The sequence below is a fragment of the Fundulus heteroclitus genome, unplaced genomic scaffold, assembly GCF_011125445.2.
Source record: "Fundulus heteroclitus isolate FHET01 unplaced genomic scaffold, MU-UCD_Fhet_4.1 scaffold_597, whole genome shotgun sequence".
In the NCBI taxonomy this organism is placed as follows: domain Eukaryota; kingdom Metazoa; phylum Chordata; class Actinopteri; order Cyprinodontiformes; family Fundulidae; genus Fundulus; species Fundulus heteroclitus.
In genome coordinates, this window is record NW_023397030.1 from 432 (window position 1) to 72,520 (window position 72,089).

At 42.9% G+C, this 72,089-nt stretch overlaps 2 protein-coding genes across 2 annotated transcripts; both read left to right on the top strand.

Moving 5' to 3' along the window:
- Positions 1 to 9,374: 9,374 nt before the first annotated feature.
- Positions 9,375 to 27,684, top strand: LOC110368294 (cyclin-dependent kinase 15-like; the record flags this gene model as incomplete). Its single annotated transcript, XM_036133247.1, is given in 6 exon segments — positions 9,375 to 9,495; positions 9,575 to 9,668; positions 11,269 to 11,332; positions 11,408 to 11,456; positions 26,352 to 26,494; positions 27,277 to 27,684. Coding segments are annotated over 6 exon segments (584 nt in total), but the record flags the coding sequence as incomplete, so codon positions are not given.
- A 21,189-nt stretch (positions 27,685 to 48,873) lies between these two features.
- On the top strand, positions 48,874 to 70,277 carry LOC105923676 (signal-induced proliferation-associated 1-like protein 2). The gene is made up of 4 exons (XM_036133248.1): positions 48,874 to 48,998; positions 61,246 to 62,476; positions 64,337 to 64,464; positions 70,194 to 70,277. The coding sequence occupies exons 2-4, from the start codon at positions 61,423 to 61,425 to the stop codon at positions 70,275 to 70,277; spliced, it is 1,266 nt and encodes a 421-aa protein (XP_035989141.1). The 5' UTR covers positions 48,874 to 48,998; positions 61,246 to 61,422.
- The last annotated feature ends 1,812 nt before the right edge of the window (positions 70,278 to 72,089 follow it).

Here is a 72,089-nt window from a genome sequence, read left to right on the forward strand (position 1 = left end):
GAATAAGGCATTATTCTAAACTTGCAGTTTTACCCATTCAAGTCCTTAACCTTTGTGTTGCTTTAACAATCCTAATAATTAATTTCTTAGTTGTGCCTCTGCTTACTTTAGGATACCCAGTAAATGTTGTGCTCACAATTTCCCCCTTCGCTTGAACAAGGTTAAAAGGTTTAGAGTTCATTCTGCTCATATTGAAAAATTAGCTTGCTCACTCGTTCGTTCATTCGTTTATGCTATTAACTGTTGCTGTAATGCCTACTTTAACTTTTTCGCCCCACTAGTTTTTTCATGATCATAATTATCGCCCATTGATGTAATAGCATACATTGTTCTTATCCACTTTCCTTTACCGTTTAGACGGCCCCTCTATGTAATTCCCTTACTGTAATCCCCAATATAAGTTGTCAAACCTTTTAGGTTTAGCATAATTACTTAAGCTGCTCTATGCTCTCATCCCGTAACTTAATATTTTGGTGCAAAATGGATGTCTTTTAGCGGTTCCCCCTATTCTTCTCATGCATGATGTATTTTATGAAGCTTATTGTATCTTAAAGGTGCCTCTTTGAATCTACTTCAAAACCCCTTGTGGGGTTAATAAAATTCCAAAACATATCTATGTGTGTTTAAATGATTTAAATATAAACTTTGTTAGAAAAGTAAAAGAAAATCCCTCTTATTAGCGGCCCAAAATCTCTACCAGCTTTGTTTCCAGACCAGTACCACTTGTCCGAATGCGTTTGACCCTCTTATCGCTCGCTAATAACAGCTCTGACTTAAAACAATTAACATCCTAGGGGTTTAATAATAATCTTGATTGCTTTTAATCTGAAAGTTTTTTCCTAATCGCATCCGCCAATGTGTATGTTTCTAATGTGTGTTTTGTGTTTTAATTATGTGCAGGAAAATCTGATGTGAAATGCAGAAGGGGTGTCTGCCAACTCATCTTTGTTTCGTGTTGTGGTCCACTGAAGGTTATCCGATGCGTCTGTCTTTTCCCCCGCAATTAGTTGTCCATTTTCAGTCCTCATGTCTCAGTTCAACAGCACAACATCGTTCCAGGACAAGCGCTGTCCATGAATATTCTTTCTTCAATCGTTGTGTCTGAAACCACAAGGAATTCTGCCAGCATTTTGCCAATATGGATTTTGTCCAAAATCAAATTTTCCAATACAAGAATTGTCTATCTTCATCCGTAGTGTAGTGTAAATAAGTTGAAAAGAAAAAATCAAAACAAAAATTACAAGAAAACTGTCTCAAAACAAAATCAACCACATCGTTCCCTCTGAAACAAAATTATTCTTGAAGTTTTTCACCTTTACCCCAGATCTTGATCCCTTAAAAATTTATCCAAGCAAAATATTTTACAGACAGTTCAACCTCTTTGTATAAGTTCATTAATAAAAACATTTCTCTTAACTTTGTAGCATCACATTCCCCATTAAACCTCTATGCAGCTTCTGCAAAAATTACTGATTTATTTTTTTTTTTTTTTTTTTTTTTTTTTTTTTTTTTTTTTTTTTGATTAAAAACTGGATTAGGCAGGAGTCAAGTACATCACCTTTTTCTCCTTGTCCCAAGGATCAGCCCCCATGGCACTGCGGCACTGTTTCTGTATTCTCTCGCATCTGAGAATGTCTAAAATGAGACTAAATCTCTATGTTAGCACATCCCTATCATATTGACCAGGTTTCTTTGCAAAGAAAAAAAGCAGAAAGATAGAGCTGTTAATAGCAGAAAGCAACAAACAATTTTAAGACACCACCTTTCCTGCCGGAAGATCTCCTCAGTCAAAACTAAGTATAATTTAGTGTCCAAATCTGATTATAACTCCTTACCGCACTGTCTCCTCAGAGCCCCCCGTTGGCAGAAAGGTGGCGTCTCCTTTATTCTGAAAGCAATAACTCAGAGAAAAACAAGAGTGTTAATAGCATGTAGTTAAAACCCTGGTCCCCTTAGTGTCACTTTAACGTGATGTTGTTCTGCTGATCCTGGGAAATTAGATCTATTCCTCACCTTTCCCCTGAACTCCGTTCAGAACCCCTCCAACAGAAAGAAAACAAAAAACAAAAGAAATTAACAAACAAAAACAAACAAAATTGTCTTCCAAGGAGCACAATTATGTCTATTACAATATGACATAGGTTTTTGACGTACTTTTTGATATCCTTCTGGTCCTTTGACCATGTGTATTTGCTGTTAGTAATACTTTTATTCATATATAACTTTTCAATCTAAATTGGTCAAGGGTGAAACTTTAATCAATGATTTTCTCTTTTAGTTTTTTTTTTTTTTTTTTTTTTTTTTTTTTTTTTTTTTTTTTTTGAGCTTCTAGTGTTTTTCTGTAAATGATAAGTGTTTTCCCGTAAGCATATTGAGAAGGCTACCCAAAAACAAAGAGATTAGAAGTAGAATCTAACTCTTCACAAGCTGGCTTTATTTTATTTTTTCCCTCTGACATAGTTTTCGTGCCCCCAGGCTAGAACACACAGACCCAGCCTTGCCATAACATTCAGATGTTTACATCATGGTCAGATTTGTTTATCATATCTTTTGTCCTGCTTCAGGTTAAACTGACCCTCTGAGGCTTGCCTCAGCTCAGCATAACTAATAACATCAGATGCTTTTGTAACCGATGACATGCTTAATGTGGCCTTGTGATACTTCTCAAAATTTCTCATTAGCTGCATTCAAATCCCCAGTAAAAAGAAATAAAATAAATTAATACAGAACCCTTAGAAAAGCAACCATATTTAGTCCCATACAGTTTGTTTAAGGCACAGTTTGTCTCATCTATTTAAATCAAAAATCATGTATATCTTAATGCTCTTAAATTCTTCTTTTTAGGCAGCTGTAAAATCCTTAGTTAAAAATCTCCCCTTTAAACATATCCCATCCAGTTCCATTTCTCCCAAACATTCTCCCATATGCTCCCCATATGCTGTTTGCCATTTTATTAATGTTCTAAAATTACAATATAAAAGCTTTTACTCTGTTATTATTTCAGCTGTCATGAATTCATTGACAAACACAAGCCAAACGCAATCTAATAGCATAACTGAATACAGCCCTAACGCCTCTGGTTGCTGTACTGCATATTTAAGCTCCAAACAACAAAAACTTTTATCCCCAGTCCCAAGTATTTCTTACAGCCCTGGGATATTTTCTGTTTAAGACACGTTAGCATATCTCAGTGTAACAATTTAATTTGCCCAGATATTTAATGTTAAAAAAAAACAAACTTTGTTATTTAAATCTCTCTTACTTTTACCTTTTTGTTAACCTAGTCCATGCTCAAAATGTCATTTGAATTACGGAGCTGCAGTTCTCCCAAAACAAATGATCATTTTGAAACCATGAACAATAATTTTTAACCGAATTAATTAATTCACACAGAAGAACGTTTAGTTACAAACGACACATACATACGTACAGTTACATACAGTTACATACATACAGATACATAGAAACTGACGACATTCAGACAAACAAACACACGCAGGCCTTTACTTCTGACAGGGAGGAAGGGCTGGTCAGATCCTAACGACGGTTAGGGCAGCTTCTTTCAAAATGCCCTGGGTAACCACACGTCCAGCACAAGGGCACATCATAACCTTTGGTTGGTCCCTTTCTATGATTTCTGTACTGCTGTGTATCTCTGCTGGGAATTTGTCCCCATGGAGGACTCTGATACATCTGAAATGGTACTTCTGGAGGGAGGGATCCCACAAACTGGTCTGAACCAAACACAGGTGTCGGGGCCATAACCATCTGAGCTTTTGCAACATTCTTCTTCCTCCTCCTCCTTTTACTTTGATTGTCTCTCAGCTGTTGTAGCTGTTCAGCTACGAGTTGTTGTTTTAAGTTCTGTATATCACTGCTAAGTTGCTTCATGTTTTTATCATCTATATCCAGCTGATGAACCAAAGCTGCCATCCATTGATCTAAAGGCATATCATAACTCGCAACCATTCTATACATGTTCTGCTTAACATCCTGTACCTGGCCCTTTAACATTGCTTGTTTAAAGAGTTGGTGCAGCGTGACTGATAACGGGCAAAAGCCTGTGTGGTTTTCCCAAACTTTCAACATTCTGTTCACATATGCTGAAGCCGACTCCCCTGCACAACGTGTAGTGTCGTTTAAAAGGGCAGAATCCGTACTTACCGGATAAAACGCCCTCAGTGTGCTCCAAAGTTGCTGTGCCACCGGGGCCAGAGGGGCAGCTGTTCCTAGTACGTCCGTTCCAGCAGAAACTTCAACTGCATGTACCTCTTGTGGTTCCAGGTATGCTGATAAGCCAGTCCTCACATCACCAATAGCCAATACATACCCGCCTAAAGTCTCCACGAATGCTTGGATCCAAAGGTGCGCCCCTTTTCTGGGATCAGGGAACATGTGCCTCAGATGAACGTTGTCAGCACATGAAAGAGGGCTGTAAACAGCTGCATTCACCTGTCCTGTAGCACTGTGAGTCTGAAACAATGGCAGTTGCACACTTTGTTTTGTTGCAGGTAAAGAAAGATCAGTTTCGCTAGAATGCAGGTTACATCTGGGTCTTACGTCACAGCTTATCTGTCCCCCACATAACACCATACCAGGCACCTGCACCGAAGGGTCTGATGAAGTCACCACACTCCTGGCCTTGGATAAACAGTTCTCCCTTATCACCATGCAGATTGTTTTGCATAGTTGTGTACTTACCTTCTTGTTTGAAAGAAGATGATTCCCTTACCCCCTGCAGATTTTCACTCTCTTGTTGTTTGTCGAGGCCTGAGAAGCACATGCTGAAATACAGTTCAGTTAGTTTTATCAAGCCTGCTATTTTGATTTCCTCTTTTTGGTATTTTTCTCGAGCAAACTCACCTGCATCACCCGTTTCTACTTGTGCTAGGGCTAATCTATTTTTTAACATCTGTAAATAGTAAGTGCACATTTTGGCCTCTGGTGGTGACCCTTCTGTATCACCAAAAACCCCGTCTCTCCTCATTTTTTCACACCACTCCTCAAATTGTTTTAAATGGTTTTCAGCATCTTTGTGTGGGAAGTTTGCCATTATGCTCCTTTTTCCTGTCTCCAGCAGTGTTCCTAAAGAACCCCCCTGGAGCTCATTTTCTGCCTGATTCTCAGCCATTCCAGCACTCGCACGTCTTGGCCAACCTGCTGGGACAGCGTCCTGACCCCGGTCCAATGAGAGCTTATTTTTTATCTCTCAGACACCAAAACTTATTATGTTCCTATATGCCTTATTATTGTGTTTTTACACGGCAGTTTCAATGAGCCAGTGTACTCAGGATGAGAAGGCCCTTACCCTTCACTTCACTTCCACGGCTCAATGACAATAACGTGTCTCACACACACACACACACACACATACACACTCACACTCTCTCTGGCCAATCTTTAGTTAACTCTGTAGGTACCTCCGGTCTCAATCTCATACGCGCTCGTTTTTCGAAAAAGGCTGCTTTTATATTACCGCAAAAACGAAGATTTTTATATTCGTCCTCGCGGAAAATAAGGGAGCTCTAAACCCACAATTTCTAGGCTACACGATGTTTTAGAAGCCACGCGTGTTCTCAGTCTCATACGCGCTCGTTTTTCGAAAAAGGCTGCTTTTATATTACCGCAAAGACGAAGATTTTTATGTTCGTCCTCGCGGAAAATAAGGGAGCTCTAAACCCACATTTTCTAGGCTACACGATGTTTAAGAAGCCACGCGTACAGGCGTGTCTGTCAGAATGGCCGCTTTTATGCTACGCACAGAGGAACACGTATTTTCCTCTGTGCCTAACAAGGGGACCTTTTAAACCCTAAATTCTCAAGGTGCACAGTATTTTCGGAACCCTGGCCAAGGATTCCCGGACTCTCACCTCTGTGACCGCACGCAAATCCCAAATTCTTATCGACACGTTTGCAAACAATTATCCTCAAACCTTTCTCTGCCTTTAGAAATACAAAAAGTCGGCCCTCCAGGAAGAAAAAGACACTAGGAGATGAATGAAATCTCCTTACCTTTTTTGCGGCCGCAAGCTGTGTGTTTTTCTTCCGGAATGACGTCCTGGCCGGAAAACGGAAGGTGGTATGCCGCCTTTTGGGTCCGGGTGGAAACACCAATTTGTTACTGTTTCACCGTGCCGTGACTACGGTGAAGCACCCTCGGTGGACCCAGTTCGTTTTACCCAGTCAGGCGACTCCCACTTACTTTTTACCTTGAATGTAGGACGCATAAAACAGACAAGTATGCTTTTAGTTATATTTTATCTAAGTAAAGACAGAGAAATAGTTACAGTCACACCAGCGCTGATGGGCCCCTGATCGGCAGGAAGGCCTCGAGTGCTCATTACACAAACATTATAAAGGGATCTCGGGACACACCCATACAAGGGCGGTACACATCCAAACTGTGACATCAGCAGGGAAGCTGTGTCACCTCCAGGGTGGTATCTGATAGATATGTGCCAATCTTTTGGGTCAGTGCCATCTAAGTGTGCCATGCAGTTCTGGGATAAACAGCTCGTTCCACTTGACCTTGTTGATATCCTAACAGTTGTATGACAAGACCCTTCGCAGAGTTAGAGCAGCATATTTTTCATCATTAATTGAGGAGAACAAAAAAAATCTTAGATTTCTCTTCAGTACAGTTGCCAAACTTACCCAGAGTCATAGCTCCGTTGATCCATCCATTCCCTTAGCTCTTAGCAGTAATGATTTTATGGGATTCTTCATAAATAAAATTGATTCTATTAAAAATAAAATAATTGGCATCCTCCCAAACACGATTACCTCGTCCTCAGTAAGTGAGGCAGCGTTGGAGGAATCTTTAGAACCTGCGCAGTGTCTGAACTGTTTAGAAGCAGTAGAGCTTTCTGAGCTATCTAAAATTTTAGCTTCATCTAAACCTTCTACCTGTATGTTAGACCAGATCCCAACCAAGTTGTTTAAAGAGGTATTCCCTTTGATCAGTGGTCCTATTTTAGACATGATTAATCTGTCCTTAGTAAATGGATATGTACCACAGGCTTTTAAAGTAGCTGTTATTAAACCTTTACTTAAGAAACCATCTCTTGATCAAGATGAGTTAGTAAATTACAGACCTATATCTAATCTTCTTTTCTTATCTAAAATTCTTGAGAAAGTAGTTGCTAATCAACTCTGTGAACATTCACAAAGTAATGACCTACTTGAGGAATTTCAGTCAAGGTTTCAGAGCTCATCATAGCACTGAAACAGCTCTGGTGAAGGTCACTAATGATATTCTCATGGCCTCAGATAATGGACTTGTGTCTATACTTGTCCTGTTAGATCTCAGTGCTGCATTTGATACAGTTGATCACAATATTCTCCTACAAAGACTTGAGCATATTGTAGGGATTAAGGGAAAAGCATTAGGCTGGTTTAAATCTGATCTGTCGGACAGATTCCAGTTTGTTCATGTTAATAATAAATCTTCTTCAAACTCTAGGGTCACTTGTGGAGTACCACAGGGTTCAGTCCTTGGACCAATTCTCTTTACTATATATATGTTTCTGATTGGCAAAATTATCAGACAGCATGGGATTAATTTCCACTGTTATGCTGATGACACTCAGCTATATTTATCCATAAATCCTGATGAATCCAATCAGTTACTTCGACTGCAGTTATGTCTTGACATCAAAAGCTGGATGACTTTAAATTTCCTGCACTTAAATTCTGACAAGACAGAAGTTGTAATCTTTGGACCAGAGTCCTCAAAAAATAAAGTTCTTAATCAATCACTTAATCTGGATGGCATTAACTTGGCCTCTGGTAATAAAGTAAAAAATCTTGGTGTTATTTTTGACCAAGACATGTCATTTAAATCCCATATTAAACAGGTTTCCAGAGTTTCCTTTTTTCACCTCCGGAATATCGCCAAAATTAGAAACATTCTGTCCAGGGGTGATGCTGAAAAACTAGTCCATGCATTTGTTACTTCAAGCCTGGACTATTGTAATTCTTTACTATCAGGAAGTCCACAAAATGCAGTTCAAAGTCTTCAGCTGATCCAAAATGCTGCAGCAAGAGTTCTGATGAAAATCAACAAGAGGGATCATATTTCTCCAAATTTAGCCTCCCTTCATTGGCTTCCTGTTAAATCAAGAATAGAATTTAAAATTCTCCTTCTAACGTATAAAGCCCTTAATAATCAAGCTCCATCATATATCAGAGCTCTGATTACCCCGTATGTTCCTAACAGAGCACTTCGCTCTCAGACTGCAGGTCTGCTGGTGGTTCCTAGAGTCTCTAAAAGTAGAATGGGAGGCAGATCCTTTAGCTATCAGGCTCCTCTCCTGTGGAACCAACTCCCAGTTTTGGTCCGTGAGGCAGACACCCCGTCTACTTTTAAGACTAATCTTAAAACTTTCCTTTTTGACAAAGCTTATAACTAGAGTGGCTCATGTTACTCTGAGCTACCTCTATAGTTATGCTGCTATAGGCTTAGGCTGCTGGAGGACATCAGGATCTAATTTTCTCACTCTATAGAGTTCTACTGTTCTTCAATTATGCATTACGTGTTGTCATTTCTGCTTTAACTTTCTGTTCTCTCTTTTTTCTTCATAGAAGGTACACCTGGTCTGACGTTCTGTTAACTGTGACATCATCCAGTGAAGACAGATCACCCGCTATTACCATCTAATGTAGAACAGATTACTGGATCAATGTGAGCTTCTGTGCTTTCTGTGTCTCTGCTCTGTCTTCTGTAACCCCCAGTGGGTGGAGGCAGATGAGCGTTCACACTGAGCCTGGTTCTGCTGGAGGTTCTCCTCCCTGTTAAAGGGGAGTTTTCCTCTCCACTGTCGCTTCATGCATGCTCAGTATGAGGGATTGCTGCAAAGCCATCAACAATGCAGACGACTGTCCACTGTGGCTCTACGCTCTTTCAGGAGGAGTGAATGCTGCTTGGAGAGACTTGATGCAACCTGCTGGGTTTCCTTAGAGAGGAAACTTTCTCACCAACCTGGAGGATCTGATGAAATCTGACTTTGGAAAGAGCCTTGAGATGAAATGTTGGGAGTTGGAGCTAGAGAAATAAAATAAAATTGAATTGAAATTGACAGAAATGTTCAGATTGTTGAATTTGAGCAGTTTTGCTTCTCTCTTGTTGTACATCCACTGCGCCTATTCGCAGTTCCGCTTTGCTCCATTCGCCTAACTTGTGCCTTCCACTTTGTTCAAAACGCGTTGTTTGCATCTCCAACTGTTAATTTGCTCCTGGTCATCCCTTTGCATAGGGATAACATGTAAATCACTTACTCCATTCACCTTGTTTGCATTCGGTGTGAATGCATCTTTAGAAAAAGAAGCACAAAGTTTTGCTGAGAGTATCTTAACTTAAGGTGTTTATGGTTCAGGTCTGGCTCGGTCCAAGTCAATTCCCACTCAGAACTTCTCCTCAGAAGTGGTCACACTGTGGTATCGGCCACCTGATGTTCTTTTGGGATCCATAGATTATTCTACGGCTCTGGACTTGTGGTAAGTGACACCATCCATCACACCAACACCCTGAATAGCTGCAGCTGTGATGATCAATAAAGCTTGATGCTTGAATTAGGGGCGCGGGCTGCATCTTTGTGGAGATGCTCCAGGGCTCCCCGGCATTTGCAGGAGGTTCTGATGAGCTGGAGCAGCTGCAGACCATCTGGACGGTCAGTTCTCTGCTCATTGGGTTCGGATCAGCTTATGCCTAGTGATCCAGCTTGCAGTGAAGAAAAATAAACAATATCAGAAGGGCTTTTGTTCCACTTTGCTCTCATTGAAGACGAGTTAAGATTCAAAGATCAAAGATTCAGAGAGTCTTTATTGTTGCCGGTCACTCCGGTTCAGAGTTCACATAATGAAGGCAAACAGACAAACATCGTTCAAGAGAGATTAAAAAAATAAAAGCATGACTCAAACGTTTGTATGAACTAGCTGTCCTTCATTAGTCACAGATAAAGATAACAAGGTAATAAGGTGCTTATTTAACAGTGATGATCGACGCTTCGTTTACAGAAATGTGATAACCAGAGATGATGGTGTGCAGCAGGCAGTAACATTAAGGTGATTGTAACATATGACGATTAGTAACAGTGAGGGGGGTGGGGGGGGTTAAAGCGATGGACTACAGTCTCCCATCAGGAGGCGATTGCCCTCACAGCTCTGGGGAAGAAGCTGTTTCTGAGTTCATTAGTTCTGGCTTTGAGGTTCTAAAGCGTTTACCTGATGGGAGAGGAGCAAACAGGGCATTGCCTGGGTGGTGGTGGTGGTGGTGGGGGGGATCAGTGGAGGTGCTTCTGGACCTTCTTTGGACTTGTTCAGCATAAACTGAGTCTACTGTGCTGTCCTCACCACCCGTGCTAGGTCCTTCCACTCCTGGACTGAGCAGCTCCCAGACCTCACAGTGATGCTGAGACATAAACGCTCTCTATTGTAGCTCTGTAGAAGTTTTTTAGCAGCTTAGTAGGAGGCCCAGACCTTTTCAGGTTCCCGAGGAAGTATAAGTTAAGTATACATTTGTAAAAATAGGTTTTTAGTAAATATGTATATCTACCATGATTATTAAATATTGATCAATGGGAGGGGGGGCAAAGATGGAGGAGCTGCTGCAACCTGATACACTTCTGGTGCTGGGGAAGAAGCTATTGCAGAACTAGGCGGTTCAGGCTGTGTCTTTCCTTTATTTATATATATATATATATATATATATATATATATATATATATATATATATATATATATATATTATTTATTTATTTATTATTATTTTTTTGTTGTATTTTTTTATTTTTGTGTGTGTGCGCGCTCAAACGCCAAACGTTTGAGCGCTGAGCGCACACACACACACACACACACACACACACACACACATACCTTACACGTGTCAAATCCCTCATATGTGTACACAGTGTACATATACATGGTAAATAAAGTTGATTCTGATTTTTATATCATATTTGCAAAAATATTTATGTTTTCCTTTGCTGTATATTTGTACTTAAATTTTTCAGTTGAAAGGAAAGTGGAACCAAAGTCAAATTCATTGCTTCTCTGCAATATTAGTGAAAAAAGCTGATTCTAAATAGGATTCTGGTAAATGAGGCCCCATGTCTGCAGCTTTAGTTCTTGGGTTTATGGAGAGCTGAAACTTAATCATGACTCTCGTACAACGACGGGGGAAATCACTTTCCAGTATCCAGTGTTTTTACAGTGGGTGCAGTCAGCTGTATTTTCTCGTGGTGATCTGATATATGTTCTGAACCCCTGCAGGTATTGGGCATCCCCTCAGAGGACAACTGGCCAGGAGTCAGTCTGTTGCCTAATTACAGACCGGGTGAGCTCACCTGTTCACACATTCATATTCTCAGGTTAGATAGCATTTTAGCTTACGTTTATGTTCTTTTCTTAGAGTGGTTTATTCACTGCAAGCCGAAGCAGTTTAAAAATGTTTGGAAAAGGTAAGCTAACATAACTCAGTAAAATCTAAGTCAAAGACTTTGTAGGTAAATAGTGTTGTGCCATAATGCACGGTTTTAAGTTATTGAATGTTTAATAAATAACTCTGTCTGTTAGGTATTGTCTGGTGAATATCAGCCCAAACAGCTGATATCAGGACAGTAGTTGAAAGGAATGATAAGCGCACTGGTGATCTTTTAACAGCAAATTCTGCACACATATGGAATAAGTGAGTGACAACTTCTCTCCAAGTTCAACAATTTATTAACAGAAATAAATACATCCAGAGGACATCACTATAGAATGTTGTTTATCTGGATCAACACTATATTTCAATCAACAAATCCTATCTACCAGGCTAGTGAAACTTAACTAAACTACTAAGAAAAATTAACATAAAATAAGCTAAGCTAAGGAACTATTTACACACAAAAGAAACAAAAAGATGAAATAAAATGGTTTATCATCAGAATGATTCAGTGAATCCTGGTTCACTGCAGATCTGAGTCAAAGAACCAAAGTTCATCTTATAGAATGTGGAATTAGGTTAAATTAGCTTAACTAATTCAGAACAACATTTGGTATATGTTTCAAGCCATTCACAATGTAAATCCTGAGTTAAACAACACATTAGTTGAGAAAATAACATTTTAAAGAATGATTTGCTCGGTAAAATCCGTCACTTTAGGACGCTTGCTTTTATTAATGCGATTATTCCTCTGGGAAGCTAGGGGTCGCTGTAGTGATCGGTCGCTAAATAGGTTAATCCTAAAGTTATTCAAAAACACAATTAAATCGACCTTATTGTTTCATATTAATGCTTAAATAACGATCATAGCACTATCGAGTGGTAGTAGAGTGAAACGAAAACAAGAATTATGTTTAAAACGAACCCTAGTTGTTGACTCGGTGGTAGTACTAATGTTATCTGGGAAGCTAAATCGGCTCTTATAAGCAACAGAAGGTGCACAAAGGAGAGAAAGGTGCATGAAGTATATACAGTGCATCTGGATATATACAGTGGATGGGAAAAAATAAATAAAAAGAGATTTAAGGTGATTTATATACAGTAAGGATTTAAGGTATTTTATGTACATTCAAGTGGTGGCAGGTAAAAAATAGTGTGGTTTCTGGTTTGTTAAATAAGTAAATAAAATAAGTGAAATAACTGAGATAGGTGAAGGCTCTTATAGTACAGGATTATTGCACAGGTTATTGCATAGGGTATCAAATAGTTTTTGCACAGTTGTTACAGTGTTATACACCAGGTTATAGTGCAGTGGCAATGTATAGTCTGGTAGCAGCAGGAATGAATGACCTGCGGTAGCGCTCCTTTTTACAGACAGGATGTCTAAGTCTGGCACTAAAGGAGCTGCTCAGCTCCTCTACAGTCTGGTGCAGGGGGTGGAAGGCAAGGCAAGGCAAGGCAAGGCAAGGCAAATTTATTTATATAGCACAATTCCGTACAGGGACAATGCAAAGTGCTTTACATGATTAAAATATAGCAAATTAAAACAGAATAAAAGCAAGTAGGAATAAAATGTAGATAGAAATTAACAAAGAAGTGGTGATTCAGTTAACTAGAACAGTTGAAGGCAATTTTAAACAAATGTGTTTTTAATCTTGATTTAAAGGAACTCAGGCTTTCAGCACTTTTACAATTTTCTGGAAGTTTGTTCCAGATAAGTGGAGCATAGGAACTAAATGCTGCTTCTCCTTGTTTAGTTCTGGTTCTAGGTATGCAGAGTAGGCTGGAGCCAGAAGACCTTAGTGGTCTGGATGGTTGATACACCAATAACAAGTCTGTGATGTATTCAGGTGCTAAGCCATTTAGGGATTTATAGACTAACAGAAGTATTTTAAAGTCTATTCTCTGATATACAGGGAGCCAGTGTAAGGACTTTAGAACTGGGGTGATGTTCTCTACTTTCTTAGTCTTAGTGAGGACGCAGGCAGCAGCGTTCTGGATCAGCTGCAGCTGTCTGATCCACTTTTTAGGCAGACCTGTGAAAACACCGTTGCAGTAATCTATTCGACTAAAAATAAACGCATGGATTAGTTTTTCTAGATCCTGCTGAGACATCAGTCCTTTAATCCTAGAAATGTTCTTCAGGTGATAGAAAGCCGACCTTGTAACTGTCTTTAGATGCTTTTGGAGGTTCAGGTCTGAGTCCATCACTACTCCCAGATTTCGGGCCTGATAAGTGGTTTTTAGCTGAAGCAGCTGGAGCTGTGTGCTAACTCTGGATCTTTCCTCTATTGGTCCAAATGTTATTACTTCAGTTTTGTTTTTATTCAACTGAAGAAAATTTTGGCACATCCACGTATTGATTTCTTCTAGGCATTTACTCAGTGCTTGAACTGGTTTATAGTCACCTGGTGACATGGTGATGTAGAGCTGTGTGTCGTCTGCATAGTTATGGTAGCTGATGTTGTTGTTTTTTATTATCTGGGCTAGAGGGAGCATGTAGATATTGAAAAGGAGGAGACCCAGGATGGACCCTTGGGGAACCCCACATGTGATTTTTGTCATCTCTGATGTAAAGTTACCTACTGATACAAAAAATTTCCTGTCCTTTAAGTAGGATTTAAACCAGTTAAGAGCTGTACCAGAGAGGCCGACCCAGTTCTCCAGGCGTTCTAACAGAATGGAGTGATCGACAGTATCAAATGCTGCACTGAGGTCCAATAGAACCAGCACAGTGGTTCTTCCACAGTCTGTATTTATATGGATGTCATTAAACACCTTGATAAGGGCGGTCTCTGTACTGTGGTGAGCACGGAAGCCAGACTGGAAAATGTCAAATCGGCTGGTCGTTGTTAAGAAGGTGTTTAATTGTTGAAACTCAGCTTTTTCTATAATCTTACTGATAAAGGAGGTTTGAGATGGGCCTGAAGTTCTGGAGTAGAAGTTTGTCTAAATTGTTCTTTTTCAGCAGCGGTTTGATAATTGCTGTTTTTAGGGACTGGGGGAAAACACCTGACAGAAGGGACGCGTTTATTATCTGAGTCAGATCAGACGCTATGACAGGCAGAACGTTCTAAAAGAACGCTGTGGGTAGAACATCAAGGCAGCAGGAGGAGGAACTTAGCTGCTAAATGATCTGCTCTAAGCTTTTGTAGTTTATTTGGCTGAATTGGGACATTTTGTCAGGATAAGTTCCAGCTAAATAAAGCTTTGGTTCTGGAGCTGGTGTGGATGTACAAACTGATCCTCTAATTTTTAGGATTTTTTCAGTAAAGAAGTTAAATTCATTGCAGGCCCTGGTGGAGTGGAGTTCTGAAGCCACGGACACAGGAGGATTTGTTAGCCTGTCGACTGTGGCAAATAAGACACGAGCATTATTAATGTTTTTCTTAATGATCTCTGAGAAGAAAGATTCTCTTGCATTTTTCATTTGTAAGTTATATCTGTAAAGTCTCTCTTTATAGATGTCGTAGTGAACCTGGAGTCTATTCTTTCTCCACCTGCGTTCAGCTTTTCCACATTCCCTTTTTTCACATCTAACTGATGGAGCATTTCTCCAAGGAGATTTTTTCTTCCAGAAAGAACTTTCACTTTAACTGGAGCAATGCAGTTAATGATGTCTGAGACTTTAGAATGAAAGTTATTTACTAGCTCATCTACTGAGTTGTCCCAAGAGCCAGCCGTGGAACACTGGACCAGCTCTATACCCTCAGCAGGATTCTTGAGGGGGCATGGGAGTTTGCCCAACCAGTCTACATGTGCTTTGTGGATCTGGAGAAGGCATTCGACCGTGTCCCCCGGGGGATCCTGTGGGGGGTACTCCGGGAGTATGGAGTACCGGACCCTTTAATAAGGGCTGTCAGGTCTCTGTACGACCGGTGTCAGAGTCTGGTCCGCATTGCCGGCAGTAAGTCGGACTCGTTTCCGGTGAGAGTTGGACTCCGCCAAGGCTGCCCTTTGTCACCGATTCTGTTCATAACTTTTATGGACAGAATTTCTAGGCCCAGCCAAGGTGTTGAGGGGATCCGTTTTGGTGGCCTTAGGATTGCGTCTCTGCTATTCGCGGATGACGTGGTCCTATTGGCTTCATCAGGGCGTGATCTACAGCTCTCACTGGAGCGGTTCACAGCCGAGTGCGAAGCGGCCGGGATGAAGATCAGTGCCTCCAAATCCGAGACCATGGTCTTGAACCGGAAAAGGGTAGAGTGCCTTCTCCGGGTTGGGGAGGATGTGCTGCCCCTAGTGGAGGAGTTCAAGTATCTTGGGGTCTTGTTCACGAATGAGGGGAAGATGGAGCGGGAGATGGACAGGCGGATTGGTGCAGCGTCTGCTGTGAAGCGGGCGCTGTACCGATCCGTTGTGGTGAAGAGAGAGCTGAGCCAAAAGGCGAAGCTCTCGATTTACCGGTCGATCTACGTTCCTACCCTCATCTATGGTCACGAGCTTTGGGTCGTGACCGAAAGAACGAGATCCCGGATACAAGCGGCTGAAATGATTTTTCTCCGTAGTGTGTCTGGGCTCTCCCTTAGAGATAGGGTGAGGAGCTCAGTCATCCGGGGAGGACTCAGAGTAGAGCCGCTGCTCCTCCACGTCCAGAGGAGCCAGTTGAGGTGGCTCGGGCATCTGGTCAGGATGCCTCCTGGACGCCTCCCTGGTGAGGTGTTCCGGGCACGTCCCACCGGGAGGAGGCCCAGGGGAAGACCCAGGACACGCTGGAGGGACTATGTCTCCCGGCTGGCCTGGGAACGCCTTGGGATTCCTCCTGAGGAGCTGGCCCAAGTGGCTGAGGAGAGGGACGTCTGGGCCTCCCTACTGAAGCTGCTACCCCCGCGACCCGACCCCGGATAAGCGGAAGAAGACGGACGGACGGACGGTCTACTGAGTTGCAGCCCAAGGTTAAAGTATCAGAGTAAGCTTGAATAAAAGTTTCTGTGGCATTGTCCTTAAAGGTGCGTTTTCTTATGATGTCCCTTTGGCTAAATGAGTCACTGGAAATGATACATTCAAAGGTAACGGAGAAGTGATCAGATAAGGCAACATCAGTTACATTGACCTGTGAAATGTTTAGACCTTTAGTGATGATTAAGTCTAAAATATGCCCCTGTTTGTGTGTTGGCTGTTTAACATTCTGAGTTAAACCAAAGTTTCTAAGTGTGTCACACAGTTCTTTTGCACTTCTGTCTTCAGGGTTGTCAACGTGAAAGTTGAAGTCTCCCACAATAATTAAAAAGTCATAATCAACACATATCACAGACAGCAGGTCACTAAAATCATTAAAACGTTTGATGTGGACTTAGGAGGCCTGTAAACATTCAGAAACATAGTTCGTACCGGGCCCTTTACCTGGAGAGCCAAATGTTCAAAAGAGTCAAATTTTCCCAAAAACACCTTTTTACACTTTAGTGAATTATTAAACAATGTTGCTACTCCTCCACCTTTCCTTTGCTGTCTGCTCTCACAAAGAAAATTGTAGTTTGGAGGTGTCGACTCCATCAGAATAACTTCTTCATTAGATTCATGTAACCATGTTTCTGTTAAAAACATCAAGATTGTTGTCAATAATGAAGTCATTAATTAAAAGGGATTTTCCAGACAGAGATCTAATGTTTAATAAACCCAGTTTATATGATTTGGTGGTTGATGGTGTCTCTGTGGCAGGTTGCATCTGACAGTTTATGACTTTTAAGTACGACTGATTATTCCTGTTTGTTTTCCTTTTGCTTTTCTTATTTCTGCCACGTACCATAACAGATATTCCATGTTCTCCGTCAGGAGGCCCAGGCTTATGCTGGAAGCGGTCTTGACTGATAAACGTACAGCCAGGGCCTGCTGCATATCACAAGGAAGTTATCCGAAGGTCTTCAGGACAGGCATGTTCTGTGATATGTAGAGGAGGAGGAGGATCTGGACCTCTGCGTCCTTTGGAAGATGCTGATTTAGTCACAGAACTGCGGTATTCAGAATTAATATGTGGAGAGGATGTCAACTGTAGACCAATCTTAAGGACTTTGTTCATGTTATGAGAGAAATCCAGGAAAAGAACCTCTGGGCTTTGTGGAGAGGAAGGCGAGGCGGGTCCAGTCTGGACCGGTGTTCGTGACGATGGCGGTTCTTGGTCCTCTCTTTGTCCTGCTGAGATCTGGGATGGATCCTTCTGTGGCTCTGACAACGCCTCATTCTGTGTCATCTTTCTGGCCATCTTTATCTTGGCTTGTTCGGGCTGCACTGGGCTTATCTTTTGTTTAGGCACTGGATGTACTTTGTTTTGGAACAAAGCTGATGACGCATGGTTCACAGAATAGAAGATGTTTGAAATCAGTCGTTTTGCACCTGACCTATTTAGAGAGAAACCATCTCTGTTGAACAGATGTCTTCTTTCCCAGAAGATGTTAAAGTTGTCTATGAAGGTTACAGTTGTTTGTTTGCATGTTTTTTCCAGCCATTTGTTTAGCATCAGAATTCTGGAAAAAATCTAGTCTCCACAGGTCACGGGCGGGAGAGGGCCGCTGAGAAGCACCTTGACATTTTTGCCATGAACTAAGTTCAACAGACGAATGTAATCCTCTTCGGAAGGTGTTGTCCATGAAGGATGTGAGCTTGGACAACACCCTCCTCTCGACCACTTCCTCCACTGAGTCCAGAGAGCAGCCCAGGACAGAGGTGGCCTTCCTCACCAGCTTATTCAGCCTCTTTCTGTCCCGCTCTGCACTGCCAGGAGCCCAGCAGACGACAGCGTAGAGGAGGGCTGAGGCCACCACAGAGTCATAGAAGGTCTTAAGCAGAGTCCTGCTCACTCCAAAGGACCTCAGCCTCCTCAGGAGGTGGAGGCGTTGTTAGTTTTATAAGCTGGCCTGCTGCTGCATATCTCTGAAGGCCCATCTTACCCCAGTTCCAGATTTGGCAGTAAATGAGGAATACGTTAATCAGAGGTAAAACATTGTAATATGCATATTTAATTTATTAGGAATTAAATATGGAGACAGAGTATTACATTACCATTTGTAATGGTACCATTTGGAGGGGGAATCTGTTTTGAACAAAGGAACTCTCTTTCTGACCCCCACCCTCTTCGGCAATAAACCTTCATGTGTTATTCTACCCAGCAACATGGGGGAGTCATACCTTACTGCCTAATATATTTTCTCAACAATTGCCTCTGTTTTGATCCTACAGATCAAACCAAAAACTAGGCTAGACTAGGTTTATGTCTTGAAACCCTTAAACAAAATGTAAATGATAAGATGCAATATTGTAACCCACTGTCCCCTCTGTTGGCGATTTGTGAAATTAAATTAAGTTCAAATTTACCCCTTAAAAGTAGGATAACCCAAGTATAAACTAATAAGCTACTAAACCTATCTGAATCTTAAGCATACTAGAACAAATAAAAGTAAGCACCTTTATCCGGTAGGTGTACGCCTATAATATCTTTGCAACTACCAAGAAACTGTAACATGAACTAAATATGACTCTAGGAGTCTTAAACTAGATTAACAAGATGTCTTTTTAGAAATTAATATAACCTGTGAAAGTACTGCACTCCGATCAAACCACAGAATAAAGACCAAGTTATCATGCAATGCATAACCAAGATCCTAACAATACTAATATTTAACATCTTAGGAATATGGAACTTATAAGACAAATGCAGTGATCACAAAATTCTCTCTTTTTTTTATACAATGCATTCAATTGTTGTCATGATGTCTTGTGTCTCAGAGAGGTCTTCGTCTTGCCCAGAAAGATAATGGTTTATAGAATCATTGTCCCAACCGCGGTCTCCACACATCTGTATGTTAATCATTTTATAAAAATAAAAAAAAAACGATAAACAAACCCGACCCCGGATAAGCGGAAGAAGACGGACGGACGGACTGACGGACGGATAAACAAAAACAAAATAAAAATCCCGCAGTCTCATCTGTGAGTGGCTCTGCGCTTCAAGCTGCCCCGTTGCCGGAGGGCATGTGTGGGTGGCAGTTGAAAGTAGGGGTGGATATTGCCAAAGAAGTCTCGATTCGAATCACGATTCACATGCCACTATGAGATTCTATCACAATGCATCACGATACTTGAATTATTGCGATGCATTGCAATGCATTGTGATATTTTCACTGAACACTGTTAGAAAAAAATACAGCCATTACCAGTGGCTAACTGGCGGTGTATGATCTGGATAGTGTCTTCAATTGATACATAATTATTCATACATAGCTGTATATATTGAAACGACTTTTGGAGGTATTGCCATGAAAATAAATATTACTGTTACTGGTCACAAACATTACTATTACTGGAGTGGTCACAGTGACAAAAAGTGCTTATGATTTATAAAACTTAAAATAACAAAATAAGGATAATCAGTGCCGTTTACATGGCCTCAGTGGTCCTTTAAACCAATGAAATGAAAACATTCAAATGTTTGCGCGTGTAGAAATTTGGGCTAGCTTGCAATCAAATGTTGTTTGTTAAATCAGTGCTTGCGGCGCTCGCGGCTCTTGTTTTTCTGGATGGCACCTCTGCATGTGTGCCTTTAGGTTTGTTGTGTTCCCACAGTATTTCATTATGATGTAACAGTGTTTGCAAATTGCGTGCATCATATCAATTTTGTTTTTACCTTCTTTGTTTTTAAAGCCAAAATGTGTCCAAACATCTGACTTGAAATTTGATGGAGTCGGGCGAATTTTCTGTCTCCTCCGTGTTTTGTTTATGAATGACTCGTCGCAGTATCCCACGGCCGGAAATGCATGTGACACAAGGCAGCGGGCGTCAACACATCTGCAGCGACATCTACTGGACTGGAAGTTGTATTCCACTTGTTTTTGGCTGATGTTCGCCAACCATTTATCCATTTTATTCATTAGTTTTTTAAATTAATAATCAATTCTTAGCGTCAAGAATCGATGCATTGGATTGCGAATATTAGAATTGCGATGCATCATCATGACGATTATTTTGCACACCCCTGGTTGAAAGCCCTTCCAGTCAGAGAGCCTGACCCGGAAGCTGCTCCGGTGATGTTTTCTTCTCTCTGTGGCTGGCACGCACCGCTCCACAGTCTGAAGGGCCTCCTGAACCTTGGCCCCAGCATCTGTCTTTCGATGACCTTAGCGTGCACTCCTCATTCGAGGTCAGGGGTGGTGGACCCTCCTTCACATTCCCGGACTCTCTTAGTTTTATGTCTCCAATACAATCTGAAACTTACATGACAAGCTTTAGATATAAATTTTCGTGTGCTACCTGTAAATTCCGGAGGCTGACGTTGCACCCTGAAAAACTCCGTCCAGTCATATGGAATGTATCCTGTAATGAAATTAACTCAACACTCCAACAAGAAACAAACATCAAAGCTTGTTACCCCACGTCAATTTAGTCTGTGCACAGATTGTTGGCCAATTGTTTTTACGAATCCCCATTAATCCTTACCACCTTCCACTGTTCCATCTTCATCCTATCGGGAAACCTATTTTAGAAATGTATTATTTAATGAGACATTTTATCACAATTTCTCTGTCCTCTCCCTCTCACGGGCCTCTGGTCGTCGTGCAAAAGAACCCACACACGCACACACAAATACTTTAGACCTCTAATGGGGACCTCCATGTCTGTGGAATCAAAAAGTAGTTAATTCAGTTTTGAAATCAAAGTACATTTTCCTGTAAGAATTTCAGCATCTTCTTTGGATTCAAAAATGACCATACATTGCACCACTTCACACAAAACTTCTCAGTCACCACTTTATTAAACTCTGTAACCTCTACCCAACCTCAGATGTCCTACTCGCCCCGCTCTAAAATGTGACCCAGGAGGACAAAAATCAGAGGTATGTCAATGATTTTCGTTCTAAGACATCAGAGAAAAGACATGCCACAGGGCCAAGGACCCTGATATTATGCAATGGATCTGTAAGGGGGATTAAACATTTCTGTAACAAGAAAAACACGGAGGTGTTGATTTATAACGACGGGAGCTGTAGCCTTGTGTCTGATGTTTTAGACATCCTTCCAAGGGTCTTGAAAAAACGCCCGACCCTGGAAAAACTCATAATACAAGCTGTAGCCCTGGGTGACACCTTCCAGAGAAAATCAGAAGTATTGAAAGAGGACTACATTCGTCTGTTGAACTTAGTTGATGGCAAAAATCTCAAGGTGTTTCTCAGTGGCCCTCATGTGCGTGTTACTTGTGGAGACGAGATTTTTTCCAGAATTCTGATGCTAAACAAATGGCTGAAAAAAACATGCAAACAAACAACTGTAACCTTCATAGACAACTTTAACATATTTTGGGAGACATCTGTTCAGCGACAATGTAACGTTTAAGACTGACAGCTTGCGTGCAAAGAGGGACCTTTGTCCCTTCCGTTCGACGGAACCTCCTCATGTATTTTATTACCTCCTTGGTCTGACCGTCGTGCTTTTGAAAAACCCTGTTTTTGGAAGCTAAGAAACAACACAAATTGTGTCCCTGGGACCCCTTTAATTCTCTTTCTTCTATAATAGTTTACCATTTAGGGTCTTACTGTTCTTAGCCTCCACCTTTAAAAATGGTAATGTATCTCGGCAGTTCTCTATCCTACGCTACTGTGGGAAGTTTCCTGAGAAAGCGCCCCATCTCAGTCTTAAAAATCACCAGGACCCGTCAGTCTGGAGTTGGAGTGGCCAAATTCCGAGACTATCTTTATTCTTTGTGTTTTATCTTTTTTATTTAGTTTTATTTTATTTTCCGACAGTCTCACCTCTAAGTTTCTCAACTGTAATTTAAAGGAGTAATCTTCAACTTCAAATGTATCTGCAGCAGTTTTTCTCCGTAATTCCTAACATAATCCATCCACTGTGTGTCTCACCTTTCAATGTCTGACAGTTGAAAGTTCTCTACAACTTACTGTCAAGGTTTCAACTTCAATTCAGTTAAACTTTATTTATATCGCCAATTCATGAAACATGTCATCTCGAGGCTCTTTACAAAGTCAAAATCAATCATATTATACAGATTGGTCAAAAATGTCCTATATAAGGGAACCAGTTGATTGCTTCGAAGTCCCGACAAGCAGCATTCACTCCTGGAGAAGCGAAGAGCTACAGGGAGAGTCGTCTGCATTGTCCATGGCTTTGCAGCAATCCCTCATTTACCTTATGTCATTTAACACACAGTCTCAACAATGAATTTTACTAAAACCTTTCGGAAACTCCTTGCCAAACCAGCTCTAAAATACTTTATATGTGTTCTTAATACCTAAACAGTAAACCCCTAAGTTTGTAAAAGTTGTACCACTATGTAGATTTCCAGAATTTTATTGAATTTTAATCAGAAGCATATCTGCAGATCTTTTGTCTTATTTTGAAAAGCTCAGCTTTGTGTTTTAATGCCCTAGAGCACACCAAGTCATAATTGGTTGTTATTCAGGAAGTGGGCGTAGCATAGGGAGGAGACAGGGAGCAGTTCTGTGAACCAGTTTTATCTTGATGTGCAGCAAACCAAAGGCCTTCTAATTGAATACTCTTTTCACCTAAAGCGAAGAGCAATTCTAACCCCTTAAATTGCCTATTTTAATAATTTCTGTTGGTTTTAACAGACAGTTTATCTACTCAACCCTGTTTGTACTCTATATCACCGTTTGAATGGTTTTGAAACAAACCTTGCACTGGTTTAAATCATATCTCTCTGGCTGTACTCAGTTTGTACAACTCAAAAATTGCCCCCCTTTCCTCTAGTGTTCCCCAAGGCTCTTTCCTCTGGTGTTCCCCAAGGCTCTGTCCTTGGACCCCTTTTGTTCATTATTTACCTTCTCCCTCTTGGCCATATCTTTCGTAAACATAACATCCAGTTCCATTGCTATGGAGATTGACACCCAGCTCTATTTATCAACCAAACCCACTATGTCCCTCCCTCCCTCCTCCCTATCAAATTGCCTTCAGGAAATCAGATCCTGGTTTTCGTTAAACTTTCTCAAGCTTAATAGTGACAAAACTGAACTCCTTATTGGTATCAAATCCATCCTCTCCAACATAAATCAATTCTCCATCTCCATCGATAATTCATCTGTGTCTCCCTCCCCTCAAGTTAAGAGTCTGGCTGTCATCCTAGATAGCATTCTGTCATTTCAGTCCCACATTAATAATATCACTCTGTCAGCAAACTTTCATTTACGTAACATCTCTCGCTTACGTCTAACTCTCTCTGCTAACAGTGCTGAAATTCTGGTTCACACCCTGGTCACCTCCCACTTAGATTATTGCAATTCTCTCCTCTATGGGCTACCTGACAAATCCATTAATAAATTGCAACTACTCCAAATTTCTGCTGCCCATATCATTACCAGAATCCCCTTTATCAGTCACATAACACCTGTCCTGCAGCAACTTCATTGGCTTCCCTTTAAATATCGCATCATTTATAAAATTCTTCTCCTTGCATTTAATACTAACAATAATCTTGCCCCCAAGTCTCTCACTGAGCTCCTTCATATCAAGACCCCCCCCCCCATGCTTTCTCAGGTCCTCTTCTTCCATTCAGCTCATCCTTCCACATGCTCGTCTGGTGACCATGGGCTTTAGAGCTTTCAGTCATTCATGTCTTTGGAACTCTGCCCCACTACATTCAACACTCCACATCCATAACTACTTTTAAAACTCACTTAAAAACGTATCGGATTTTTTAATTTAATGTGATTGTAAGGATCCCATCCTTTCTCCTGTTTTTTTTAATATTTGCTTTTTATTGATTTAATGTTTTTTGGATTGAGTGTTTTAGTGTTGATTTTGTAAGGTGACCTTGAGTGTTAAGAAAGGCGGCTATAAATAAAATGCATTATTATTATTATCCATCCGTCCATCATCTTCCACTTATCCAGGGTCGGGTCGCTGGGTTGCAGCTTCAGTAAGAAGCCCGAGTCACCTCAACTGGCTCCTCTGGACGTGGAGGAGCAGCGGCTCTACTCTGAGTCCTCCCCGGATGACTGAGCTCCTCACCCTATCTCTAAGGGAGAGCCCAGACACACTACGGAGAAAACTCATTTCAGCCGCTTGGATCAGGCTGAAATGAGCCGGATACAAGCTATAATGTATAATATTATTATTATTATTATTATTATTAATATCGTCCTGTGAGCAGTATCCCACTATTTCTCTTCAAAAACATCGCCCCCTGTTCATTTAACTGCTCCATACAGCTTTAGATGAAAATAATATGAGACGTTAAACCTGTTTCATTGATCTAACATTTGTTTTATTGATAATACACACAATCACACTTTTAACCTTATGCCATTCAGTCCTTTATTAAGTATCCTGTTCTCAGTTGTCCTGTGTTTAGTCTAGCCTTAAAAAATTTAAGCAGACATTACCAAGACTGATTTTCTTACATTTTCATTGATCCATTATTATTCTTATTGCCTTTCCAGTTCTTCCAAATTTAGGCCACAGTGTTTGTGAAATTTCATCACACAGGTATCCGTAAATCCCTATTTTATGTTTGCACAACATCTTGTCCCAGCAGATTAATCATGTGAATAAATTAAGTTTTGTCCAATGCTAGAATTTGCATCTTCATATCATTATCAATCACTGTCTATCGTGAATATTGAAGAAATTGCATATTTGTCTAGACCTCTGTAAATGGATCCTAGTGTTTTAAACTTGGAGCTGGCCAGGACAGATAAAGTCTTCTTTGATGCTCCTTCTTTTTAACCTGACCCTAACCATATATGTATTTCGCTCCGCCTAGCTCCACTCACATCCGTCTGGGACGTCTCCATAGGAATGGTCTTTTTTGAAGGCTGGGCCTTATCAAAAATCCTTGCATATGATTGGATAAGCCACTTGTCTGTCATCTTTATCGACGTGCTATTTCAACCACTCACACCGAAGCCAACCCGTGACGCTGTGAGAGCGACACAGGAATAAATAATTTTTTTTATGTGTTTGAGGCTCTAGTAGCACGATTTTATTGACAGTGAGCTGACAGGAAGAGGGGGAAGACAGGCGGCAAAGCGCCGCGGGTCGGAGTCGATCCCGGGTCGACCGCGTCAAGAACTAAAGGCCTCCTAATATGGTTTGCGCTAACCGCTAACCGCTCCGGAAAACAAACCTTGCCAAATCTGGCCGGGAGAAGGGCGAAAACATGGTTTCCACCAACAAAAGCCTTCAGAGGCGTTCTCTGATGTTCTTTTAATGAAACAATATTAGGTAGATTGGACAACACTGAAGAAATAGCAGCATCAATGTTAACGCTTGCTTCCTCGACGAGCCGCCATTGCTATCAAAACAGTCTCACATCATGGTCGCTTCTCCACTACGTCACATCTATGAAACTCCAGCCCTGCGTCCTGATTGGAGGTTATGCTTATCTATCTATCTATCTATCTATCTATCTATCTATCTATCTATCTATCTATCTATCTATCTATCTATCTATCTATCTATCCATCCATCCATCCATCCATCCATCCATCCATCCATCCATCCATCCATCCATCCATCCATCCATCCATCCATCCATCCATCCATCCATCCATCCATCCATCCATCCACTGATAATTTATCAGTTTATCTAATGAGCGCATGCTAGCTTGTTTGAGCTTTCACAGTTGCCGTAGTTTCTCTGAGTACAGCTCTGTGGTTAAGAGCCAGCAACAAACACTCGCAGTATTTGCAGCTTGGGCGGTACGGAGACGCAGGGGGAACCAGTCATATGCTAGCTGCTGCCTATATAAAGTCTATGGGGGCAGCTGTATGTGACGGGGGAACGTGGCTTGATGTAACACCGGCATTATTCAGTTTTCTTTTCAGACCTCAGTATCGTGGTCAAGATGACATCTTTATATCTATGAGGCTTGGCTAACTCTGATACTATAAAGGCTCTCGGGAGCTGCTAACATGCTATATGCCGGTATGTGGTAGGTCTCTAATCAGTCTCTCTTTGTCTTGATCAGGTTGGAGCAGCTCTCCTATAAAACTGAGGACCTGGTCCAGAAAATACTGAGGCTGGTTCCAACAGAGCGGATTTCGGCTCAGGAAGCTATGCAGCATCCATATTTCAACACGCTTCCTGCTCCAATCATGCACCTCAGAGACAGTAAGACAACCACTGGCAAACAGCTTCCCTTACATTCAACATTTAATCCTGAAACACAGTCAGGGTGAAAAACTGAGCCACAACTCATGGATTTAATTTTCATATTGATTAAATTCTGCCACATTAAGCACTTAATAGGTTGTTTTTAACAGTTTCAGTAAAGCCCCAGTGCATACCAAATGTCCTCTGAAGAAGGGGCAACACGTCCTACCTGTTAGCTGTTTTACTTACCTTTTCAGAATCAGAATCAGATATACTTTAATAATCCCAGAGGGAAATGACTGTTTCAGAAAACCGCCATAACAAACATCACAAACATTTCAGGGGGAGACGATTTACTGAGGCCATGCTGCCAAGGACACCGCCTACACGGTGCCCACAGGGTGCTGCCCTTAACTCTGTGGAAAGATAGGAGCCACACTAGTAAGGGAGAGGGAAAAACACCTATATCACACTTTGTCCTATTTAAAGGATACAGTTTGAGATACCAAAAACGTCAGCATAAACCCTAGCAAGGGACTCAGAGATTAGCTGAACAGCTTTTTCTCAGCGTCCCCACCCATAGTTTAAGCTCTTTTAGCTTAAGCTGTTCCTGCTCACAGAGATTTCAAAGGACATATCCAAGTTTTAGGCTATAAGAATCTTTTCCCTAACAGGACAGCTACACACTCTAAGAACTTTCATTCTTTTTGCTTGTAACTTCAACAGCACATTCTGACTTAAACCCAGAAGAAAACCCTCTTGAAACGACATAAATTTTAAAATTATTTGCCATTTTTCAGCTGTGTCCATCTTCAAAGTTCCTGGAGTTCGCCTAGAGACAGAGTTTAGAGACATCTTCAACCCTGGACGGAGACAGAAATCTTCAATTCTTCCTGCCGCCAGTCGTTGGTGACAAAACGGTCCAATCAGATCAACCAGACCGAGAAGGGCCGAACTAACCCTCCACATGGACGGATTCTTCCCAAAGCCATGGATGGATTTCTGGGTGGATGTAGGGATTGACTGAAACTTTTTTGATCCGCAACAGTGGAAATTAATTTGTCCCATCATAACACACATACCCATGAAAAGATATAAGCATGGATGTATGCACAAATTAAATGTTACTAAATATAAATTGACCATAATTCTGTTTCAAAGTGATAACATCCTCCTGTTTTTATTTTTCATTTAAATTTTTAAGAACTATAGATTTTTGCATTTGTCACAGACATATACAAAAATAAGATAAGAAATTCCTTTATTGACCCACAATGAGGAAATTTTGGCTTGATAGTGGCAAAAACACAGTTACACAGAATTTATAGTACTTCCAAAAAAGTAAAAAGATTTGCATATTTGCATGTTATCTATGCCATTACAAGGCCTTTGTGGGGCAGTAGTATAAAGCTTGCAACTCCACATTACTCCAGACTTTTTTAATTGAGAAAGTTTCCGGGATAGGAAGCGAAACATCTTCAAACTTCGGGAAAAAGTCCAGTTGTTTTGTTTTTTACTTTTTTGGAATGACCATGACCTGGATGACTGAGAATCTTCACCAGAAAATTTATAGTAATTAAAAACACAAACTAATTTAAAGCATTGAAGGATGGGCTTTTTCACCAAAACAAAAAGTAAAACGTAAACAACAGAGTAAATATTGCACAATTACTGTTAATATAGCATACTCGGGTAAAAAAGATAAAATATTCAAGTGAAACAGTGGAAAAAATCCAGCCTATTGTTGTGCCATGATGTTAAAGTCATGATGAAACAATTGATGTCAGATTGAATTCTGAACATGTAACCGGAGGACGAATCAAAATGGATTGTGAGCAAGCAATTCCCCACAGGTGCAAAGGACCTCGCCTCTCAGCAGGGATTCCCTGTTGCCATAAAACTTTGCTCCCACAGGACAACACTTTCAGTCTTCACATCTTCTGCCTGGGACATCTCAAGGAGAGAGAGTCCCCCTGCACAAGCCACCGTGCGGGCCTCACCAGGCTCGAATTCTCACAAGGTGTACAGAACAGGCCTCCAGTGAAACTCATCTCCCCCTGCTTCAATGGAGTGACAAAAGGGGGGGGGGGGGGGATTATCGTCCTCTGTGCAGCAGAGGACCCGACTGAGTTTGGAGATTCACCGACCAGAATCAGAAGCTAAGTTGCAGTCTAACTTCTGTGCAACCAGCCGCTGAAGTAAAGAATGCCGAAACAGCCTTGTTTATTTTTGTCAGCTGTTGCAGGAAAGCGGACTGGAGACGACGCGGATCGGTCGCCTTCCCTCACCAGACAAGCTGAGAGCTCTGCATGCAGGACGTCGGGCCAGGCCTCCCCTCGACCACGTTTCAGCTAGCTCATAGTCTGCTGCTGAAATGACCAAAGTTTTCCCTTTCACTGCTCTCTTCCTTGGATGGCCTGTCCGGTTCAAACACCTAAAACATTCATTAAACAAACACAAGGAGGAGAGACAACAGGAAAGTTAGTTTTCATCTTGCAAGGAGATGCTTAATTACAGATCTCCTACTCGCTCTAAAGCAAATCTGTCACCTTCTCTCTTTTTATTATCCAAAGGAAAACCTGGTTACATTGTCATGCTAAGGAGTAGGGAGAAGCAAAACACTTTGTGACCTTCGAGATAATACCAAGATAAGATAAGATAAGATAGTCTTTATTGATCTCACAATCAAAAAGTCCACACAGTACAGTTATGCGTAAGCACTCCAGGTGGCTGAATACAGTTCATAACAGTTTCAGACATTTTTAGAAAAACACTTATTATCGTCACTTATTATCAGAAATATCGTCACATATTTCTCTGCTTTCTGCAGGCCTTGTGCAATGATAAGAGAGAGAGAGTAAATCAACACACATACATATTAAAATAAAATGGAAACCACTGGTCTATATATTCCAGCAAATATATGATTAACACAATAAACACAAACACTGTAATGAGAGAGAGATCAGTCATATGAAATACACTTTAATTTCTGACTAACTAAAACCTTAAAACTTCTTAGTAGTAAAGAGTATATACGTGATAAATGCAATGAACTTAGTAAATAACATAAAATATATAGAAAATAGTAAAAATAATTCTATCATGGCCAAAGTGGATCGAACTTACACGAGGAGCCGACTGGTCGGGCAAAGAAATGAGCAGGGAGAGTTACATGGTTTGTGTGGAACGTTTTGGTGGGTTTTTATGGTTATGACTAACGTTATCTCCAAGGGTTGTTTACACTGATGGGGTATTGATGTTTGCATTATCCGGTGTAATCATTATGGCTCAAAATAAAGTCTTTAATGTCTTTAAAGTTAGCTCCGAAAGTCCATTAGCCAAAATGCCATTAGCCCCGGCAACTTCCCATTTTCCAGTTATTTCAAATACGGTCTTTTCAAGCATGAGGCTTGTTCGTTTTGCTCCGCCATCATTCGATAATGATGTGAGAATTATTACCGCTTTAATATGGAATATTAATGTCGATTTAAAGGTGTTTGTTTAACTTTAGGATTAGCCGATTCTAGCGACCGGTCGCTACAGTGACCCCTACCTCCAGGAGGTATAATAACATTAATAAAATCAATGTGACTGGCGTTCTGTTAACTGTGACATCATCAGGGAAGACAGATCACCCGCTACTACCATCTAACGTAGAACAGATTACTAGATCAATGTGAGCTTCTGAGCTTTCTGTGTCTCTGCTCTGTCTTCTCTAACATAGAAAGTACTCCTGGGTCAATGTGAGCTTCTGAGCTTTCTGTGTCTCTGCTCTGTCTTCTCTAACATAGAAAGTACTCCTGGGTCAATGTGAGCTTCTGTGCTTTCTGTGTCTCTGCTCTGTCTTCTCTAAGCCCCAGTGGCAGATAACTGTTCATAATGAGCCTGGTTCTGGTTCTGCTGGAGGTTTTGGAGAGGTCTACTCTGAGTCACTGTCAGGACTCTACTCTGAGGACTCAGAGTAGAGCCGCTGCTCCTCCACGTCCAGAGGAGCCAGTTGAGGTGGCTCGGGCATCTGGTCAGGATGCCTCCTGGACGCCTCCCTGGTGAGGTGTTCCGGGCACGTCCCACCGAGAGGAGGCCCAGGGGAAGACCCAGGACACGCTGGAGGGACTATGTCTCTCTGCTGGGAACGCCTTGGGATTCCTCCTGAGGAGCTGGCCCAAGTGGCCGGGGAGAGAGGGACGTCTGGGCCTCCCTACTGAAGCTGCTACCCCCGCCACCCGACCCCGGATAAGAGGAAGAAGACGGATAGATGGATGGCTTAGCTTCATTTTATCTTCATTTTGCTTAGTAGTTTTAGTTAAGTTTCACTAGCCTACTAGGGAGGATTTATTGATTGAAATACAGTGTTAATTCAGATAAACAGCATTATATAGTGATGTTCTCTGGATTTTATTAAATTATTGAACTTGAAGAGAAGTTGTCACGTCTTTATTCTATGTGTGTGCGGAGTTTGCTGTTAGAAGATCACCAGTGCTCAAATCATTCCTTTCAACTATTGTCCTGATATCAGCTCTAGAGCTAATATCCACCGGACAATACCTTACAGACAGAGAGTTATATCTCTGTCTCTCTTCGAGAATGGTTTTGTGTCTTCCTTCTCTCTCCAGCTCCTTCACCCGCCCTGTCCCCCTCTCCTGCTTCTGCTTTGTTTTTGTGTCTATGTGCAATTTCTTCACAGCAACCAAAAGCCCGGAAACCGAAGCTCAGGAAATTATGGATCTCGTCAGCTGGTCTCTCAATGCTATTGATCAATAGAACTTTAACTTTATTGATCTCACAATGGAGAAATTCACTTCTGCATCTTAACCCATCCCCCTGGGGAGCAGTGGGTTGCCACTGTGCGGTGCCTGTGGAGTAATCGGGGGTTAAACCGGTTATGAAGTGTTAATCGTTGAAGTGGCAGATCAGCGTGATTTTTCTCACAGATGATATCCACATAGTTATTCATTACTTCTGAGAATTTTTTTTCGGTCTCCTACCCGCATCTCTTGTTTTTTGTGTTCTTAAAATCCATGGAATCAAAACGATCTCGCTCGGCGGATTTTCCCAGTGACGTCACACCATGAGTCGCAAACCTGGAAGCCGGCCTCTGCTATACTGTCTGAGTACTAAATGGATAGGGTTGTTTTGCTTTCACGTTTTTTTTTACGAGATGCCTCGTCGTTGTGTCGCTATGTACCGTTCCCATGAAGATGGAAGATTGCATGAGTGGCCAAAAAACACACTTAGAGCCGTTTGTAGCTCGTCATTTTAAAGACGACTGCCTCGGTGCTCCGGGGAGGGGGTCTTTGGCTCTTCACGTCCGCTGTTCTTCCTCTTTAGATTTTAACAGCAGCTTGCATCCATTATTGTTGCACTACTGCCATCTATTGATCCTAATATCTATTCCTCAAATTCTCTGATCCCAGTACTTTTTTAAACCGAAGAATCTTCTTTTTCCCCTAAATACTATTTAGCTTATAAACCACATTCTCAATTTTAAATTCCTATTCAAACCTAATTCCGTTTTTAATAATCTTTGATTTACATATCTTCTACAGTTAATAAAAACATGTTCCATTGTTTCTACATCATGACACCAACTACAAAAACCAGTAAGATGTTTCCCTATTTTACAAAGAGTTCCATTTAAAACAAAACTGTGACCGGTTCTTATTCTGTTTATGATTATTTCCTCCCTCCTGTTTATTCCTCTAATCCTTACTACATCAATTGTATTTTGTATCCTATATAAGTGCCTTCCATTTATTTCATTATCCCACCTACTTTTCCATATCTTCTTGCTTTCTCTCCAAACTATACTTTAGCCTTCAGATTTGGATAACTTTATTGGCATGTCAATATCTTCTTTTTTAATAGCCTCCTTAGCCAACCTATCTGCTCTTTCATTACCCAAAATACCTACATGAGCAGGAGTCCAAAATAATATTACATTTTTATTTTGTTCACATATTCTATGATAAACAGACATAACCTCATAATATATTTTGATGATTATTTGTACATCCCTTTTGAATACTCCATCCAGATAATCACTACAAATTATTTTATTTATATTAGTATCCTCCACCCATTGTCAAGCTAATAATATAGCACATAATTCTACTGCATATATACTGAGATAATTAGATGTTCTTTTTGAAATAATCTTTGTCAGGAATCACCACTGCTATACTAGTTGCTTCACTTTTTGTCTTTTTATTTTCGTGTATCTATGTCTACATGTGTTGTCTTTTACTTTCCTGTATCTGTTTATTCACTTGTGTGTAAATGCACCCCAGCAATCAAAAGAAAATTGTTATGAGAAATTTTACCCACTGCTGCTTTTTGTTTAGATGCTGCTAGCAGAGCTGGAGAAAATAAAAACTAAGCAGGTTGATGCAGCATCAGAGCCTCGATAACTGACAAGTTAATTTGTGAAACCAACAAAAGATGATGCCATCACTAGCTCATTCAGTCGATTGTCAAAAGACCATGAAATAATTTTATTAGTAATTGCTTATATTACATAATAACCACAACAATTTTGTTTACACACATGTTTTAGATTTTATTCTTTCAGCTTGGGTATTTTTTTAACTGCCAACAGGTGAGCTCTAAAGGTAAAATCATCTTCATGTCCTGGGGGTGGGAAGTGGGCCCTTATACAGCTAACTGCACACGAGGGTATCACAGCCCTGGTATCTTTGCCTAAATAGTCCCAACACCATCTCACAAATTGTCTATAGGCTATATGCCTATGCTGTTGCTTGTATTGGGACCAAGCAACCTGCAATGTCCAAACATTTAGACACACCGCTTCCATGCCAGGATGGCCTGTGTCAGGGATTTCTCCATCCATCTCCTCTCTGGCTTCTTCCATTTTAGCAACAACCAAGCCGATTTCCTGGCAACAGATGCACTCTCTCACAGAATCCATTATTGGCAGTGAGAACAGGAACACCTAAAAAATAAGATGGATTAATTGTATATTTGTATATGAATTACACACCATAACTGATTTGCTAAATTCACTATTAATGCATTTATGGTAAGTTGGAAATTGATTTACATTTCAGGAAATATTTAGGCCTCAGTATTACTCAGTTTATATTTTTGATATATTATTTTTGACTTTTGTTATGCTAGTATGTAGGTAGGCTAAATACCTACATACATTAGTAACAGATACTGTTTTTAAAATGTTGTCAAGTGATTCTTTATGATAAGTAGCACCTCATCATTGGGCCTAACTAGGCCATGGCATAAATTCATTTTTAGTTGTGAATAAATGCTCATTCATTTTAGTGATAAATTTTGTCCTCATCTTTTCATTTAAGATAAGATAAGACTTTATTGATCTCACAGTGGAGAAATTCGCTTGTCACGTCGGCTCAATAAAAGTGACAAAAGTTGGAAAAAGACCGATTATCTTGGCGTTTAAAATAACACAAAACAGCGCAAGAAGACCTCGTTTATTTATTTTTATTTTATAATTTTGTAAACAGCTGCCGATTAAACTAATGTTACAACCTTGATATGATTATATGCGTTGTTTTACTGAAAAATCAATTATAAGCGCCGTGAAAACGGCTGCAATGCGCGCTCCCGACAAAGGAGGGGGGGGGGTAGATTTTCACAGGGGAACTGAATTTCGCACAACACCGGCATTTTAGCCATTAAATATCTATGGTGCCTAAAAGAAAACGATGTCAACATACGAAAAAATATTTGAACTGTGCAGTTAAAAGAAAAAACGTGTCCCACCATTCATCTAATCTCCACTCCTTGTCCGACTCGCTGTTGTTCGTCTGCTGCCTTCTCTTCATCTGAAACGTCTGGGTCGAACATGTGAGGCTCCAGACACAAATATTCTTCCTCCGATACATCAGAATGGTCTCCTGGTAGGAATCGCTCGGTTGAAGTCGAAATTTCGCTTTCAGATTTCTGTTTTGGCTATCGCATGTAGAGCCGTAATCCGCCATGTTGAGATGAACGCTCCCGTTCTGACGTCACGACTTCCGGGTTGGAGGGCGCTTGAAAAGTGATCAGAATCTTTTCCGATTTTCTCTTAAATGTGAAATAAAAAAAAAAATCGGTGGTTATATTTATTTGTTCATATTTTGCTATATATATACGTAAGGTTAAGTCAAACTGACGGACGCTTCATAACCGGTTTAAGGGTCTTGCTCAGGGACCCAGAATGGCAGCTTGTGGGAGTTAAACTCAGAACCTCTAGGACCAAAGCTCTGTGCTCTAACCACTAGGCCACCACTCCCCCAAGCAGAAAGCAGAGAACGGGGAGCATGCGTGTCCCGATGGTACTTTTTTCACGGGATACATCTTGGATCCGTGGGGGAAATGGTCCATGGTGTGCCTCTCCATTTTATCCATCGAGGACGTTGAAGACGTATACATGTTTGGATTTATGATACTGGGATTTCTTCTTTTTGGATTCGGAGGATTTCTGATGTACCAGCAACTTCAGAGTACTGGCAGTGAATATGGCCCTGATGAGGCTGCCGGCGGCTTACGACGCGATCACTAAGGCGATGAATGAACAGAACAACAAGCTGAATGAGCTGAGCCGTAGACTGGCTAGGGTGGTTGAACTCAAAGGCGAGATGGGGTAAAATCTGGAAGTGAAAACGTGGAAACTAATATGGAATATTAGATTTGTGGAGTCAGCGATGATGAAAAGACTTTAAAGCTGAGAGAAAAGTTGGTTTGGCTTGTTCTCATAACATATTGGACCCTGCTTGCTTGCATTTTCCTGCCTTTCACTTTTTTATCTCCTTTTTATCTCTTAGCCAAAACTACAGAAAGTTGGATTTAGTTATTTTATTTATTTTCTTTTATTTATTTTTGATCCCCCCGTGTGGACTATTTTAGTTTAGGGGTAAGGTTAGGGTGACTGACATGGTGACATCTCAGTCACCATCCTATCTTCTTTTGCCTGTCACTCCCCTTCACCAGCCACTATCCTATCAGCTTCGGTTTACTTTCAGTCACCACCCTTCCTCTGATTAGTTCCACCTGTTCCTGGTAATTAGTTTCCTACTCTGTTCACCTGTTCACTGCTCTACCTATACCTGCCTGCCTCCTCCGTTCTCTGCCAGATTATTGCAAGCCACTCGGTGAGTCCTTTCTAGCGTGCTGGTCCTGATCTGATCTGATCTGATCTGATCTGATCTGATCTGATCTGATGATAGTGACCCGATTAGCTTTTTGGTATCTGAGCCGGGCCGTCCCTGTATCCTGTTTTTCCTGCCTGATTCTGACTGCATTCCTGTGTTACCTGACCTGAACCTGTACCTGGACATTCTGAGCTTGTCTGATCCCTTTCTGTATCTTTGCCCGTTGTGTACCGAACCGGACCTTATTACCAACCTGACCACAGAGTCTGTTTATTTTTCTTATTCTGTGACCTCCACCAGTTCCTTATTAAACCTGCTTTAATTTAACTTATTACATGTCTGGCTGAATATTGGGTCCTTCTGTCCCATTCCTGACAGGAACCAGAGTCAGCAGCAGCAGCTTTTGGTATTACAACTACACACTAGAGATCAGGCCTGAAACCTGGGAGTAGTGATGGACTCAGACCTGAACCTCCATCTAAAGACAATTACAAAGTGGACCCTCTAGAACCTGGAGAACATTTCCAGGATTAAAGGACTGATGTCTCAGCAGGATCTGGAAAAACTAATCCATGTGTTTATATTTAGTAGAATCTGCTCTGCAGAACCAGAACCAGAACCAGAACCAGACATGGAGAAGCAGCATTTAGTTCCTATGCTCCACTGATCTGGAACAAACTCCCAGAAAACTGGAAAAGTGCTGAAAGCTAGCCTGGGTGCCATTCCGAACTTAGTCCTGCCCACAACGTTTTAGGTCGGGAAGTTCGGTCTGGCATTGCTCAATAGTAGCGCGAGTATGCTCGCCCAATATCTGGCGGGCCAATCAAATTGTCAGGGCGGGCTTTATACGATGATGGACAGATGATCAACAGTAACGTAATCAACCACGTCACCAAAGCCCACTTGGGTTGAATTCGTTTACAACAACGATGGCTACCGCTGGAGAGGTGAGGTGTGTAGATTCTGCTATTAGGTCTGTTCTAGAAGATATCGACAGGTTGGTGTGTTGAAGGACTCCTTGGATCCTTACATTCTTTTTGCAACACCGGCAAAAATCGTTAACGCTCATCTTCTTATGCTAGGCTAACAGTTGAGTTCCGTTGACAACAACTATGCATCGCTTAACATACGTCACACCCTCCGTTGCTCTTATTGGTTGTAGGTCTATCCAATTTAGTGCAGAGGCATTTTTTTCCTGGTTCGTTCGAAACACGCCCCATAATCACAGCTCTGTGGAGCAGTATCAGACTCAAATTCTGACTAGAATTGAGTATGAACATGTCAGGCTAGCTGAAAGTCTGAGTTCCTTTAAATTAAAGTTAAAACCTGTTTGCTTAGAGTTGCCTTTAAATGTTAATGTTTTAGTTTGTGTCTGATATCTGAGCTGCTGCTGTTCCTCTGAGACGTTCCTTTGTATGTTTTTGTTTTGTTCATGTTCAGTACTGAGTTGTCTTATTACTGAAAAGTGCTTTATAAATGAACTTGCCTTGCCTTCCATTTCGTTTCCTAAATTGATAAGCAGCTGATCCAGGGCTGACTTTCTTTAACAAATGTGTTTAAACATGTTCTGGAACCGGCTTGACGGTTAACACAGGGTGTAACGATTTCTCTTGTATTTCGTGTTCAGCGTCTTTCCTCTGCAGGCTCCAACAGGTTTTGCCTGCTTCAGAGTCTGAGACCATATTCTGAGTTTATTTCATGTTTGATTTTCCTAACCCGTCACTTGGTCCCCATGTCTCTACTTCTCCTGCCGTGTCTCAACATTTCTCCAGGACCAGGCAGCAACACGCCTTCATCTTTCCTCAGACAGGTCCTAGATCTGTGCCTTTTGTTCAGAAACGAAAAGCTTCTAGTCCAACATCTACAATCGAACTGAATAAATTGGACTTTAACATTCAGCTACACATTCACAATGTTGAATGAATGAAGCAGCAAACCAAAACAGACATTTTATATGTTCTGTGTTAGACCACATGGACAGTGGGATGTACTACAACAAGGAACGTAGCACATGATGGTGCAGACAGTCCACAGAAGAAACAGAAACTAATGATAATATTGTGAATTAGAATATGGGTTCTCATGAGGCTCATTGTCAGATGAAGAATCCAAACCTTTAAGCAGGTATTAAACGTACTTTTCATTAAGTACACAATTCTGTAATGTTACCAAAATGATTTTATTACTCTGTAATATTCTAATCAAAATCTTTGTGTTTTCAGCTGGGGTTAGATGAAAATCACTAGCCTATTAATAATTAATCTATATAACATGTTTCACTTTGTGATGGTGTTACTGGGATAAATTAACCTTTCCATAATATTCTCCAAACAGGGAAACAAAGGAGCTGCTGGTGGACTTTCTCAGGTCCAGAACCACCTCACTGACCTAGGAGATCATCCAGGGAGCTGATGTGGAGATAGTGGACTCTCCTCAGTACCTGGGTGTTCACCAGAACCATGAAATGGACTGGACTCATAACCCTGATGGTTTTTGCAGGACGGGTCAGAGCAGAATCTACCTGCTGAGGAGGCTGAGGTCTTCTGGCCTGCAGGGGGCGCTGCTGGAGACCTTCTTTACCTCTGGAGGCATCAGCCATCTTCTCTGGTCTGATGGAGCAGCAGCTGATCTGCAGCTGATAAACTCATCAGGAGGACCGGTTCTGTTCTGGGATGTCCTCTGGACCCAGAGCAGGAGGTGGAGACAGGAGGACTGGAGGAGAACCACTTTAGATTAGACTACATTGTGCTTTTTTATAACTAACTATTGTAACTGTCTGCCACTGTCACATCCAGATTTCTGCATTGTGGGACAGCAGAGGAACTTCTTATCTTTATTAAATATGAGCGGTTTTGTGGACCTGCATTGTTTCTTGAGGTGATTTTTCTCTTCAGGTAGTCGGGGTCCTCCCAGGAGTCTGTAGTGACGACGCCCTCTGATGAAACAGATGCAGGGACATTTTGTTAAGGGTCCACTCTCTGCCTGTTGCCTCTGGTTCTGTTTCATTTGTGGAAGATGGGTCAACCAAGTCTTAGCTGAAGACATTTACCACTGAATGGCTGTCTTTACGCAAGAACAAAGGCAAGACCTGTGCCATCTGAATATATATCAAAATGCAGGTTATTGCATTTATAAATCACCTGAGTTTCAGACAGGGACCAAAAGTAACGTGATACAGAACCAGCAGGAAACTGAGCCTGGGTTCAGCAGGTTGCATGGAGAGGAGCTCTCATCATAGCAGCTGGGCTGGAATGAAAATGTGCAGAATATCCGGGCCTGGGGGGTGAAACGGGTCACCTTCTGCAAAGAGCTTCACCATGGAGACTCTAGACCAGATCCAACACTCACACAACATGTTAAATATTTAGCTTGGGATCCCAACAAATGGAACCACTGGGCTGGTTCCTGTTCTACTCTGGTCCATGTTGCATCCGACATCTTTGAATAAAATAACCATCCCTGCCTGATGCTGTGGATTCAGACAGTTTGAAGTCGACTAACTCTCCTGTTTCTTCCTGTGAGATCAACAAGCTTGATCATGAATCCACAGAGGCTTTACTCTATCCAAATCACACTTTCCATCATTTTATCTATATGGTATGATGGTTTTAATATCAGTTGGTCTGATTTAAAAACTGTAAACGTTGGCTAAAAACAGTTATGATTAAATGTAACAATAAACAAATGATTGAAGGACTGGCAAAATTAACCAGGCAGACTAAAACCCTCATTGACCTGGTATTTACAACGAAGAACCTAAAACCATCAATCAATCAAATTTTATTGTCAATTACAATTTGCGTTGCAATCGAAAATTCAGTTCCAGTACAACCGTCCATCGCATACACTTAAACAAACATTTTGGGGGAACGATTGACTGAGACCTTGCGTTGCCAGTCGGCCGCTGCTAATCAGCGCAGCCGTTAGGCGCATTCCTCCAAACTGCCCTGGACCCCGTTCACACGGAGCCCACGGGGCGCTGTTGAAGGAAATCTGTTGAAGGAAGACTAAAAACATGGGGGTAGTGGAGGGAGAAAAAGACAAGAATTTATCATAATGTAAAAACGTTACAGTATGAAAAATCCTACGAAAAACCTCATTGCATAAAAAGCACATATATACGAGACACATAATGGCAGAAGGAGAACGTTTGAGATTGGTCATGTGTAAGTTTATGAGATAGTGTAAGTCAGTAGTGTGTGCATGTTGTGTGGAATTCTGTATGTCCCTAAACGCCGTACCCCGGCAGGCAGTGTCCTTGATGGAAAGTCTTTATCACTTCACAGCCAGCTTGACGACTCCACAAGTGTCTTGCAGGGGAGGGGGAGTAAGCAGGGGAAAGTTGTTCTGTGCGATTTCGCCATAACAACGCAGGGGAGAATTTAGATAAAGGGAGTCTGATTTAAATACAAAATTTTTTTCAGAACAAGCTGAGACACTTTTCCTTCAGCTTTAAAGTCTTTTCATCACTGGCTCCAGGGTCCACCCCTCCCCGTTCCTTTGCTTTCCAGTTGAAAAAATTTGATCAATGGCATTTAGAGACCAGCTGACGAGATCCATAATTTCCTTAGCTTCTGTTTCCGAGCTTTTTTGTTGCTGTAAAGAAATTGCACAAAGACACAGAACGGATATTTTCATTAAAAATGCCGCCAAACTCGCTGGAAACCACTCATCTACCCAGCCGATCAGTGCACGATCACCAGTGCCTGCTGGAGATACGGTCATGTAGTGTTTTTGGACTTATAACCACTTCTACGTTCGATTGTTTACCCGGTTTCGGAGTACTACGGGTACCAGTCCCGGGGGCCTGTGAGGCGGCGGACTTGACGGGCAGCTCACGCCAGTGGAGAGCAAAGCGGAAGCGGTGTAGCCGGCCAAAGAAACACTGCTGCCGCGGAGGCTTTTCAGCTAAGCTAAAGGCTAACCCATTCAGATCGCCGCTCCCATCCATCTTGCTTTCCAGTGTCCGCTCACTGGACAACAAAATAGACCATTTACAACTCAAGCTCTCGGCAAAGAGGGAGTTTAGAGACTGCTGCGCTCTCATCCTGACGGAGACATAGCTTACCTCATCAATCCCAGACAACGCCGTTAGCCTGGAGGGGCTAGCTACTTTCTGCGCCGACAGAAACAAAGAACTCTGCGGTAAGACCCGAGGAGGCGGACTCTGCGTTTACATCAATAACAACTGGTGTAAAAATGCTAGAATAGTCACAACTTTTTGCTCTCCGAACATCGAGCTTATGATTATTAGCTGCAGACCTTTTTATCTGCCTAGAGAGTTCACTGTTGTTATCATCACAGCGGTTTATGTTCCTCCCAGCGCTAATACTAAAGATGCTATGAGCGTTCTCTATCAGACTATCTCTGAGCTGCAATCTGCACACAGAGGGTTTTCATCATTGCTGGGGATTTTAACCAGGCAAATATGAAAACTGTTCTCCCTCATTTCTACCAACATGTGGATTTTGCAACTCGGGGAGAGAACACTCTAGACTTAGTTAACACAAACATAAAAGGAGCATTCAGGGCAGCCCCCCGCCCCCACCTGGGCTCGTCAGATCATCTCACTGTGATGCTAATTCCTGCATACAGGCCCCTGCTGATCAGAGCTAAACCTGTAGTGAGGCAGGTGAGGGTGTGGACTGAGGGAGCAATGGAGGCGCTCCAGGACTGTTTTGAGTGCTCTGACTGGAACATGTTCAAAGCTGCAGCAACTTATGAGGACAAGATCAACATTGATGAGTACGCCATGACTGTGTCAGCCTACATCAACAAATGCATTGAGGACATCAGCACCACCAAGACCATCATCACCCGAGCAAACCTACGACCCTGGATTACTGAGGAGGTCCGTCGAGCACTAAAAGCGGAACTCAGCCTTCAAGTCTGGAGACAAGGAGGCTCTGAGGACAGCGAGAGTCAACCTGAACCGTGCCATCAGGCTAGCAAAGCGGAACCACAGTCAGAAAATCCAGGAGCTTTTCCGTGACGCCAGCAACACCAGGAGCATGTGGAAAGGCATCCGGGCGATCACTGAATACAACACGCCCTCCCCCCCGGTGGGTGAAGTTGTTGCTGACTTCCTCAATGGACTAAATAACTTCTTTGGGAGGTTTGAGGCACTAAACAGCACTCCAGCAGCGAAAGCTGTTCCCCATCAGGAAGAGGAGGTCCTCTGCCTTGACACAGCCGACGTGTGGTAGACTCTGAGGAGAGTCAACTCGCAGAAGGCCCCAGGCCCCGACAACATACCTGGGCGGGTGCTCAAGGAGTGTGCAGGTCAGCTGGCTGGTGTCCTCACAGACATTTTTAACCCCTCGCTGGACCAAGCCACAGTGCCAGCATGCTTTAAGTCTGCCTCCATCATTCCGGTGCCAAAGAAACCTCAAGTCACCTGTTTCAACGACTACCGGCCTGTTGCACTGACTCCCATCATGATGAAGTGCTTTGAAAGGCTGGTAAAGGAACACATCGTCTCCAGTCTCCCATCAACACTCGACCCGTTCCAGTTTGCCTACCGATGGAACCGCTCCACTGAGGACGCCATCTCCTCTGCTCTTCACCTGAGCCTGGCACACCTGGAGGAGAAGAACACGCACGTGCGGATGCTGTTCCTGGACTTCAGCGTTTAACACCATCATCCCACAACATCTGGTGGGAAAACTGGAACATCTGGGCTTCAACACACCCCTTCAACTGGCTGCTAGACTTCCTAACCAACAGACCTCAGTCAGTCCGGGTCATCAGAACACCTCTGATGTCGTCACCCTCAGCACGGGCTCCCCTCAGGGCTGCGTCCTGAGCCCCCTGCTGTTCACCCTGATGACACACGACTGCGTCTCCAGGTTCACCACCAATCACATCGTGAAGTTTGCAGACGACACAACGGTGGTGGGCCTGATCAGAGACGACAACGACCAGGACTACAGAGAGGAGGTGGAGCAGCTGGTGGGCTGGTGCAGAGACAACAGCCTGATCCTGAACGTGGAGAAGACGAAGGAGATCATCGTCGACTTCAGGAAGAACCGGCCTCACCACGCTCCACTGCTCATCAACAGCTCAGCTGTGGAGGTGGTCAGCAGCACCAAGTTCCTGGGGGTGCACATCACAGACAACCTCAGCTGGTCTGAGAACACCACGTCACTGGTGAAGAGGGCACAGAAACGACTGTACTTTCTGCGGAGGATGAGGAGAGCCCACCTGCCCCCGCCCATCCTCACGACCTTCTACAGAAGCACCATAGAGAGCATTCTGACCAGCTGTCTCTCTGTGTGGTGTGGAGGCTGCAGTGCCTCTGACTGGAAGAGCGTGAGGAGAGTGGTGAGGACAGCAGAAGGGATCATCGGTGCTCCTCTTCCCTCCATTAAAGACATTTCATCTCAGCGATGTGTGTCCCGTAACATCATCAGGGACCCCTCACACCCCCCCCCCCCCCCCCCCCCATGGACTGTTCTCCCTGCTGCCCTCTGGGAAGAGGCTCCACAGGTTCCATCAGCTCCGCTGATATTAAATCAATAGCTTTAAAAAAGCTGCATCGCCAATTCACTGTTTCTGTGCCATGCGCCATTGCCTCTGGCTCTCTAGTTTGGCGAAGGCGAGCTGGGGTTTTGCTCACTCTAGTGGTGGTGATGTCTGGCAATATTCAGGAAGGTTTGTGATGCGCAGGTTTCAACCTTGCGGATCAGCTTGTCCACAACTGCATCATCCCGGAGTGTGGCTATTTGTTCCCTCAGCACACCTGTGCATTCCAGTGCACCTTGCACACTTGCTGTGGCACTCTGTAGGCTTGTGGCAACTGCTTCACAGGGCTTGGTCAGGGCGTGGCAGCATAAAAGACCGAAATATGTCTTTCTTTTAAAGCCTGTTTGTAGAGTCCCCCAATCTTTGCTCTGCTGTCCCCCTGACACTCTTGTCATCCTTCAGCTCATGCAGTGTAGTCAGGAGAGTAGGGTAAGCTGCAGTGACGCGTTTAATGGACATGTCACGAATACACCACCTTGTTGGGCAAAGGCCTAAGATGTTGACAGCAATCTCATCACAGCCAAAAAACGATTGGTAGAGCTGTTTTCGCTTTGATGACTCTCTTATGACGGATGAGACACAAAGTTCAAAGTATCGGCCACAAGACTCACTTCCCGCGCTGCTTCTTGGAGAATCAAATCCAGGGAGTGGTTGCTGCAATGCACATAAAGTGAGTGCGGGTTTAACTCTTTAAGCCGAGCTTGCACACCTGAAAAACACCCTGACATATTAGCTGCTCCATCAAAACAAAATCCTGCGATGCGTTCAATAGGGATGTTTAGCCTTAAAAAAATATCCTTGATGCAACTTTCTCCAGTTCTCTCCCGGGCATTATAAAATCCCAAAAACACAGTGTGAGGCTCAAGGCTGCTGTCAACATATTTCAGACTGCAGGAAAACTGCTCAGTGGTGCTAATGTCAGTTGTGCCGTCAGCTGTAAGGCCATAAAAATCGGCAGTGCGATGAGCGGGCAACAATTTCCCTGTAGCTAGCATGTGCAAACTTTTCAATTATTTCATTTTGTATAGTGTCTGACATCCAGTTGTCTCTTCCTTCTATCCACTTTCTTTCTTCAGGGAGATCATAGGTGTGCTCCAGCATCAGTTCATACAGTATTCCTTCACATGCTGTGTCGCCCCTGAAGGAAATTCCCTTGCTGCCAAGGAATCGGATGGTCCTGCAGAGAAGCTCCAAACAGTGTCGGGCAGTAGCCTACTTTCTGGCATGAGCGCTGGATAAGCGAGCATCTATGGGGAGGTCATCCAAAGCCGCCAACTTTTGTATTGACTCGCTGTGCAACTGATCTCTCATGCTCATTGAATTTTTCAGTGGCTTTACGCCAATTTGAAAAGCCGGTATTTATACAGGGGTTGTCTTTCTTAAATTTGTCTCTTGGTATGACTTTTTTTCCGATTGATGTCAGACAAACAAAACACAAAATGTGATCAGCCTCTTCCACATAATGCAGCCGCTGCCATCTAGCAAACCAAGCCGGTGCCACAGAGCCTGAGAATGTTTCATTACCACAACGCCGTGCAGGAAGTTTGAAACCGGATGTTGGCTGGAACGGCTCATCTAATCCAGTCACGCTAGGCTGGGTTGGGGGTGCAGGATCTGGGCCTGCCTGTGCACCTGCCATCAGAGTCTCCTCACTGGGGCTGCTCTCTGTTGCCGTGGTTACTGAACTAGTCATTTTCTTCACTGGAGGTGGTTTTCCAAAAAAATCTGAAATGCGTTTCTGTGCCATATTTCCTCCTCTTTTTTGTCATTAGACTCTGTAAATGTACTAGTCTGCCGCTCTTTACTCGGCAACTAGCTTACTTGACGTTGCCATGACAACGTAACTTCCATGAACTTTTCTAAATCATTTCCCAAAATAGTCATAAGAAATGTATAAATTGTGCAAAGTATTTTTTATTAGGGTTGTCAGTTTTAACGCGTTATTAATGCGTTAACTTTGTTAGTACAAAACATAATTTTTTTTTTTTACGCGCGTTAATGCTTTGTTTCCCCGCAGCGCTCTCCGGACAGTTTTTTTTTTTTTTTTTTACCCTCGGTGATTTTCCTAGTTCTCAGAATGCTAGAGAACCGCGCTCTATATTGCCAAGCCCGCTTATTTCATGTGACATTGGACTTCTTTTTTCTAAAGTTGTTTGTAACTTCCATGAGTCGCGGGTTGCAGTGTTGTCGGCTTGTTTCTGAGAGTGAAGTCGTTTATTTGGGCTCTAAACTAAGTGACGCTGCCGCACTACACAGCACGACCAACGGACATATCCCTCCGCCTCATAACGCGCTGCAGCTGCAGGAGCCGAGCGAGCAAAGCTCTGTCCGTATTTTCTGCAGTTTACGCTTACAATAACTGAGGATAACGCGGTGCAGGGGTCCGTTCTTCGTACGTTGCTTAAAACATCCGAGATCAAATGAGACATCCAAGATGATTTCATCCGGCTAATCATGATCCGGCTAATTGGGTTCTTCAACACACCTGTTGTTTACGATTAGTATGGCTGGATTGAGTTTTCTGAGACAACTGCGCGTTCATGCGTTTGTTTAAAAGGGGAAATGTGTCGATAGTAGAAACAATGATCAGCAGCGCTGCTATTGGCTGTTCAGCATGGCCAAAGAACGCCCACAGTTTTTCTCCCAAGCAGAACAAGAGCTTGGAGGGTTATGCCGAATTTGAGTCATTAATTAAAACACCTCAAAATCTGTTAAAGCCAGGAGAGAGGGCTGGCAAAAAGTAGCAGACAAATTAATGCGTAAATACTGTCCATGGTAGATGTTTCTATCACATTCTACAGCATGAATTTTTGCATTTTAATAATTTGATATTATTTGTTCTTTTATATCAGAGCCTCCACGGGACACACTAGAACATGGGGACAAGTAAAAGTGAAATACAAGAATATTCTACAAAATGGTAGCCTTTAATTATTACACTTTATTTTAAAAAGGCACTTGTTATGTCAAGAGATCCAAATTTCAGCGTCATTCCTTAGAGACGGGAAGTAAAGGACACGTGCAAACTGGGAATTTTAACAAAAAAAATCTTTATCCATAAAAAATGAAAATCTTCCTTTTCCAAGTCATCCACAGTTTACACGGTAAAACTGTATTGCTCCGTGTCTAGATAATCCGTCCATAGTTTTTTTCTAATACAATATACGGCTCGACAGGAAGCCTTTCAAAGTAAGACTAAACTTCACAATAAAATGGCCCGAACAACTCTTCTTACTGAATATGATAAAAATAAAAAGCAAACTATCATACAAATCACTTAAATATTTTGTATTTATGGCTCCAACACCACTTTTTCCTCTTTAAAAGCCACTGTTAAATGATGTTTGTCTGTTTATAACAGCCACCAAGAAAAATCTCTCTACAATTACACTGTCGCGCTGCGCTAAAGGATCCTGTCTATTGCGCAATACGCGATTAATTCGAAAAACTCTGCAAATTATTCTTGCACCTTCCGCAACAGGTTGCAGTCGTAAAAATGGACATGGCTACGGCAGACTTCCCTATCTCCTCCGCTTATACAGCCGTGATCTAATCTTGTTTACATGAAATAAGCCTGTTAGCGAGCAGGCTTAAACTGGCGCACATGTTGCTATGACAACAAGTGCAGGAAGTCTTTCGAAGAACCAAACGATCCAAGATCATGCCAAATCGTCAACAATGAAATCCTGCTAACTGAGTTAGCGACGTACGAAGAACGGACCCCTGGGGTCCGTTCTTCGTACGTTGCTTAAAACATCCAAGATCAAATGAGACATCCAAGATGATTTCATCCGGCTAATCATGATCCGGCTAATTGGGTTCTTCAAACACACCTGTTGTTTATGATTAGTATGGCTGGATTGAGTTATCTGAGACAACTGCGTTTGTTTAAAAGGGGAAATGTATCGATAGTAGAAACATTGATCAGCAACGCTGCTATTGGCTGTTCAGCATGGCCAAAGAACGCCCACAGTTTTTCTCCCAAGCAGAACAAGAGCTTTTAATGGAAGGTTATGCCGAATTTGAGTCATTAATTTAAACACCTAAAAATCTGTTAAAGCCAGGAGAGAGAGAGCTGGCAAAAAGCAGCAGACAAATTAATGTGTAAATATGTCCATGGTAGATGTTTCTATCACTTTCTACAGTATGAATTTTTGCATTTTAATAATCTCATATTTACTTTGTTCTTTTATGTCAGAGCCTCCACGGGACCCACTAGAACATGGGAACAAGTAAAAGTGAAATACAAGAATATTCTACAAAATGGTAGCCTTTAATTATTATACTGTATTTTAAAAAGGCACTTGTTATGTCAAGAGATCCAAATTTCAGTGTCATTCCTTAGATACGGGAAGTAAAGGACACGTGCAAACTGGGAATTTTAACAAAAAAAAAAAAAAAAACAATCTTTATCCATAAAAAATGAAAATCTTCCTTTTCCAAGTCATCCACAGTTTACACGGTAAAACTGTATTGCTCTGTGTCTAGATAATCCAACCATAGTTTTTTCTAATACAATATACGGCTCGACAGGAAGCAAGCCTTTCAAAGTAAACTAAACTTCACAATAATATGGCCCGAACAAATCTTCTTACTGAAAATGATAAAAATAAAAAGCAAACCATCATACAAATAACTTAAAATTTTAGATTTATGGCTCCAACACCACTTTTTCCTCTTTAAAAGCCACTGTTAAATGATGTGTGTGTCTGTTTAGAACAGCCACCAAGAAAAATCTCTCTACAATTACACTGTCGCGCTGCTCTAAAGGATCCTGTCTATTGCGCAATACGCGATTAATTCGAAAAAACTCTGCAAATTATTCTTGCACCTTCCGCAACAGGTTGCTGTCGTAAAAATGGACATGGCTACCACAGACTTCCCATCTCCTCCGCTTATACAGCCGTGATCTAATCTTGTTTACATGAAATAAGCCTGCTCTCGAGCAGGCTCAAGCTGGCGCACTTGTTGCTATGACAACAAGTGCAGGAAGTCTTTCGAAGAACCAAACGATCCAAGATCATGCCAAATCGTCAACAATGAAATCCTGCTAACTGAGTTAGCGACGTACGAAGAACGGACCCCTGATCACCATTTTGAGCAGACATTGGTTTTGAAGATTATTTTTTTACACATTGCAGAAACCCATCTGATATTTTAATGCATGTTAGTTCGTTGTCTTTTTTGTCTCTAAAATGTAAAATTAGTAATGACTTTATATGTAAATGCTCAATACCATGTCTGTCTTTGTTTAAGAGGCAAAAAATTATTTCGGTATGAAATGTTTATTTATTTACACATTGTGTAAACATTAGGGCGTTATGATTAGTTATTTAGCCCATTATTGACCAGAGTTTAACATTTTATGCCACCAGGATGTTTTCATTCCAATTCTGAAAAGTGCTTGAAAATAAAAAATTAAAATATTTTTTGTACAAGCTTGTTTTTTTACTAGTGTCATTTATTGCAAAATTGCATATTAAAATGCCCAAATAGGCTTTTACACTTTGAGAAATAAAAAGATAAAATATGCTATTGAGTATATCAATCGCATTTTGAATTAACTATTGAAATTATGCAGTTAAAAGTTTTAGTAGTTTGACAGCAATATTTTTAATATATTTTTTTAATCTACCTCTCGCCACTAGGGGTGCTCCAGCACCCCCACTTCCCGCGGCCATGCCAGACGTAAATAATCCGAGCAGCACGTGAAGGCACCGCAGGCAGAGGTTCTGACCGGAAACAGCTGAGAGTTCTCCACTCCGACCCAAACCTGAGAAACCGAGCCCAGAGTTGTTCTCGGTAGCAGTCTGCTCCGGGACACGCTGTAGATCCTCCCGGACCCGGGTCCGGTTCTGCTGGGACTGTTTCCGGTGAGTTGTTCCGACCTGCTTTACAAACAGCAATGACTGCGTGGAGTTCGGTCCGGATTTTAGTTCTGGAGGTTTGAGTTCAGCTTGAGTTTGGTTAGTTCCGTTCAGCTGCAGAACTTCCAGAACCTCCGAAGTTAATGGAAAACTGGGTCCAGCTGCTTCCAGTACCTGGCAGACTAGGAGAACCTCCACAGAGTCCAGCAGAACCCGGGTTCTGCTGTGTTCAGGTTCCGTTGCTAATTAAACTGAATGTTTCACAGCACCGCTTTGTTTCTGTAGCTGCCTGCAGGGGGCGCTGGTTCCGGTCTGCTGTTTTCATCTAACTTATGGATCAGAACAGAGAACAGTAAGAAGTTCTGGTCCTCCAGCTTTCTGCGGAACCTCAGTGTTTTCAGACTGACAGAGAACCGGGTCCATGGGAACCAGCAACCCTTCTGATGAGAAAGACCGGTCCACTGAGCCCAGGCTGGGTACCAGAAACTGTGGACTGGGTCTGGTTCTGGACTGTCTCTGTTCCTGCAGAACAGCAGTAGAAGCTGCCATGTTCTCCAATCTCAAAACAGAACAGTCAGTGTTCTGTTCTTAAGTTCTGGACCTTAGTGGGACGACCAGCGGAGAGTTCATCTAACAGCCAACTGCTGCACTAGTCCCCTAAGAACCTGCTAAACTAATGATGTGTAGAGAGATTTAGCCCAGACAAAAAAGTTATTAAAAATAGCGATTAAGTGTGTTTGGAACTAAAAATGACTTTTAAAAAAGATTTATTAATCATAACTGTGCCAAAGAGAGAGATGTGGAGGCACACAGTGATTGAAACTGTGTGGGAATCAAATTCAGGGAATTTATTTAAATTGTTAAGGCAGATGAGCGTTCACACTGAGCCTGGTTCTGGTTCTGCTGGAGGTTCTCCTCCCTGTTAAAGGGGAGTTTTCCTCTCCACTGTCGCTTCATGCATGCTCAGTATGAGGGATTGCTGCAAAGCCATCAACAATGCAGACGACTGTCCACTGTGGCTCTACGCTCTTTCAGGAGGAGTGAATGCTGCTTGGAGAGACTTGATGCAACCTGCTGGGTTTCCTTAGAGAGGAAACTTTCTCACCAACCTGGAGGATCTGATGGAAGCTGACTTTAGAAAGAGACTTGATGATGACATGTGTCATAAATTGGTGCTATAAAGCTCCTTTTTTGTTTTTATTTGAAGCAAACATATTTCCTGCCACAGTTGTTCCTGTTTACATTTCATGTACTCCAATAAAAATCATACAGAACAGTAAAGGAGCTCTGATGCAAGTCAAAGAGAAGGCAAGGTTAATTTATTTATAAAGCACAGTTCAGTACAGAGACAATGCAAAATGCTTTACATGATAAAAACATAGGAAAATGAAACAGAATAAAAGCAAGTAGGAATAAATGGAGAAACAAAATAAAACATGAAAAAATAGAAACTAAAAGCAGACATTAAAAACAGTTGGACTACAAAGTTAAACTAATGATGTTTCAGTAAAACAGTTTAACTAGAACAGTTAAAGGCAATCCTGAACAAATGTGTTTTAATCTTGATTTAAAGGAACTCAGACTTTCAGCACTTTTCCAGTTTTCTGGGAGTTTGTTCCAGATCAGTGGAGCATAGGAACTAAATGCTGCTTCTCCATGTCTGGTTCTGGTTCTGGTTCTGCAGAGCAGGCTGGAGCCAGAAGACCTGTTCTCTACGTTCTTAGTCTTAGTGGAAGGACTTCAGAACCGGGTCCATGTTCTCTACGTTCTTAGTCTTAGTGGAAGGACTTCAGAACCGGGTCCATGTTCTCTACGTTCTTAGTCTTAGTGAGGACTTCAGAACCGGGTCCATGTTCTCTACGTTCTTAGTCTTAGTGAGGACTTCAGAACCGGGTCCATGTTCTCTACGTTCTTAGTCTTAGTGAGGACTTCAGAACCGGGTCCATGTTCTCTACGTTCTTAGTCTTAGTGAGGACTTCAGAACGGGGTCCATGTTCTCTACATTCTTAGTCTTAGTGGAAGGACTTCAGAACCGGGTCCATGTTCTCTACGTTCTTAGTCTTAGTGGAAGGACTTCAGAACCGGGTCCATGTTCTCTACGTTCTTAGTCTTAGTGGAAGGACTTCAGAACCGGGTCCATGTTCTCTACGTTCTTAGTCTTAGTGAGGACTTCAGAACCGGGTCCATGTTCTCTACGTTCTTAGTCTTAGTGAGGACTTCAGAACCGGGTCCATGTTCTCTACGTTCTTAGTCTTAGTGAGGACTTCAGAACCGGGTCCATGTTCTCTACGTTCTTAGTCTTAGTGAGGACTTCAGAACGGGGTCCATGTTCTCTACGTTCTTAGTCTTAGTGGAAGGACTTCAGAACCGGGTCCATGTTCTCTACGTTCTTAGTCTTAGTGGAAGGACTTCAGAACCGGGTCCATGTTCTCTACGTTCTTAGTCTTAGTGGAAGGACTTCAGAACCGGGTCCATGTTCTCTACGTTCTTAGTCTTAGTGAGGACTTCAGAACCGGGTCCATGTTCTCTACGTTCTTAGTCTTAGTGAGGACTTCAGAACCGGGTCCATGTTCTCTACGTTCTTAGTCTTAGTGAGGACTTCAGAACCGGGTCCATGTTCTCTACGTTCTTAGTCTTAGTGAGGACTTCAGAACGGGGTCCATGTTCTCTACGTTCTTAGTCTTAGTGGAAGGACTTCAGAACCGGGTCCATGTTCTCTACGTTCTTAGTCTTAGTGGAAGGACTTCAGAACCGGGTCCATGTTCTCTACGTTCTTAGTCTTAGTGGAAGGACTTCAGAACCGGGTCCATGTTCTCTACGTTCTTAGTCTTAGTGGAAGGACTTCAGAACCGGGTCCATGTTCTCTACGTTCTTAGTCTTAGTGAGGACTTCAGAACCGGGTCCATGTTCTCTACGTTCTTAGTCTTAGTGAGGACTTCAGAACCGGGTCCATGTTCTCTACGTTCTTAGTCTTAGTGAGGACTTCAGAACCGGGTCCATGTTCTCTACGTTCTTAGTCTTAGTGAGGACTTCAGAACGGGGTCCATGTTCTCTACGTTCTTAGTCTTAGTGGAAGGACTTCAGAACCGGGTCCATGTTCTCTACGTTCTTAGTCTTAGTGGAAGGACTTCAGAACCGGGTCCATGTTCTCTACGTTCTTAGTCTTAGTGGAAGGACTTCAGAACCGGGTCCATGTTCTCTACGTTCTTAGTCTTAGTGAGGACTTCAGAACCGGGTCCATGTTCTCTACGTTCTTAGTCTTAGTGAGGACTTCAGAACCGGGTCCATGTTCTCTACGTTCTTAGTCTTAGTGAGGACTTCAGAACCGGGTCCATGTTCTCTACGTTCTTAGTCTTAGTGAGGACTTCAGAACGGGGTCCATGTTCTCTACATTGTTAGTCTAAGTGGAAGGACTTCAGAACCGGGTCCATGTTCTCTACGTTCTTAGTCTTAGTGGAAGGACTTCAGAACCGGGTCCATGTTCTCTACGTTCTTAGTCTTAGTAGAAGGATTAAGAAACCGGGTCCATGTTCTCTACGTTCTTAGTCTTAGTGGAAGGACTTCAGAACCGGGTCCATGTTCTCTACGTTCTTAGTCTTAGTGAGGACTTCAGAACCGGGTCCATGTTCTCTACGTTCTTAGTCTTAGTGAGGACTTCAGAACCGGGTCCATGTTCTCTACGTTCTTAGTCTTAGTGAGGACTTCAGAACCGGGTCCATGTTCTCTACGTTCTTAGTCTTAGTGAGGACTTCAGAACGGGGTCCATGTTCTCTACGTTCTTAGTCTTAGTGGAAGGACTTCAGAACCGGGTCCATGTTCTCTACGTTCTTAGTCTTAGTGGAAGGACTTCAGAACCGGGTCCATGTTCTCTACGTTCTTAGTCTTAGTGGAAGGACTTCAGAACCGGGTCCATGTTCTCTACGTTCTTAGTCTTAGTGAGGACTTCAGAACCGGGTCCATGTTCTCTACGTTCTTAGTCTTAGTGAGGACTTCAGAACGGGGTCCATGTTCTCTACGTTCTTAGTCTTAGTGGAAGGACTTCAGAACCGGGTCCATGTTCTCTACGTTCTTAGTCTTAGTGGAAGGACTTCAGAACCGGGTCCATGTTCTCTACGTTCTTAGTCTTAGTGGAAGGACTTCAGAACCGGGTCCATGTTCTCTACGTTCTTAGTCTTAGTGAGGACTTCAGAACCGGGTCCATGTTCTCTACGTTCTTAGTCTTAGTGAGGACTTCAGAACCGGGTCCATGTTCTCTACGTTCTTAGTCTTAGTGAGGACTTCAGAACCGGGTCCATGTTCTCTACGTTCTTAGTCTTAGTGAGGACTTCAGAACGGGGTCCATGTTCTCTACGTTCTTAGTCTTAGTGGAAGGACTTCAGAACCGGGGTCCATGTTCTCTACGTTCTTAGTCTTAGTGGAAGGACTTCAGAACCGGGTCCATGTTCTCTACGTTCTTAGTCTTAGTGGAAGGACTTCAGAACCGGGTCCATGTTCTCTACGTTCTTAGTCTTAGTGAGGACTTCAGAACCGGGTCCATGTTCTCTACGTTCTTAGTCTTAGTGAGGACTTCAGAACCGGGTCCATGTTCTCTACGTTCTTAGTCTTAGTGAGGACTTCAGAACCGGGTCCATGTTCTCTACGTTCTTAGTCTTAGTGAGGACTTCAGAACGGGGTCCATGTTCTCTACGTTCTTAGTCTTAGTGGAAGGACTTCAGAACCGGGTCCATGTTCTCTACGTTCTTAGTCTTAGTGGAAGGACTTCAGAACCGGGTCCATGTTCTCTACGTTCTTAGTCTTAGTGGAAGGACTTCAGAACCGGGTCCATGTTCTCTACGTTCTTAGTCTTAGTGAGGACTTCAGAACCGGGTCCATGTTCTCTACGTTCTTAGTCTTAGTGAGGACTTCAGAACCGGGTCCATGTTCTCTACGTTCTTAGTCTTAGTGAGGACTTCAGAACCGGGTCCATGTTCTCTACGTTCTTAGTCTTAGTGAGGACTTCAGAACGGGGTCCATGTTCTCTACGTTCTTAGTCTTAGTGGAAGGACTTCAGAACCGGGTCCATGTTCTCTACGTTCTTAGTCTTAGTGGAAGGACTTCAGAACCGGGTCCATGTTCTCTACGTTCTTAGTCTTAGTGGAAGGACTTCAGAACCGGGTCCATGTTCTCTACGTTCTTAGTCTTAGTGAGGACTTCAGAACCGGGGTCCATGTTCTCTACGTTCTTAGTCTTAGTGAGGACTTCAGAACCGGGTCCATGTTCTCTACGTTCTTAGTCTTAGTGAGGACTTCAGAACCGGGTCCATGTTCTCTACGTTCTTAGTCTTAGTGAGGACTTCAGAACGGGGTCCATGTTCTCTACGTTCTTAGTCTTAGTGGAAGGACTTCAGAACCGGGTCCATGTTCTCTACGTTCTTAGTCTTAGTGGAAGGACTTCAGAACCGGGTCCATGTTCTCTACGTTCTTAGTCTTAGTGGAAGGACTTCAGAACCGGGTCCATGTTCTCTACGTTCTTAGTCTTAGTGGAAGGACTTCAGAACCGGGTCCATGTTCTCTACGTTCTTAGTCTTAGTGAGGACTTCAGAACCGGGTCCATGTTCTCTACGTTCTTAGTCTTAGTGAGGACTTCAGAACCGGGTCCATGTTCTCTACGTTCTTAGTCTTAGTGAGGACTTCAGAACCGGGTCCATGTTCTCTACGTTCTTAGTCTTAGTGAGGACTTCAGAACGGGGTCCATGTTCTCTACGTTCTTAGTCTTAGTGGAAGGACTTCAGAACCGGGTCCATGTTCTCTACGTTCTTAGTCTTAGTGGAAGGACTTCAGAACCGGGTCCATGTTCTCTACGTTCTTAGTCTTAGTGGAAGGACTTCAGAACCGGGTCCATGTTCTCTACGTTCTTAGTCTTAGTGAGGACTTCAGAACCGGGTCCATGTTCTCTACGTTCTTAGTCTTAGTGAGGACTTCAGAACCGGGTCCATGTTCTCTACGTTCTTAGTCTTAGTGAGGACTTCAGAACCGGGTCCATGTTCTCTACGTTCTTAGTCTTAGTGAGGACTTCAGAACGGGGTCCATGTTCTCTACGTTCTTAGTCTTAGTGGAAGGACTTCAGAACCGGGTCCATGTTCTCTACGTTCTTAGTCTTAGTGGAAGGACTTCAGAACCGGGTCCATGTTCTCTACGTTCTTAGTCTTAGTGGAAGGACTTCAGAACCGGGTCCATGTTCTCTACGTTCTTAGTCTTAGTGGAAGGACTTCAGAACCGGGTCCATGTTCTCTACGTTCTTAGTCTTAGTGAGGACTTCAGAACCGGGTCCATGTTCTCTACGTTCTTAGTCTTAGTGGAAGGACTTCAGAACCGGGTCCATGTTCTCTACGTTCTTAGTCTTAGTGGAAGGACTTCAGAACCGGGTCCATGTTCTGATTTATTCTTCCAGAAAGAACCTTCACTTTAACTGGAGCAATGCAGTCAATGATGTCTGAGACTTTAGACTGAAAGTTATCTACTAGCTCATCTACTGAGTTGCAGCCCAAGGTTGAGGTAGCAGAGTAAGCTTGAATAAAAGTTTCAGTGGCATTGTCCTTAAAGGTGCGTTTTCTTATGATGTCCCTTTGGCTAAATGAGTCACTGGTAATGATGCATTCAAAGGTAACGGAGAAGTGATCGGATAAGGCAACATCAGTTACATTGACCTGTGAAATCTTTAGACCTTTAGTGATGATTAAGTCTAAAATATGTCCCTGTTTGTGTGTTGGCTGTTTAACATGTTGACTTAAACCAAAGTTTCTAAGTGTGTCACACAGTTCTTTTGCACTTCTGTCTTCAGGGTTGTCAACGTGAAAGTTGAAGTCTCCCACAATAATTAAACAGTCATAATCAACACATATCACAGACAGCAGGTCACTGAAATCATTAAAAAAGTTTGATTTGGACTTAGGAGGCCTGTAAACAGGGATGTTATAGGATGTGAGTGCAAAGCATGATAAACTCATACATTATGACTTTAGGAAGTGTTTTGAGATGACATGCTGTGAATTGGTGATATATCCAGATAGCAAAAGATGTTACTTCAGTGTTGAAAGGTCAAAAAGGTTGATTTTTGGTTAAGATCAACAACTGATGGTGGATCAACCATCAAGCAATCGTCCAATTTTAGCCGTTTAATCAATGTTGAAAACATTCAATCAATTTTCTTTTGTGGTCGCATTCTAATGATTCAAACGCATCTAATCGATGCCGGATCAACGAATGCCGTTTGTTGCACCACCCTCCTCCTCTTCATCTTCCTCCTCCTCCTCCTCTTCCTCCTCCTCTAGATGAAGAAACTGGTAATGATACGGTATGATGTAGACCTATCAGCAGAAACTGGCTTTAGAGTAACTGAATATTTTAATGTAAAATGTACATAAATCAATATTGATTCCTTAAGTTTGATTCAATGTAAAATCAACACAAATGTACATATAGATTATAACTCATGGTTGAAAACCTAACATTGATGTAACATGTAAACCTCCGACCACTTTATGTTTAATTGAAATGTCAGGCTTCACCATGGATTCAGTATTTCTGCCTAACCACATTTCAGTGTTTATTCACTCATATTTTCCTACCTAGGTATAAATATAATTGAATTAAATTCAGTCATGTGACTACAGACTGTACACACAGCGCAGCCTCTTAAAGGGACAGGAGCATAGCCTACTTATAACTATAAAAACGAGTTTTCCTTTCATTTTATTAAATACAGAATATATAGATATGGGCAAAATGATGTCGGTTATTGTAACTTTTGGTGACGTATATTTTCGGTTTATCGGTTAGCATAGGATGTGTGGTGGCAGGCCACTGAGTTATGATAAATATGAGATACCCAAGCTAAACATTAGTGGAGAAAGCTTTCTTAGCAGGACTTGTGTCACAATGTTTGCACACACCTTAGTCAGAAAATCTAAATCTGTTTCATCAGTTTCTCAGTAGATTTGCTACGCAGCTTCCTGACCCGTCTCCAATGTTCTGGTTGAGGGAAGAAGGTTCTTGTCCAGATGTTGAATAGACTAAACTCAAGTTGGGCATTTTTGGTTCTACCAACCAACCAACCAGAGAACATTAAATCAAACATCAGTTACATCAAACTCACAACTGCACTGTTCTTCACACTGTTCCTCCTTAACCCCCCAGCTTTAAAACAAGCAGCTCTCTCTATGCGCTCAAGGCTTTGTCTACCTGTAGAAGAGTAACAGTCCCAAAGCATGATGTCTCCTCCGTGCTTTATTGTTGGCATAATTGAATGATATTTATTAATGTTTGCTGGGCTGTTAAAAAAGCTCAGTTTTGGTCTTATGTTACTAAAACACATTGATTTCCATTTCCACTGGAAAACTTCAACACCATGTTCATGTAGTGACTGTGGTCTCAGTTCCTTTCTGGTGTGTGTATAAGAATAAGCCTTATTTATAAATAAAAAGACTGAGACTATATGAAGCAAATTTGTCTGGATAGCCGTTTTCCCCCACAAATCAAAATCCAAAGTCAAATTCCTTGTTTGTACCCAAATGGGTTTGCATCTTGGACTTTCCAGATCAGGGAGTAAATCTCACTTTTGCCCAGAACAAACGAGATTGGACCATTAGTTAGAAAAAGTCAACACTTTTTTGTCTGAGTTACAGTGTTTCATTGCCAGCTGTAGTACAGATCTTCCTGCTGTGTGAATTACAGCAGACTCCATGAGACCAACAGCCTCTGTTAATGAGGAAGAGGATTTCCTGAGCTTTGGCTCAAACATTAAATACCCCCCCCCCCCACCCCAGGCTCTGTAACGGCTGTACAGGAAGTGATGTAATACAGCAACCAGCCGATTGGTATCAGTAAGCAGAAAGCTGCTTGGCTGATGTTATCCAGCTGTGGTTCCTTGATCTGATCCAGACACGGCAGTTAGTGAGAACCAGAATAACTCCTGGTGAGGCTTACAGATTCCAAGATCTGCGTCTCAGTTCAGTTCAATTAAATTTTATTTATATAGCACCAATTCATGAAACATGTCATCTCGAGGCACTTTACAAAGTCAAATTCAATCAGATTATACAGATTGGTCAAAAAATGTCCTATATAAGGAAACCAGTTGATTGCATCAAAGTCCCGACAAGCAGCATTCACTCCTGGGGAACCGTAGAGCTACAGGGAGAGTCGTCTGCATTGTCCATGGCTTTGCAGCAATCCCTCATACTGAGCAAGCATGAAGCGACAGTGGGAAGAAAAACTCCCCATTAACAGGAAGGAAAACCCCCGGCAGAACCGGGCTCAGTATGAACGGTCATCTGCCTCGACCGACTGGGGTTACAGAAGACAGAGCAGAGACACAACAAGAGAAACAAAAAAGCACAGAAGCACACATTGATCTAGTAATCTGTTCTACATTAGATGGTAATAGCGGGTGAGCCGTCTTCCCTGATGATGTCACAGTTAACAGAACACCAGACCAGGTGTACCTACTATGAAGAAAAAGAGAGAGAGAAGAAAGTTAAAGCAGAAATGACGACAGTCATTTAAATGCAATACAGAACTGGAGAACAGTAGAACTCAGTAGAGTGACAATAATTGACCCTGATGTCCTCCAGCAGCCTAAGCCTATAGCAGCACAACTATAGAGGTAGTTCAGGGTAACATGAGCCACTCTGACTAGAAGCTTTGTCAAGAAGGAAAGTTTTATGATTAGTCTTAAAAGTAGACGTGGTGTCTGCCTCACGGACTAAAACTGGGAGTTGGTTCCACAGGAGAGGAGCCTGATAGCTAAAGGATCTGCCTCCCATTCTACTTTTAGAGACTCTAGGAACCACCAGCAGACCTGCAGTCTGAGAGCGAAGTGCTCTGTTAGGAACATACGGGGTAATCAGAGCTCTGATATATGATGGAGTTTGATTATTAAGGGCTTTATACGTTAGAAGGAGAATTTTAAATTCTATTCTTGATATAACAGGAAGCCAATGAAGGGAAGCTAAAATTGGAGAAATATGATCCCTCTTGTTGATTTTCATCAGAACTCTTGCTGCAGCATTTTGGATCAGCTGAAGGCTTTGAACTGCATTTTGTGGACTTCCTGATAGTAAAGAATTACAATAGTCCAGCCTTGAAGTAACAAATGCATGGACTAGTTTTTCAGCATCGCTCCTGGACAGAATGTTTCTAATTTTGGTGATATTCCTTAGCTGAAAAAAGGAAACTCTGGAAACCTGTTTAATATGGGATTTAAATGACATGTCTTGGTCAAAAATAACACCAAGACTTTTTACTTTATTACCAGAGACCAAGTTAATGCCATCCAGATTAAGTGATTGGTTAAGAAGTTTATTTTTTGAGGACTCTGCTAGAATTTGAGGACCCTAGAGTTTGAGGAAGATTTATTATTAACATGAACAAACTGGAATCTGTCCGACAGATCAGATTTAAACCAGCCTAATGCTTTCCCCTTTATCTTTACAGTATGTTCAAGTCTTTGTAGGAGAATATTGTGATCAACTGTATCAAATGCAGCACTGAGATCTAACAGGACACGTACAGACACAAGTCCATTATTTGAGGCCATGAGAATATCATTAGTGACCTTCACCAGAGCTGTTTCAGTGCTATGATGAGCTCTGAAGCCTGACTGAAACTCCTCAAGTAGGTCATTACTTTGTAAATGTTCACATAGTTGATTAGCAACTACTTTCTCAAGAATTTTAGATAAGAAAAGAAGATTAGATATAGGTCTGTAATTTACTAACTCATCTTGATCAAGAGATGGTTTCTTAAGTAAAGGTTTAATAACAGCTACTTTAAAAGCCTGTGGTACATATCCATTTACCAAGGATACATTAATCATGTCTAAAATAGGACCACTGATCAGAGGGAATACCTCCTTAAACAACTTGGTTGGGATTGGGTCTAACATACAGGTAGAAGGTTTAGATGAAGCTAAAATTTTAGATAGCTCAGAAAGCTCTACTGCTTCTAAACAGTTCAAACACTGCGCAGGTTCTAAAGATTCCTCCAATGCTGCCTCACTTACTGAGGACGAGGTAATCATGTTTGGGAGGATGCCAATTATTTTATTTTTAATGGCATCAATTTTATTTATGAAGAATCCCATAAAATCATTACTGCTAAGAGCTAAGGGAATGGATGGATCAACAGAGCTGTGGCTCTGGGTAAGTTTGGCAACTGTACTGAAGAGAAATCTAGGATTATTCTTATTCTCCTCAATTAATGATGAAAAATATGCTGCTCTAACTCTGCAAAGGGTCTTGTTATACAACAATAGACTGTCCCTCCAGATTAGGTAGGATTCCTCTTGGTGTGTAGAGCGCCATTTTCTCTCCAATTTCCTAACATTGTGCTTCAAGGAACGCAGCTCTGAATTAAACCAGGGAGCCAGCTTCCTGTGAATAATCACCTTCTTTTTCAAGGGAGCTACATTGTCTAATGCAGATTGCAATGACGAAGTCATACCGTTAACAAAGACATCTATTTGTGAATTGGAAGAAACAACATTGCTGCCATCTACAGGGTATTTCTGCAATACGGAGGATATTAAGAGGGGGAAAGACTCTTTGAAGTTTGATACAGCATTATCCGATAAAGATCTACTATAATGGAACCCTCTTTTGGGGGTGGAGAACTCAGTTAGATTAAACTCAAATGTTATTAAAAAATGATCAGATAGGACAGGGTTGTACTTTCTATGTTAGATGGTAATAAAGGATGATCTGCCTCCCCTGATGATGTTACAGTTAACAGAACACCAGACCAGGTGTACCTTCTATGAAGAGAAAAATGACAGGGAACAAAAAGTTAAAAGCTGAAATAACAGGAAACAATGCAGATTGGAGAGCAGTAGGAGAACTCAGCAGAGAGAGAGAAATAGATCCTGATGTCCTCCAGCAGCCTAAGCCTATAGCAGCATAACTATAGAGATAGCTCAGGGTAACATGAGCCACTCTGACTAGAAGCTTTGTCACAAAGGAAAGTTTTAAGATTAGTCTTAAAAGTAGACGGGGTGTCTGCCTCACGGACCAAAACTGGTAGATATCTTGTGTGAGTGTCTTTCTGCTGTTGGACTGAAAGCAGCAGGTCCATTCAGTGAAAGCAGCACATTAGTCCAGTGGAACCAGTCCCTCTGTATCACATCTACTCTTACTTCAGCAGCATCAAATCTTTAACTGTTTTTTATATTTTTTAGGTACAAATGAACATGTAATCACTTTGCTTCCTTTTTCCTCCAGAGAGAACTTCAAGAATCTGGACCTGATGGACCGCAGAAGTTCATGAGTCTGGACCATGAATTGTGATGTAATTTGGGCCTGAGAGACAGATCTTAGTGGACCAGCTTACCTTCTAAACATTACTGTATTGTTTATAAAATCCTTGGACTGCTTGGTGTTTCTGAGGCTCTGAAGATCATGGATCCTCCCCAGATTCAGGGAGCTCCAGCTGTACCTAAAATGGGGGTTCGGGCTCGTGTGTCAAACTGGTCCAAAAAGCAGGACATTAGAGATGTCCAGCCGAGCATGTTATGTGAACCTTCTAATAAGCTGCTGGAGAACCGCCTGCACCTGCAGAGTAGCTCACAGACCAGGTTCCAGGTTTCAGATATCCTCAGCTCTTCCTCCAGAAGCAGTTGTGCTAGGATGAAGAGGAGCAACAGCGAGGTGACAATCAGTGACTTTGGGTCTGAGGATGTGGGTCCTGTTGCCATCAGTCCCAACCCTGGAGCTACTCCGGACCGAAGATACGGGAGCACCTCCAGTGTGGACTGGCTGGGTTCATCAGGATTTCTGGAGGTGGTGGACCAGGAGCCCAGTGCGCCTCCTCCAGTCCCTGAGCCTGCTGTGCTGTCACCCAGCCTGCAGGCTGCAACCCAGATCGCTCGTGGGGACATCACCGTCATAGCGGGGCCGGACCGCGTGGAATCGTCAGCTGACAGTCGAGACTCCTACAAGATTCACAGAAGGAAGGCAGAGTTGTACGTCCTCAACCGCTTGAGGCCCCAGAGGAGCGACAGGAATGAGGTGCAGCAGCTGGCGAGCTCCACTTTGACAGCTCACAGATGTTTCTCTCATTATGATGTCCAGAGTGTCCTCTTCACAGTTGGTGGGCCTCAGCCAGGTCTCCTCCTTTCCTCTTCAGAAGCTCCTTTTCTGCTGCCGTCAGTGGAGCATGACAAACCTGGTGGAGACAGCAGCAGTCCGGTCCTATCCTGTCCTCAGTTTCTTAACGAGATGGAAGGAGACATGGAAAATATCCTGGACCTGACTTGTTCCTGCTGCCCCACCAGCAGCACTACAGCTCCCAGTTACTGCAGCAAGGCAGCACCAGGTAGTTGCACCAACGCTGCTGTGTCCGTCCTGGAGGCTTGCACAGAAACTCAGCTGTGTTCTGCAAACCTCATGAGTTATGATGTTGAGCACGTAGACCTTGGAGCCAAATACTACCATAAATACTTCTACAACAAAGGTAAGACCTGATCCTGCTCTGACTTAGACTGAATCTGGTTATGCAGGATTCTTACGATTGGTTACAGTCAACAGAGCCAGTGTCCAACTAGAGGGAGCATTTGCCTTCTCAGATGAGCAACGCTGAACATGTGCAGTGTACCGTCGGTCATTTGAACCTTATCAGTGGTTACACCCGCCACAGACCCCCAACACTCCTGCTAACGACCCCAGATGCCGACATAATTGAGTCTCTTCCACAGTCACCCTGACTCCCCTGAGAAAGTCACTCTTATAGCACAGCGCTTCACCCATAAATCTGGCAACGCCTGGTGGTAGTTTGGTTTGAAAGGCCTTTGCTTCCAGTGGCAGTTATGGATGGGTGGGGGGGAATCACTGGTTTGGTCGTTGGTTCTTACCCAACAAAGCCGTCAGCTGATGTTGGGTAAGCAGAACAGAGCGTTGTGTTGCAGGCTCAGGCTAACAGAACCCCATCAATGGGCTCCGTCCAGCTAATGACAGCTAGCGTTAGATTAGACTGGATTATACTTTGTTTGATTCTTTTGCGGCTTCTAGCGGCTCGCTTTTTATTGACAGTGGACTGACAGGAAAGGGGCGGAACAAGGGGAGAGACATGCGGCCGGTCGGATTCGAACCCGGGTTGTCCGCATCGAGGATTAAAGGCCTCCAAATCTCTTCTGCCCTGACCACAGGGGAGAAGAGGTAGAGAACAGAACCACCGACCCACCAGGGAACTCCCCGGTAGTCCAAGTCCGCCACTGTGCCAACATGTGGCCTCTCTGCATTTGGACCAATGGGGCCAGGCCCCACCAGATGCTGCTGTGGAGCTCTATGTTCACAATGATCAGTGGCACAGGATCATTCTTTATAGATTAATATTGTATTATTTTACCAATAAAATTCTGTTACAAACATTTGGTTCTATATATCTAAGTCTGCCAGAAAGCTAACAAACTCAGTAGCTAAATCCTCCTGAGGCGTCCTGATGCTGGGGCCGGCCCACCAACGTTTGTTTAAATAGCAAACATCTGAAATCGCAGTGAGCATGCCCAACAAACTCTCAGTGAGAGCTGTGGGGCACAAATCCTACGACCCCAAGCTCAGATCGTCCAATCAGAATGCTGGAAATGCAGACGATATGTTTACGTTCTGCTGGATAGTGTGAGACAATCTAGTGTTGGTTGTCCTTGCTGTCTTACTGAAGGATTGAAGTGAATCTTTTCTGTTCAATAAATTATCAATATGAGTGAGCCTTTATTTATAATTTTATGTATAAAAATCAAATTACATTTAGCTTATATAAAATAGATTTTCGAGTGTGTTGGTTTATGCTAATTTATCTGTTTAACTTAACATTGACCACAGTCAGGTTGGATGCATCACAGAAATTTTTTTTGCCGCTTATAGTTGAGTTTTTATGCCCCACTTAACTTATCATGCCAGAGACACCACTGTGGCAACACTGCAGTAAAATCGTTTATTCATTAACATTGTCTGACTTTCGCCCCTTACAACATGCATCATTCGACACTGTCGCTCATGGTCCCAGTCGCCAGGGGAACCGATCAATGATGAGGATTTTCTGAGTGGGGGAAAAATGAATAGCAATGAATTGATGAATCAATATTTTATTCACCCCTGCAGTGAACGGACCGCTGGCCGCCCGTATGGGCTTTGTTATTTTTCTGTGTGGGGAATGTCTTGTGTGAGTATGTTTAGGTCAGCGTGTGTCTCATGCTCATTGCATGAGAGTTGACAGCTCTGCCTTTTAACTGTGAACCGGCTCCGGTTCTCTTGGATTCTCCTGGTGTTTAATGTCCCCAGCAGATCTAAGACCTGCTTTTTGACTGGTGTCCACTAGATCACCAGAACCTTTTTGGCATTGATCCGAAGTTTGGTCCGGTTGCCCTGAGCATTCGACGAGAGGCTTTAGACGGAGAAAGGAATCAAACAAAGTTCAACTACAGGATCATCCTCCGGACCGGCCAGGTAACTGATCCATCCTTTGGTCCGTTTTAGAACCGGATCTCAGAGTGTTTAATGGGGACATATGCTTTTAAGTCTGTTCTCTCCACATTGAAATCACCCACACGTGTCTATAGAAAATGGAACTGCAAAGCTTTGGGCTGAATTCCTCGTTAATTTATCCCCACGTTCCCCCTTTTTACCCCTGTCCTGAGTTGCATCCGAGAGCAACTTGTTTTGGTCTCTGACAGTCACAGAAGGTCCTGACCCATTCAGCCTGTGTTGTAGTTTGCTGTGGGAAGGTATAATGAATGGTGTGGGTTAATGCACCCAGGACCCCAACATCTGCTGACCAACTTTATGTAGATGCAGGTTTCATTTTGTAGCACTTGGCACCTGCACACAGCGCCAAAGCTACCAGTACCTGGTGTAAGCACCATGGTGTCCCTGTTCTTAAAGGGCCAGCAAACTCACCTGACCTTAACCGCACAGAAAATCTCTGGGGTTAAGGTTGTGACGAGGAAGATGCGATACTCCAGACCTAACGATGCAGATGAGCTGAAAGCCACTATGAGAACAAGCTGGACTCTCATTACAGCTGAGTAACGCCACAGACTGATGGACTCCGTGCCACGCCGCATGGCTGCAGTAATCCAGGGCAAAGGAACCCTGCTTAGTACTGAGTGCTGCACATGCTCACACGTTTCACATTCATACTTTCAATTGGCCAACATTTCTGGAAATCCTTTTTTTGTTTTGGTCTGAAGTAATAATTTAATTTTCGGAGACACTGAATTTGAGGTTTTCATCAGTTGTCAGTGATGATCATCAAAATTAAAGGTATACTATGCAACCGGGGTTGATTTTCCAGCGAGGCTCCCCCCAGAGGGTGAAAGTAAAAGTGCACTGTCATAAAGATGCTCAGCTGTTCTGGTTTCTCCGTCAAGCCAGGCGCGGTTGTTTTGATCTTAGCAGACAGGCGAACGCAAGGAAAAGTGGAAAAAACGACAGTACAAACAATGACTAACACAGTGAAAGTATGAACATCAAGCTTCCCGCAGCGCTATCTTGACGAGGCGGCGGCTGCCTCGTCAAGCCGCCGCCGCTTCGCCAGTTTTGTTATTATTTTTTTTTTTTTATGTTGGCGAGACGCTACCGCCACCACCTCGCCAAGCCGCAGCCGCCGCAGTAGCGTCTCGCCAACATAAAAAAAAATAAAATAAATAATAAAACTGGATATGCTTGCATGTTTATTTGACGTTAACACGCGGTTCTTTGTTGTTGCTTTCGCGCGTGCATATAGTGAATGGCAGGGCAAAAACACATGGAGTTCTCGCCGTAAAGCAAGACCGACTCTCGCGGTCTTGCACAGACTTCTGAGCCTGTGGGTGCGGGCCGTCAGCTCTTGCAATTACAAGTACGGTATTTCCCCCACAGACCACCAGGGCGGCCGAGAAAACCTTTGTTCAACCTGAAATGACTCATTTAATCATCCAAAACGGTATGGAACACATTAATTAACTGAAAAATGTTGCATAGTATGCCTTTAAAAGAAATAAAGACTTGAATTACATCAGTCTGTGTGTAATGAATGAATATAATATACAAGTTTCACTTTTTTAATGGAATACTGAAAAAAATATACTTTTTCTTGATATTCTAATCATATGACCTGCACCTGAATTTGTTCAAAAAACGTAATAGAGAGCAGAAAACTGAACTGATTAAAAAATATGACCCAAGCATAACATAAAGATCTCTACGCAGCTCCTGGAGAGAATACATTCAACCTTTCTGCAACAACAAAGTAAATTTAAGGGCTAAAAAAAGTGGATTTTGCATGATATAAAAAAATAATAGAGTAGGTCCTCTGGATGGTTCTTCTTTGTTGAAACCTTTTGTCTCTTCTCCAAGAGACTTCTTCACCCTGAAGCGATGCAGGTGACCTCTGTCTGCTGTCATCGACATATCTGAACCAGTGGCTTGGTGGGTTCCCTGAAAAGGACCCAGCCATTGGCTAGAAGAAGGACCCAGCATCATCCATCAGCTTCTCTGTCCCTAAGTCTCCCCCTATATCAATTCAATTAAATTTTATTCATATAGCACCAATTCATGAAACATGTCATCTCGAGGCAATTTACAAAGTCAGAATCAATCAGATTATACAGATTGGTCAAAAAATGTCCTATATAAGGAAACCAGTTGATTGCATCAAAGTCCCGACAAGCAGCATTCACTACTGGGGAACCGTAGAGCCACAGGGAGAGTCGTCTGCATTGTACATGGCTTTGCAGCAATCCCTCATACTGAGCAAGCATGAAGCGACAGTGGAAAGAAAAACCACTCATTAGCGGGAAGGAAAGCCTCCAGCAGAACCAGAACCAGGCTCAGTATGAACGGTCATCTGCCTCGACCGACTGGGGTTACAGAAGACAGAACAGAGACACAACAAGACAGAAAAAAGCACAGAAGCACACATTGATCTAGTAATCTGTTCTACATTAGATGGTAGTAGCGGGTGAGCCGTCTTCTCTGGATGATGTCACAGTTAACAGAACGTCAGACCAGGTGTACCTACTATGAAGAAAAAGAGAGAGAGCAAAAAGTTAAAAGCTGAAATGACAACATGGATGGGTTTCAGCGCTCTTAAAGGTCCCTACGCTTTACTTCTCCTGTTTTTTTTTTGTTTTAGTTTTGCCCTGTTTAGGTTAGTCTGGTCCCCTCTAGCCCTCAGTAGTTTTTATTTGTTTTGACTTCCCCTGGTGTCTCTGTGCTGTTCACCTAGTCCTCTTAGTTCTTGTTTTCCTCTGTGTTTAGGCGCCGTCTGTGCCCTCTGGCGCGCCCCAGCGCATCCCTGTTCCCCTCTAGACGCCCTCTGTTCTTGTTCCCTGGCGTTTTAGATGTTCCTGCTTCCCTTGTGCCCCGGTGTTTCCCCCGCACCCCGGCGTTCTCTTTCCTCGTGCCCTGGCGTTTCCCTCACGCCCCGGCGGGTTTCCCCTGGCGTTTCTGTATGCCAGTCGTGCTCCAGCGTGTGTCGTTGAGCCCTGGTGTTTTCAGTACGCCTGTTCTTCCCTCTGCCGTTGTCATAGACGGGGTGTCTGCCTCACGGACCAAAACTGGGAGTTGGTTCCACAGGAGAGGAGCCGTTCTAGCCCTTTGGCGCTGTCGTGCGCCCGTTCCTTCCCCCTGGCGTTTCGGTACACTAGTTGAGCGCCAGTGTTTCCGTGCGTCTGTCCTTCCCTCTGGCATTGGTGCACCTGATCTTCCCCCCTGGCGTTAGTGCACGCTTGTCTTGTCTCCCTGGTGTTTCCTTTCGCCTGTTCCCCAGAATTCTCTGGACTTTCGGTTCCCCAGAGTTTTCTGGCCTCTTTGGTTCCTCCGTGTTCTCTAGCCTTTTTGGTTCCTCCGTGTTTTTTGACCCCCTGGTTTCCCAGTGTTCTTTAGCCCCTTGGTTCCTCCGTGTTCTCTAGCCTTTTTGGTTCCTCCGTGTTTTTTGACCCCCTGGTTTCCCAGTGTTCTCTAGCCTTAGGTCTCCAGTGTTCTCTAGCCTTAGGTCCCTCGTGTTCTCTAGTCTTTGGTCCTCCGTCTTCTTGACCTTTTGGTTCCCTGTATTCTCTGGTCCTTTGGTTCTCCGTGTTCGCTGGCCCTTTGGTCCCTCAGTATTCAGTTTTGACCAAGACATGTCATTTAAATCCCATATTAAACAGGTTTCCAGAGTTTCCTCTTTTCACCTCCGGAATATCGCCAAAATTAGAAACATTCTGTCCAGGAGTGATGCTGAAAAACTAGTCCATGCATTTGTTACTTCAAGGCTGGACTATTGTAATTCTTTACTATCAGGAAGTCCACAAAATGCAGTTCAAAGCCTTCAGCTGATCCAAAATGCTGCAGCAAGAGTTCTGATGAAAATCAACAAGAGGGATCATATTTCTCCAATTTTAGCTTCCCTTCATTGGCTTCCTGTTAAATCAAGAATAGAATTTAAAATTCTAACGTATAAAGCCCTTAATAATCAAGCTCCATCATATATCAGAGCTCTGATTACCCCGTATGTTCCTAACAGAGCACTTCACTCTCAGACTGCAGGTCTGCTGGTGGTTCCTAGAGTCTCTAAAAGTAGAATGGGAGGCAGATCCTTTAGCTATCAGGCTCCTCTCCTGTGGAACCAACTCCCAGTTTTGGTCCGTGAGGCAGACACCCCGTCTACTTTTAAGACTAATCTTAAAACTTTCCTTTTTGACAAAGCTTATAGTTAGAGTGGCTCATACCCTGAGCTATCTCTATAGTTGTGCTGCTATAGGCTTAGGCTGCTGGAGGACATCAGGGTCTAATTTTCTCACTCTACTGATTTCTACTGTTCTTCAGTCTACTGTTCTCCAGTTTGCATTGTATTACATTGAAATGACTGTCGTCATCTCTGCTTTAACTTTCTGTTCTCTCTCTTTTCTCTTCATAGTAGGTACACCTGGTCTGGCGTTCTGTTAAACTGTGACATCATCCAGAGAAGACGGCTCACCCGCTACTACCATCTAATGTAGAACAGATTACTAGATCAATGTGTGCTTCTGTGCTTTTTTGTTTCTCTTGTTGTGTCTCTGTTCTGTCTTCTGTAACCCCAGTCGGTCGAGGCAGATGACCGTTCGTACTGAGCCCGGTTCTGCCGGAGGTTTTCCTTCCCGTTAATGGGGAGTTTTTTCTTCGCATTGTCGCTTCATGCTTGCTCAGTATGAGGGATTGCAGCAAAGCCATGTACAATGCAGACGACTCTCCCTGTAGCTCTACGCTTCCCCAGGAGTGAATGCTGCTTGTCGGGACTTTGATGCAATCAACTGGTTTCCTTATATAGGACATTTTTGACCAATCTGTATAATCTGACCCAATCTGTATAATATGATTGAACTTGACTTTGTAAAGTGCCTTGAGATGACATGTTTCATGAATTAGCACTATATAATAAAACTGAATTGAATTGAATTGACGTTCTGGTCTCAAGTCCTCGGTTCTGATGTTCCACCCTGGTCTCAAGTCCTCTCGGCTCCAGAGTTTCCTCCTGGTCTGTCACTCTGCACTCCTCCTGCCGGCCAGCTTCTGCACCCTACATCTCCGTCAGTTAAAAGACTCAGGTTCTTCTCCTCATCCATCATACTCCCTGTTCAATAAACTCACTTCTAAGAACTAGCTCTGTGTGTGCGTGATGTGTCCGGATTCATCCCAGAAAAATATCATGACAAATGGACACAGAAACAGGTAGAAGAGGAAAAAGGAGAGAAACCAATGAGACAAAATGCTAAAAGGGATTAAAAAAAGATATAAAGAACAGCAGAACCAGCCGATAAAGTATTACAGGTACAAACAACCAACGCCTTGAAACCATCACTGAAGAATATACAGGATTATTTATTACATGTATAAAGTGACAGCTGAAGATAATAAGAGGGGTTTTCTGTATAGAAGTGAATCTTGTAAGTACCTGGATCCAAGCACCTGTAGGTGTTTGTGAGCGTGTGCTTGTGTATGAAAAGTTTATCCATGAGAAAAATGCTCAGTAGTGGTTGTGAGGAGCCTAAGACCTCAGTGCTTGGTGAGTTTACCTTAAACTCCTCAGACTGAAGACGTCTCTTGGAGAATAGACGAAATGTTTTAACAATGAAGAACTGTCCACAGAACCGACTTAATTTCTTTTCTATCTGGGTTATTGAGATGCATAGGAGATTTGCACGACTGTGCCTTTAAGACATCCTGTTTCTTCTCAGCTGTCCACCCTCAGAGGTTCCATCATGGAGGGACTCGGTTCCTTCTTCATCCAAACACGGGACAAGTCAAGGTCCTTCCCCTGAAGGATGTCCTAGAGTTTGCCGTTCCAGGACTCGACATCCATAGTCTAAGAGTGGCCAACAGTTCCCCCAGAGTCCCTGATCTTCTGCTCCAGCTGGACCAGCAGGAGGTGAGTTGGATCTGCTGGTTCTTCTTACATCTTAAAGCTATAGTTGGTAATCTTGTTCAGAACATTGTGTACATTTGCAGAAATGTGCCATTGATATTCCTGAGAGAATAATGTGCACAAAGGCCATGGCAGTACAGTGATATTAAGATATGATGGACTTCATTTAATGGTAGATGTATTGTAACATATGGTTGCAACATGATGAATATTTGATGGACAACCTCTCAGCTGGGGTCTATTGCCCTCTGCTGAGGAACAACAATTCCAATAACAGTGGATGATTTTAACATAAATATATGAGGGACCACAGTCTCCATCAGGAGGCGATTGCCCTCACAGCTCTGGGGAAGAAGCTGTTTCTCAGTTTATTAGTTCTGGCTCTGAGGTTCTGAAGCGTTTACCTGATGGGAGAGGAGCAAACAGGGCATTGCCTGGGTGGGGGGGATCAGTGGGAGATGCATCTGGACCCTTTGGACTCGTTCAGCATAAACTGAGTCTACTGCGCTGTCCTCACCACCCGTGCTAGGCCCTTCCTCTCTGGACTGAGCAGCTCCCAGACCTCACAGTGATGCTGAGACATAAACGCTCTCTATTGTAGCTCTGTAGAAGTTCTTTAGCAGCTTAGTGGGAAGTCCAGACTTTTCAGGTTCATGAGGAAGAAGAGCCGTTGTTGGGCGTCTTCACCAGGTGGGAGGTGTTCACAGTCCAGGAGGTCACGCCCACGCCTCCACCACCTCCCCCCCTTTTTGTAAAGACAGGTGTTCAGTCCTCCTGGACCTCCTCTAGTCTATCATCACCTCCTTGGTCTGACTGGTGTTCAGGATCAGGTTGTTCCTGGAGCTCCACTGGGTCAGACTGCTGACCTCCTCCCTGTAGTGGGACCCATCATTGGTGGAGATCAGACCCACTAGTGGAGTCGTCCACTGACTTCTCCACTGTGTCTGTGGGGGGGGGGGGGGGCAGCAGAAGAGGTGAAGAGATGGGCTGAGGACACAGCCCTGTGGTGTTCCTGAGGATCAGTGGAGCAGATGTTCTCCATCCTCACCTCCTGGGTCTGTTGGTGAGGAGGTCACTGATCCAGGAGCAGAGAGGTGGGAGAATCCATGCTGTGGAGCTTCAGAGGCAGCATGTCTGGGAGCACCGTGCTGATGCTGAAGTCCATGAAGAGCATCCTGACAGGTGATGTTCTGCTGCAGGTGAGACAGAGCTGAGTGCTAATGATACAAGTCCTCTGAGGAGACGTTCTAACCAGACAGTGTCTCTGAGGAGACGTTCTAACCAGACAGCGTCCTCTTGAGGAGACGTTCTAACCAGACAGCGTCCTCTGTGGAGACGTTCTAACCAGACGGCGTCCTCTGAGGAGACGTTCTAACCAGACGGTGTCCTCTGTAGAGACGTTCTACCTGTAGGTGAAACTGCAGGCTGTCCAGCAGGGACGGCGTCCTTGATGGACTTTTAGGAGGATCCTCTGAAAACTCTTCATGATGACGGGGGTCAGAGCGATGGGACGATGGTCACTGAGGCAGGAGATGGTTGGTTTCTGGTGGACAAGAACGATTATGGAGGATTTCAGACAGGCAGGAAGCGTGGAGAGCTGCAGGGAGAGGATGAAGATGTCCAGATGTTCTGCTAGCTGGTCAGAACATGATCTAAGCGTCTGGGGCCATGTCTGGACCTGCAGCCTGGTTGGTGGTGACCTTCTTCA

Coding starts and splice junctions, on each gene's coding strand:
- LOC105923676 (XM_036133248.1), top strand. CDS start 61,423: ATGGATCCTCCCCAGATTCAGGGAGCTCCAGCTGTACCTAAAATGGGG. Junction 62,477..64,336: donor TAAATACTTCTACAACAAAG/GTAAGACCTGAT, acceptor GGTGTCCACTAG/ATCACCAGAACCTTTTTGGC. Junction 64,465..70,193: donor TCATCCTCCGGACCGGCCAG/GTAACTGATCCA, acceptor GTTTCTTCTCAG/CTGTCCACCCTCAGAGGTTC.